We start from the raw sequence: 65907 nt of genomic DNA on the forward strand, positions 1-65907 counted from the left end.
TGATTCTTAGCTTTATAACTATGTTAATACTATTATTGGTCTTAGACTACCTTTTTCATTTGTTTCATGCCTCAAAATGGTGATAAATTGTATCACCAATATTTAGTGACAGTGACTGGAAGAGGCTACAAAGGCCACAAAGAACAGCTTGGGCTTTGCCCACTTTTGGATTAGAGGCCTCTTAGCACTAAGAGAATGATGGAACAGAGAAGCATCCTTGATTCCTGCTTCCCCAAGGGATTTTGACTGATTGCAGGAACAAATGCACAGTGATGAAATCTCTTCATATTTACAGAAACAAAACTGTACTAAAATAACAAAACCAAGATATGGCAGCAGCTAATACTTGCAAACGTGGTACTCTTGATTCACCAAACCAGGGCTTTTCTAGCAACTATTAGTATTTATTACCTAATTTTCTTCTAAACAAACCTTTCCAGAATTGCCAGCAATGGCCTTACTAGATGGGGAATTCTGGGAATTGAAGTCCAAAAATCTAAAAGGTACTCAGGTTGAGGAAGGCTATTTTCAATATATTGGATATTGTGCTGTGTTATTGGTTATGTGCCTGCTGAGCAGCAAAGTGCTGCTCAATAAACTGATTACTTGGGACACATTGATAGAAATGCAAAAGTGGCATATAGTAACAGAATTAAACACCTAATTTTAATTAGGTAACTCTCATGCCTATATCCAGATGCAGACAGTTTTCTTGTTACACACTTCAGTGCTCAGAACAGGACAAACAGTTCCACTGCTTCTTCGCATTTGGTGCTGCCTAGTCAAACCGGGAAAGTGACCCAGTGCGTTCAGTTGAACAGAAATTGGCATGCTCTGTCAATCATCAAGCTGTGTTGCCTCATAACAATCAATAATAAACTTTTATTTGCTAGAGCGCTAAAGAGAGGCTATACTGTAGATCAATGAGAACATGAAGAAAGTCACAGGCTTCAAAGGCAGGGCTGAAAAAAGTCCTGCCTGAAACCTTGGAGAGCTGCTCTGAGTCACTAGGATGAAGTGGACCAAGAGCCCCCTACTTTTTTAAATGGACATTTCAGACATAATTTATAAGTTTTTAGTGTCCTTCAATTGCCTCCTTTAAAGATGGCCTTGAAATACAGTAGCAGCATGAGCCTATCTTACTACATTCTGTACCATTGCAGCTTTTATGAAATGCCTTGAGCAGTTTCCTTGTGCTTTTCAGCACATGAAATAGAAGTGCCATAGAGTGAAATGACAAACTAAATCAGTGAGAACCAGGATGATGAATTGGTTAGACTATCAGATTAGGATTAAGGAGACTCTGTTTCAAATCTGTTTCAGATCTCCATCCAGTTATGAACCCCTCTGAGTGACCTTGGGCCAAAGCTATGGAGAGCAGCACTATTGGGGAAAGGAGAGAACTGATCCATAGGTCATAATATACCAGGAAGCTCACTTATATATGTTTTGCTACAATAATAGGAATACACATGACTGAAGGACATGGACAGACAAAATCCCTTCTGGAGTATGTTTTATATTAATAAGCAAGAGAGGGGCATGCCATCTGGGATGTTTCTTTCACTCACCAAAGCATTTTTGCTTGGCTTTTCTAGTGTTCCAAGGGTACTCTGCCTTTGATCAATGGTGCATATGCTAATGTTTGCAGATATAAGTTTAAACAAGATTTTACCACATGCTATATATTTTTATTTATATTTATCTGTAGTACAGAAATATTTTAGATCATTCCCATTCCTTACCAAACCACTGCCAAGAGCCACTAAATGGAAGGTTTCTGGTTTTTAATTTCATTCTGGTCTCATTCGAAGATATTATTCTCTGAAGTATATGACATTCAGTGAACAGCTAGGCCAAACGAGACCTCACAAATGCTTTCTAAATTAACTAGAACTGTGTTTAGCATGAATCTGAGTTGTGTAAGTTAAGGATATACTCAGTTCTGCAAAAGGTACTATAAGATTTGTGCAGTAGGCTACATAAAGGAAAAGCTTAGCACTAAAAACCTCATTCAAAAATGTCAAATTAAATCAAATATTTGTCCAGTTTTAAAGCTCATACTTCCAACAGGCACCTATAAAGTGTTTTTTTAAAGGGGGAAATAATTAAATCACTGCCCTGAACTGCCAAAAAATTAAAACTAAAAATAAAAGTATGGTCCCTGTCCCAAAAGGGCTGCTGACCTCTGATTTACAGATAAACAGATACAATGTACATTAAGGCAACTTAGCTGAGTATTCATACAACCCACATCTCCTACTTGTTTTTAAAAAGGAAAGCTGATTCTAATAACATTCTCCCTGGATTTTTTCATATCCTGAAGACATGGGGAGAGTGTACAAATTCTTACCGCCTCCAATGTCATAAATTATTGCCAATGCTACTTCTTTCCCTCCTGCCAAAAAGCTCTCTAGAAGGACAGGTTGTTCTCAAATGTAATGCTGGAATATAGAGTGGAAGAGGCACAGGAAATATTTGTTTCCTGACCTTTCTTAAACTAAGGATCCAGACCTTAGGCAATTCCTTCTCCCTTTCCTTCTCCCAGCAGCACCCTCACATTTCATTCCACATTTTCTAGAAAGCACCCTGACCTCCTGAAAGGCAGGTGCACTTTACCTGAAATGAACTATGGCGATATACAGTATTATAGTATATTCTCCACCACTACAAGAAACCCAGGGGGCAGCACCATCAAGTTTAGCTTAATTTTTTGAGCAATGCAACTCATGTGTTGACATTTTCTTGTCAGTTCTTAAACACTGGATTGTTCCAAAAGATAGAGCAATATCTATAACAATATTTTAATGAGCAGCTGGTACTATTGGTTGGATCTGTTGCCTGACAGTTGCTGAAAACAGTGCATCACACTGAGATACACTTAATGGGAAAGCTGCAGGAGATAGAGTCTTTGCAAGCAAGGAGCTATTGCCATCACATCCAAAACGAAGAGGCAAGACAAGTCATAATTAAAAGGAGTAGGAACATAAAGGCCATAATTTTTTGGGTGGCATTGCAAGAGAAGGTGGATATACTCTGGTGCCTATACTTTACCGTAGCTTGTTGTAACTCTGATCTCCAAAAGAGTGCAGTCTGAGAGGGCTACAAACATTGACTATCCTCAGGTTCACAAAATGAAGCATCCCTAGTCCACTAGGCCTAAGACAGGACCTTGAGAGAGAAGGACATACAGCATATGTGTGGCTACTATTTATCCCCACATTTGTAATCAAAGACCAGGCAAATGTTAATGAACAGCAAGATGACTGAAAATGAGGAGCAAGAGGAGCAAGGTTCTTTAAAACCATTGCCCTATTCCTCACCAAGTCAGTACATATTAAGGCCATATGTCAGTTTGGGTTAATTCCTCTTTGGTGCAGCTCCATACGTGGCTTTACATGCTGAAAGGGCTAATATCCACATCTCCGTTTTTGATCATTTGGAGGCAAACCATTCTACACACCATATTGGGAGGGGGACTTCTTTCACTTTCATTAATGAATGCAATTTTGGGCCCTGCCTGCATTTTGGGGCTTCCAGAGCACTCCAGGTTCTGCTATTAAAAATCAGTTGTAAAAATGCCAGTTTTCACCAGCATTTCTGTCCTGTTTTTCCTTAAGATGGTACAAATAACTGCATGGATGCCACAAAAGTTTTAATATACTGTATTTATTTTGCCTTTAAACACCTTCAGACCCGCCTGCAAAAGCAGAAACAATCCCATTTGAAGGCAGAAAAATCTTCCTCCCCTGTAGCCTACAGCTGAAAAACTTGTCTGATTCATTTAGAGTTTCACCAAAAACCTGTTTGGAGAAAGTAAAGCTGCAAAGAGGGTGTGAAAGAGACACAAAGTCATCTGCTGTACTCTTTTAAGCCACCACACAAGCATTGTCAGATGCCTCTTGTTTCTAAAGAAAAAGTTCCTTTGCCACTTTAATCCAATTAACAGCTTTCTCAAGTGGTTTACACCCATGCTTATGCGGGCACTGCTTTACCCAACACACCTGTTCAGGCAGTTGGCTCTTTCTCTCTTCAAACACAGCATTAAATTACAGTATTAAGTAGATCTGGTGATGCAACCGGTTTCAACATGACTACCACAAACACATACTTAATTCAAGATATGCCAAGGCTGATCTTTCTATCACTTGTCAACAGGGGGGTACTTTTGCGACATTATTTATTGTAAACTAGCTATTCTTTAATGTCTCTGGCTGTTCTTTCAGCAGACTGCTTTCTGCTCTTTTCTTGTTTGCTTTCAAAGTTTGAACATATAGGACAGGGTTTCTCAACTAGGGTTTTTCAGTATGGTATTGCTAACCCTTCAGCCAAATTAAACTAGGTGTTGCATATTTATAGAGTCATGCATCTTTATTCAAGTTATGAAAATAACAGATCCTTTTCACTTACATAACTTAAATACTGAAAAACAAAGTCTAGGCTTCTGTGGCAACTGACTTCTGGCAAGGCTCAATTTGATTTATCTTTTTACATGGGCTATTTTCACAAAAAGGATATGATTTACAAGGGTTCAGTACAAATAAAATAGCAACATGCTACATGCTTTCTGGCAATAAAAGAACCAGGAAGTTTCACTTCCTTTAGTTGAGAGATAATGGGAAACTTATACTGTCTTTTAAACTTATACTGTCAGTTGCTAAATGAGCACATGCAAATGTGTTCATCAGATCATCAAAGTGCAGCTGTATTTCAAGGATGCTTCAGCTTCAGCTAGACTTCCATCTCTTACTTATTCTAAAGTTCTAATTGATAAAGGGCTCCAAATTATTATCTACTTTCTTTCACTAACAAAAAGAATTTGTCTCCTTTCCAAACCCTGTTCTACTCCCCCAAATTGTTAAATTTCTAACTCTTTATCAGGTGCCACTTTAGGCAAAGGCATAGTGATAAATAAAACCCTGTAACTTAATCACATTCAAATTCATAATACTATACCCTTCATAATAATAATATACTCCTTCAAGTAAATAATATAATAATATCCACTTTATCAAGTGGATGGCTTTATTACTGAAATCTTCCAGACATTTTCTGCAAGTGGTTCAGTTTTTATGTATTTATTGTTCATGCACTTTACATAATTTTCAGCATATGGTTTATGTGACCTCCCTCTAAATAAACTTGAACTGTAAAAGTAATCCTTAAATTTGCATACCAATTTTAATTGCTCTGTTTTAAAATTCAAACAAGATACAGAATTAGAAACCAGAAAAAGATTCCAGATATGTTAATTAAAGACCTCTCCAGTCAGCTAAATAATCTGCAGAAGAGCTGAAATTTAGTAATGTTTTCTAATATTGTCAATTTAAAGTTAACATTTGTAAAACTTATTATAACTAGGAACCTATTCTAGGAAAATATCAGAAAAGAAATGGATGCTGGGTAGTATTGTAGGTAAAACTATAGAGAAGAAAAGCAAAGATGGAGCCTCTAGTTTAATTTTTAAAAAACCAGCTACAAACTAGAGAGAGTTGAATTGAATCCCCTCTTAAATCACAATTTACTAGATATTCATGAGTCAATTACTGTTCTCAACATAACCTATTATATTAGATTGTAAGGATTTGGGTTTAGAGCATGGTAGATAAACAAGATATGTGTTATTTAGCAAATGTAACCTGCATATAAAGATGTGGCCCTGTATACAAACTTAATTTCTGAATTTAGGAGTGTGAGATCTCCCGCCCACCCACCACCCCCATCTGAAAGTTTTCCTGATGTCACATATCTGGGAATTGCTACTTGTGCAGTTATCCAGTAGGGGAGGTGACCCTGCATGCTCAGAACTGTTTATTGTTATATTAATATTTGTTCTGGGGGCTGAATTCTGCTGAGCAACTGGTCAATTTCAGTCCCAAATTTGATTGTGAAAATGGGAATTTCATGGAATATGTCCTTAGGATCTGTCTTAACTGAAAAACTAAAACAAAGAGTGATGACTTGTTTATAGGTTGTATAGGTTCTGTGTCTACAATTTTTATGTTACATTAAATTTAGATGCTTTTTTGTTGTTTATTTGTTTAGTCGCTTCCAACTCTTCGTGACTTCATGGACTAGCCCACGCCAGAGCTTCCTGTCGGTCGTCAACACCCCCAGCTCCCCCAGGGACAAGTCCGTCACCTCTAGAATATCATCCATCCATCTTGCCCTTGGTCGGCCCCTCTTCCTTTTGCCTTCCACTCTCCCTAGCATCAGCATCTTCTCCAGGGTGTCCTGTCTTCTCATTATGTGGCCAAAGTATTTCAGTTTTGCCTTTAATATCATTTCCTCAAGTGAGCAGTCTGGCTTTATTTCCTGGAGGATGGACTGGTTTGATCTTCTTGCAGTCCAAGGCACTCTCAGAATTTTCCTCCAACACCACAGTTCAAAAGCATCGATCTTCCTTCGCTCACCCTTCCTTATGGTCTAGCTCTCGCAGCCATATGTTACTACAATTGCTTTAACTATGTGGGCCTTTGTTGTCAGTGTGATGTCTCTGCTCTTAACTATTTTATCGAGATTTGTCATTGCTCTTCTCCCAAGGATTAAGCGTCTTCTGATTTCCTGACTGCAGTCAGCATCTGCAGTAATCTTTGCACCTAGGAATACAAAGTCTTTTACTGCTTCTACATTTTCTCCCTCTATTTGCCAGTTATCAATCAAGCTGGTTGCCATAATCTTGGTTTTTTTGAGGTTTAGCTGCAAACCAGCTTTTGCACTTTCTTCTTTCACCTTCATCATAAGGCTCTTCAGTTCCTCTTCGCTTTCAGCCATCAAAGTGGTATCATCTGCATATCTGAGATTGTTAATGTTTCTTCCAGAGATTTTAACTCCAGCCTTGGATTCCTCAAGGCCAGCTTGTCGCATGATGTGTTCTGCATACAAGTTGAATAGGTAGGGTGAGAGTATACAGCCCTGCCGTACTCCTTTCCCAATCTTAAACCAGTCCGTTGTTCCGTGGTCTGTTCTTACTGTTGCTACTTGGTCGTTATACAGATTCTTCAGGAGGCAGACAAGATGACTTGGTATCCCCATACCGCTAAGAACTTGCCACGATTTGTTATGGTCCACACAGTCAAAGGCTTCAGAATAGTCAATAAAACAGAAATAGATGTTTTTCTGAAACTCCCTGGCTTTTTCCATTATCCAGCAGATATTGGCAATTTGGTCTCTAGTTCCTCTGCCTTTTCTAAACCCAGCTTGTACATCTGGCAATTCTCGCTCCATGAATTGCTGAAGTCTACCTTGCAGGATCTTGAGCATTACCTTACTGGCGTGTGAAATGAGTGCCACTGTTCGATAGTTTGAACATTCTTTAGTGTTTCCCTTTTTTGGTCTGGGGATATAAGTTGATTTTTTCCAATCTGATGGCCATTCTTGTGTTTTCCAAATTTGCTGGCATATAGCATGCATTACCTTGACAGGATCATCTTGCAAGATTTTGAACAGTTCAGCTGGGATGCCGTCGTCTCCTGCTGCCTTGTTATTAGCAATGCTTCTTAAGGCCCACTCAACCTCACTCTTCAGGATGTCTGGTTCTAGCTCACTGACCACACCATCAAAGCTATCCCCGATATTGTTATCCTTCCTATACAGGTCTTCTGTATATTCTTGCCACCCTTTCTTGATCTCTTCTTCTTCTGTTAGGTCCTTGCCATCTTTGTTTTTGATCATGCCCATTTTTGCCTGGAATTTACCTCCAATGTTTCTAATTTTCTGGAAGAGGTCTCTTGTCCTTCCTATTCTATTGTCTTCTTCCACTTCCGCACATTGCTTGTTTAAAAATAATTCCTTATCTCTTCTGGCTAACCTCTGGAATTTTGCATTTAATTGGGCATATCTCCCCCTATCACTGTTGCCTTTTGCTTTCCTTCTTTCTTGGGCTACTTCTAGTGTCTCAGCAGACAGCCATTTTGCCTTCTTGGTTTTCTCTTTCTTTGGGATGTATTTTGTTGCCGCCTCCTGAACAATGCTGCCAACTTCTGTCCAGAGTTCTTCCGGGACCCTATCTACTAAGTCCAGTCCCTTAAATCTATTCTTCACCTCCACTGCATATTCCTTAGGAATATTAGTGAGTTCATATCTAGCTGATCTGTGGGTCTTCCCTAATCTCTTTAGTCTGATCCTAAATTGTGCAATAAGAAGTTCGTGATCTGAACTACAGTCAGCTCCAGGCCTTGTTTTTACCGACTGTACAGATGTCCGCCACCTTTGGCTGCAAAGGATGTAATCAATCTGATTTCGGTGTTGTCCATCTGGTGAAGTCCATGTATAAAGCCGTCTCTTAGGTTGTTGGAAGAGAGTGTTTGTTATGCAGAGTGAATTGTCTTGGCAAAATTCTATCAGCCTATGTCCTGCTTCATTTTGTTCTCCCAGGCCATACTTACCTGTAATTCGAGGTGTCATTTGACTGCCCACCTTAGCATTCCAGTCTCCTGTGATGAAAATAACATCTCTTTTAGGCGTGTTGTCCAGTAGGTGCTGCAGATCCTCATAGAACTGCTCTACTTCAGCTTCTTCAGCATTTGTGGTTGGGGCGTATATTTGGATCACTGTGATGTTAGATGGCTTGCCCTGAATTCGAATTGAGATCATTCTGTCGTTTTTTGGATTGTATCCAAGCACTGCTTTTGCCACTTTACTATTAATTATGAAGGCTACTCCATTTCTTTTGTGGTCCTCTTGTCCACAGTAGTAGATCTGGTGGTCATTTGATGTGAAGTGGCCCATTCCAGTCCATTTCAGTTCACTGACGCCCAGAATGTCTATCTTTAATCTTGACATCTCACCAATAACCACATCCAATTTGCCCTGGCTCATAGATCTTACATTCCAGGTTCCAATGATGTGTTGATCCTTAGAACATCGGATTTGCCGTTCACCACCAGCACCATCGGCTGCTAGCCGTCCTTTCGGCTTTGAGCTAGCTGCGTCATCACGTCTGGGGCTAGTTGAGCTCATCCTCTGTTCCTCCCCAGTAGCATTTTGACCATCTTCCGACCTGGGGGTCTCATCTTCCGATGGTATACTGACATATCTCTGGTTGTACTGATCCATTTAGTTTTCATGGCAAGAATACTGGGGTGGGTTGCCATTACCTTCCCCAGGGATCGCATTTAGTCTGACCTCTCTGTCATGACCTTCCCGTCTTGGGTGGCCCTTCATGGTTTAGCTCATGGCATCATTGAGGTGCTCAAGCTCCAGCACCACGACAAGGTAACGATCCTTTGCTGAAGTTAGATGCTTACCTATATACATATGATTTAGAGGTTAGGGTTATATACATATGGATACTTATTACATGTTGTTGTTTTTCTTTTTTTTCTATACTGGTTGCTGACCTTAATAAAGCATATCTATCTAATCTAAAGAGTGATGGTAAGGTTGACTTGTTTGGAGCTATACACAAACAAGACAGATACACAACATCCAACCCACAATCAATTTGTAGGAGTTAAGTAATAAACTGAAATATTTGCATAGTCTTATAACAATCAAAGAGTAATGTCAAGATTACTTGTTTGGAGCCATACAGTCAAACAACGCCGCTGGCCTAGACGGTATTTTTGTCAGGGAGGAAAATACTTTTTAAGTTCTTCCAATGATACCAAATTTGGGACAGGTTGTCAAAGGCACACAACAGTGGGGTGTGTCAGTGTAGAACTGAAAGAACTGGTACATGTCTCATAATGGTATGAGCAATGAAAAATAGTAATTATGATTACACCATTAATTGGTCTTAAAGAACAGATTAGATAATGCTTGGTGGCCTAACACGTTAATTCAGAGATGATGGGTGTTCCCAGATAAGAATTGTGCAACTCCCTTGTCTCATTCTCATAATTTTAGGAGTGAAGAGTTGTGCAGGAATAGACATTTATTTTGCAACCTGTAAAGTTAAACGTTAACAGATATATGTTGTGTATATTATTGTTGATCTGACCCTTCTACCTGAGGACTATACTGTTTTTCAGTGCCATGCCAGGAGCCATGCTCCAAAACATGGGTGAAACAAAGCCAGGACAAAAACTAACTTTGATTTAATTTAGGTTTAGTTAAATTTGATGAAATACTCTTAGTGCTATTTCCCACGTATATAATAAATTTCCCTTCTATCATACTAAAAGTTACAGTTCCATGACAATTTTTGGAAGCATTCTGTATCAAAATTTGGGAAGGAGGGGATTTTTTAATTTGAATATGAAAAATGTATTTAATGGCTTTATTAAATAAAGTTGAGATATGGACAGCATTACAATTTTGAGAGGATTTACTTGTACTGTACATCCTTTTTGGATGCTTTTTTAAAAGCAGTGCACTACTCAGTTTTGAGATCCTAGTAGTGACAGAGATTATGCATGGTTTATTATTGTTGCATTTTATTGGAGAAAGTTCAGTATGTGTGGCTATCTCAAATTACAAATATGTTCCAAAGTGCTTAAAGCTTCATTAGCAAAACCCACACTTCTAACACGTTGAAAATGGAAATGTGAAATTTAATGGAAGTACCTGCTCATGCTTGCCTCTGCTACCATTGTCACATTCTGGTGGTAAAAAACATGCATTATTTACAGTAAGAAAATAATTTTACATGTTAAATTTTCAATCGTGTTAGCTTATAATATACAGAATGCCTGAGCACTGATACCTTGGATGACTTTCAAGTTTTAAGAGAAGTGAAGAAGAGCCAGTTTGATCTAGTGGTTAAGGTGCTGGGCTAGAAACCAGGAGTCTATGAGTTCTAGTTCTACCTTAGGCATGAAGGCCAGCTGGGTGACCTTGGGTGAGTCACTCTCTCTCAGCCCAACTCACTTCACAGGGTGGTTGTTGTGGGGAAAATAGGAAGATGCAGGAGGATTAGGTATGTTTCCCGCCTTGAGTTATTTATAAAAATAATAAAGGTGGCATAGAAAATAAAAAAAGTAAGGTAAGTTGCTACATTGGATAAAACAAAATATCATTAAACTGAGTTATCAGCAGCAACTTCGAAATTATACAGGACATAATCTATTAAATTATAAAACTATATTTTAGATGTTATTTCAGCACCAGCAAGGAACCAATACCCGAAACTTCCAAAATAGTAGCAAATGTTTAAAACCCATACATAAACAGGAACTTCTGAAGACGTCAGTTGGTTGCCAATAGCAACACTCTCAATATGGCGCCATTTCGCAAGAGTAATAGGCCTGTCATTAGGCGGTTATGTCGATTACGTAATTCGGGTGGGGAATAGTAGAGAGACTTGCTGCAGCTTTAGGGCCTAAAGTCCAAAGATAATGGAAAAGAGACGATTATATTTTCGAGCGACGGTTGGTTGTTGTTTCTGTCACTCAAACCGTCAGGCTCAATGAGCTAAGCGAACATTAAACCGATTGGGGAATTTATGTTGTCAATCAACGAGCCGTGTAGCCGGCCCTCTAACCATCGTGATTGGGCCTTTTCTCTTGTCATTTTTTTTTAGCCTCTCTCAACACTTCTATCTGTGTGGGTTCTGACTGGCCGTTAAGCTGTCAATCGCTCTGAGGTTTGTGGTTGGAAAAAAGTGCTTGCCTTTTGAATGGACAAACAGGCTGCCATTCGTCTCAATCTTAAAAAACGATTGGACAAAGCTGCACAGAAGGCGGGAAACATTGTGGTAGCAGCCGAGTGCCACTGTTTGGGCTTAAGACCGGCATTGAGGCAAGGCCTCCCGAAGGTAGTCGTGCGTGTTGAACGATGGTTGCTGGATAGAGAAGGTATACAGATGGAATGATGGATTTCTACGAGGGGAAGTTGGTGGAGGTAACCTAAGCGGGGGAAGAATAAGGGGAGGGGCGCCAGAGAGAGAAAAAAAGAGGGGGTAGCATACTGTAGGGGGTGATGAAACCTGGGGGAAAAGGGGTGAGGGTGACCCAGAGGGAGGGCCTGCAGTATATAAAGGAGGGGGGAATTGTGGAGGCGCTGGCGGGGGTGGTTGAGAAGATGGAGGTAAAGATACGAAACGAAGGACGGAGAGCTAATAATTGGCCAGGTAGAGGAGGGGGCTGGGAGGGACAGAGCTGAGCGAATAATCGGAAGATATGAGACGAAAAGGGGCGAGGGCTGGTGGAACGGGGTTCAGAAATAGGCTGGGGAGAAACGAGGTGGGGTGTTGGCCAGATGAGGGTTGTGGAAGGAAAGAGACCAGTGGAAGGTGGGTCGTGAGGGAAGAAGGTAAATGATTTCAGGCGTGGGTGGGCCGTGGAAAGGGCTAATAGATGGGGTAGTATAGGAGAATTGGAATTTAAAGGGCACTAGGTAGGCTGGGGGAGGAGAAAAGGTGGGGAAAGTTAGACAGGATATGAGGAGGTAAAAAGTTAGGCTGGGAAAGTGAGCGTTGGAGAACTGCCTTTCCCTTCTCATAGGAAAATCCCGATAAGGGAATTCGGATAGGTTGTGGGAGGAGTTGCTGAAAAACGAAAGGGGGGGGGGCTCTGCGTGGGTGAGGCAGAACAGAAGCCTAAGGGGGGAATAATGAGGTTTGGTTCTACAGAAGTAGAAACGGAGTAGAACTAGATAGTGGAGGGAGTGCGAGCCTAGCAAAAGTAATGGGTGGGGGATTGTTTCTAGAATGGAAGCAGTCTGGAATTTAATTGTATTCCAATGACTGTTTGTAATAAACTAATGTGTTCTAGGCCAAGAGCTGTTCTGTTTAATTAAAAGAGCATTTGCATGGCATTATTCTGCAACTTAATAATTAGTTTGTGGGAGTGTGCAATCCTGACCTATTTTTCAGGGTTCTTATATTTGGAATCCAAGACTTTTAGGGAAATGAAAGTAGGGAAGTAGACTAAAAAGAGAAGTGTGGGATTAATAATAAAGTCTTGAGAGAGTATATACATGAGATCACATCATCTTAAAATGGATTAATTAATTCAGGAAAAACTCTTGCCTGTTGGAATTTCATTAAATGGGTTGCAGTCCTTACTGCACAGGAAAAGAATGCTTTAGAATCTAGATAACATTAACTTTTGTACATCACACTGTAAGGAGATATTATTGAAAAAGTGAGTGGCAGTAAGCTAAAGTAAGAAGCTTTACTTTTGTTAGAGTTGTACTTCCTCGTGGTACTGCATAAATAGGACAAGGTTCAAATGCCTGTGTGAAAAAAATTGTGGTGTCCACCCTAAGGAGGAATTCTCCAGGTTCTCTCCTATGTTATTAGGTTGCATTTTGAAGAGTTTAAATGGAGACTGTAATGAGAGCCCAAGTCCTAGTGATTGAGAAGTTAATGAGGGAACATAAGAAAGAGTGGGTGGGGGAGAATTTTGGCTCTCTTACATCTTTAAAAGCAACAACTATTACTTAGAAATCATGTGTCTCTGATGGAAATGAAAAAAAGAAGGTGCTGAAACATGATCATAGATGGAAGCAGATAGACTGGATTAGTCCGAGTACATGGCTGCTGTTCTTAGCCCATCAAGGTATGGCTTTTGGAATTCCTTGTATTCTATTTAGTTTGTAGTGAGAGCAGATGAAGCCATAGTTGTGTAGATTTTAAGATCAGTTTCAGATTAACTGAAGGAAAAATTGCGTTGAAAAGCTTAAGACAGGAAACCCGAAAGATATTCTCTCAGGGCTTTACATTTAATTCTAAAAATTTGAGCTAGCTATGTTTTCTGATAATAGTATGCAGCCTATATCTGTAGAATTATTGTGATGGGATACTGACCTTCCTTACTCTCATGTTATAAATTGTAATTATCAGAAAATGCTTTTATGTCCATTTTCTTTGATAGATGTATTTTAATAGCATACAGAGATTTTGCTGCTTGAAGTTTGCTATGCAATTATATGTGAGAGTGTGTATAAATGATAAAGTGATAGTTCTTGATCTTAAATGCCCCATTATCCATAGTTTTCCTATATAGATAATTGAGAGGGAAATGAAAGATGGCCTATTTTTCCCAAGTAGGCTAAAAAAACTTAAGTGAATCTGCCAAACACTGTCCTGCCAGCAGTTATCTCCTTTTCCAAGGAGGAGTCAATGAGCATGTTTTCTGTAAACATTGACAGTCAAACTGGTTGAGAATGAGAATGCTCAACAATCAGGAATCTGGGAAGAAGATGGGTAGAGGTCACTGGGAATACCTGTAGGTACTAATAATGGAAGGACATGGAAATCAGAAGATCTGGCAGTTCCTGTATCAGGGAAAAGAGTTATAGGAGTCTGAATATCTGAAGCAGGGATTCACAGATATATTAGAAATCATGTTGTTTATTAAATCCAGTAGCTGCCTTCAGTTGGCATGAAGTTGTAGGAATGACTTGGGAGAAACAGTTGCAGTCATGGCCCCTGTACTGATAAATTGCAACATCCCTCATGCTGAAAGTGAATTTAAAGTCCTTTTAAATTGGTCCGAAATTCATGCTGAATGCAGGCATAATCAGCATGTTTAAACATTGCCCACAGTAAGCTCTCAATGGTGAGAGGATAAAGGGAGGCAAACACCAGTATTCTTTGGAGTGGTGTTCTTTGGCTGTTGTTCTGTAATAAGATGCCAAAAGCCAAAGTTGATATTTCCTAGAACTGTGGAATGGGAAAGGATAGAAGAAGCAGGACAATGCTAAATTAAAGTTTGCTTGGCTTTTTGTGTCATATTATTTGTTGACAAATTAAGTGTGCTCTCTGCATCATGTTTCTTTGTAGTCTGCATAAAATGAAGCCTCTCAGTGTTGAATTGGTTTAAAATATGGTGCCTTTTAATGCCTCTGCTTGATTTTTTGGCTGTGTTTCAGTTTCTGACGAAACTTGCAGCAAGCAGCAGAAGAGACTTTGAACCTTTCCCTATTCTGGAACCCTGTACTCTTTAACTGCTCCTTCAGGAAGCTTTTTGGAGTGATAGGAGGAAAGAGGGGGAAGATCAAAGTTGCAGCTGTCCTGGAAGACTTGTCCCATCTTGTGGCTGGTGTGGGAAAATAGAAGACTCAAGGAAGCTGCTGTATGTGGACTCTTTAAGACAGTAAGTCACATGAGTTTATATGCAGCTACCTTTGCTTTGTTACAAAACAGTTTTATATTCTGAATAAGCTGTGCCAGAATAAGAGTCCACTTGAGAGTTTTTTATTCCTGGAGATTTCTCAAACTTCTGTTATTGATAATCTGAATGCTTTTAGATTTTCTTTTAAAGTGGAATGTGAGCATTTGTTGTACTTTTGTTCTTTAAATAGTACATAGAAAAATACCTCACAAGAGATATTTGAATGTTATTAAAGTTGTGCTACATACACTTTTTCTTTCTAGAAATGCTTTCTCTGAAGAAATATTTCACAGAAGGACTCATTCAGTTCACCATTCTTCTCAGCTTGATCGGCGTGAGGGTGGATGTAGATACTTATCTAAATTCACATCTCCCCCCCTTGCGGGAAATCTTTCTGGGCCAGAGCTCAGCTTACACTCAGACACAGTTTCACAACCTGCGGAACACCTTAGATGGCTATGTTATACATCCCAAAAGTGTAGATCTGGACTACTATTTTACAGCTCGACGGCTTCTCAACCAAGTGAGGGCCTTGGACAGGTTTCAGGTGCCCACCACTGAAGTCAGTGCTTGGCTGGTACATCGAGATCCTGAAGGTTCTGTCTCTGGTGCCCAACCCAGTACAGGCATTTCCCTTGAGAATGGCAGTGGCTTGCAAAATGGAACTGCTTCAGACAACGTAGTGAGAGAAAATGGAATGGAACAAGGATTTGGTGAAGAGTTGGAAGACCTAGGTGCAGTGGCTCCTCCAATGAATGGAGATCTAACTAAAGAGGTATGTGTAGCAACCCTTTATGGGGTGAGGTAATAGGAAGAGAATAATTGAGGATTTCTGTAACTTTCATTAATAAATATGTTGATTGTTGCCAATATTTTAACATTTGTTTGACATGAGTGACACAAAACAGTATTAGTAATCTATGTTGTATATGGCATGTACCAAAAGTCAGGCCTCAAATGATTTATTATATAAAATACATTAAATGCTATTATTTTCTTCTAAAAACTTCCTTACTTGTTTGACAAATGACCTTTGAACATTCCTAAGTACAATAACATTTTCTCTTGGGGGGAATAATAAAACATATTTTGATAAGCCTATGGGGTCTGATTTTTGGTACACCCTGTATATGGTACCCTAAATTAGGTTAGGTTTTTTATTGATTCTTTTAGTTTTTCTTGTGGGAGGCATCTTAGTTAATAACATCACCTGTTTAATTTGCAGCATTAGATAATTTCATTGCATGTATTAAATTGGTGATTATTTAATCAACTTGGGATTATTTCCAGAGGATTTTCCTAATACGTGTTTAAGAAAATATTAGTTGGTGAATATTTTATAGTCTTATTAAGCAGTGAACACTATTTTTTGCACTTCTGCCCTTTGTTCTCCCTCTGCAGTCCTATATGGTTTACTTTATGAGAACCTATTCTGGTTTGCTTTGTATTTGTGTTTTACTTAGTGATGAGTTCAGTTATTTACATGGACATTTAAGTCTCTCTCCCAAACACATGGTGATAGAGAACTACTTCCAGACCATCCTTAATCCCTGGCATCTTGTGTTGCAAGTGGACGGTGTTACTAGAGCTGGTGCCCAAGCTGTGTGTGTGTGTGTGTGTTGAAACAGCTGTTGTGACTGTCTTCCTCTCTTGTTATGTTGCTTCATCTCTTCCATGGGCAAAAATAGAGTAAAGATTTCAGAGGTTTTGCCCTTGAGAATATAAAAGTGAAACTTGCTTTGCATGTGGGGTTTTCCTTGAAGTAAAAGTAAGTCACTGGAAGGCTGAGAGAACCATTTCATTACAAATACATAAATACTGTATTTTTTAGAACAAGAAATCAAGCCACTTTTGTAGGAATCAGGAGCTTTCAGTCTGAATGTCTTAAAAACTCTTATCTCTAAAATGACAGTACTAAATGGATAAAATTGAATTTTTAAAAATGAAATTATCCTTCCTAAGTATAATTATGAGGTTAATTAATGTAAAGAGTTGTCTAGACTGAGAGCCATTTAAAAAGAGAAATTTCCATAGTGGGTACATTCATTTATTACACTTTATCTCAGTAATCACCCTATGTGATAGGTTGGGCTGCGAGAGACAGACTGGCTCAAAATCAACCAGTGACCTCTTTTTTCAAGTGGGGGCTTGAACCTGAGTCTCCCTGGTCAACGCCCAGCACTTTAACGATTAATTGTATGTGTACTATATAGTCCCTTACTGATAAAAGTCTTACAGTTCAGTGGACAAGTAGACTATAGCATGTAGTAAGTATTTAATTTTTTTTACAGATTTGAGACCAAGATTCTTGATAGGTCCTCAGCCATGAGTCTGAAAATCAGCTCAGTACTATTTGCCATTTTAAATTCATGGTGCTTGTGAAGTATGATAAAATCAGTAAAGCTGAAGTTATTAAAGCTCTTCTGATTCAGATTTCCATCAGACTCTGACTGATATGACAAGTCTAATCTTACAACTTAATGATAAACATGCCTAGGAGCTGCTCTCCCAGAATGGCGCTGCCATAATGTACCTATCCAAAGTTTATTTTGAAGTTACCATGTCACTGAACACAGTGCTACAGTGCAGTGGCTTTTTATGGTTGATACAAACCAGAGAATGAATCTTTGGTTCATTCTGACATATGGGATAAGAAAAAGTGTAGTGTGTTCTTTTATAGCCAAGTATTTTGGTCCTTTTTGGTCCTTTCATTTTCTTGGGCTGCTCATCCTTTTATGGCAGTCATGTGCGTGACTATAATACTTCATATTACACGGGTACTTGAGTACTTGGACTGTAATCTTATGCAGTGTAATATATATTGTAGTGAAGAATTAGAAAGTGGTTTTCCTTAGAGTAAATTAAGAGTAGACTAAGGTTAGATTTGAACTAGAAGTTTCCTGATTCTGAGCTCTGTATAGCTGTATTATAAATATAGTGCCACAAGATTCTTTTTTTTTTTTTGCTGTACCAGTCAAGGGAATCAATTTTATGTGCTCTCTGTATGTATTGCAGTTTAGGTACAGGGAACACAGAAAGCTATAGGGCAGAGATATGGACATAATCTTTTGTTTCAATGAGGCAATGAATTGCTCCTTTTTTCAGGAGTGTAGAAGACTAAAAAATGCATATACTTTGGAGTTTAAATAGATAATTTAAAAAATTAGGAGATGGAAGATTGGATTCAGTTCCATCTTAGTTAGGAACTCCTTGAACATACAGAGGACAGAAGAAGAAAATGTTAATGGAATTCAGGATGGATGACTTAATGCTTAGATATTTTCTCTTCCTGAGCTGTTTTGCATATTCAGACTGCATATAAATGTTATATATGATTTTCTCCTCACAGGATACTGCTTGTAGTGTTTGTATCACTGACATATTGACCACAAATAGGCTTAGCAGGTTTATGTTTTATTTGGATGGCTCTTACAGGGATGTTTAGGAATGAACAGAAATTTATATGACAGTGATACCTTTATTTCTATGGAGGAAATAAGGTACTCAGAAAAGCTTTCTAAAAATATATATATCTTCAACCAAACACTTGCTTGATGGTTCTTGGGCTGACATTTCAAGGCTAATATGCAGAGTGGTAAAGATCTGCTAGCATTTATTTTTTTATTTTTAATATATATTTATAATATTTGTAACATACCTTAACAGACTCTGGGAGTATATAAAATGAACAGAATGTGCTAGCCCTAACCAGCTTTAATACAATCTTTATCAATTGTCTTAACTATGTTTTCCACACCTTTCAAGTTTATTACCTTTTTTCCTGTTGTATAATGGATTGGCAGCTTGCCAGTAGATGCAATTTCTTTCCAGCCCAGTGAACAAGGTATATTTTTTTAATGTAGAGGTGGAGTGCTGTGGGCTGTCCATCCAAGAAGGCTTAGTGGTGGGGCATGAATTCTTGAACTTTTAAAACACAGTTGGCCATAGTCCCAGAACTCCATTTTTTTTACTGCCTGCTGGAATATCATTGAATTTCAGTGGTCTGACTGAAAATTGTGCAGTTTCCTGCAATATTTGATACATGAAACACAGAAATTGTGTTTACATAGTTAAAAACCAAAGGAAAACCTGAATTCCCTTGAGGACCTAGAAGAATCTGACCCCTTTCCTTTGGGGTACCTTACATCATCTTCCTCATGGCCTAGATGTGAAATGTGGGCCTCAGTCATCAGAAGCTCATCAATGTTTTTTAAAAAGACAGATCATCAAATTACTGCTAAAGGAATTAGGGGCAGTTGAATGCATGTATATATTTACTTGTTTTTTAATTCCGCTGCAATCTCACAACCTGTGCAAGTTTTAAAGGAGTTGGGGAAGGTAAACAAGTTCAACTATTCACTTAGTTTTGAAACTTACCCTGTGGCTTATCTAAATTGGCTAGTTTCACGGGTTTGTATTAATAAAGCTTAATATATTGTGTGAATTCAGCCATTTATGGCTTATTTAACATACCATGGCTTAGAACATTGGGTGAACCTAAGCTCTCAATTTCACTGATAGTTGTGATGGGAATGCCTTGGGAAATAGCAGGATATGTTTATAATCAATAGATTGTTGTTAGAGGAACAGTGGAATAGAGCTATGCTGTTCCTACTGGAGGATATGAATCTACTGTGTGACTTTAGGCTTTCTCTTGCTTCCTCTTAAAATGTCAATTTTTATAATGGGAAAAGTTGCCTACCTCACAGGGTATTGAATCTCTTTTCTATATAGAACATTCTTACTATAGAAATAGATAGACTGCAGTGGAAAATGCCTCTGGATAAAAGAATCTGCACCAATAAAAATCTGAGCCTTAGGGCCTTGATCAGTGTTGTATTGCTGCAAAGTACTAGAAATGAATGCTGGGACTATTCTGGGGTGATATCTTGTTTTCCTTTTTCTCCCCTCAAACTCATGCAGCTTCCAAATGCATTGTTGTTTGTGCATTTTAAAGCCCCATTTTTTAGTATATGTTCTTTGCCTACTGGATGTAGTCAGCTGAGGACTTTAGGTGCCTTAGACTGAACAGGAAGGAGTTCAGACTAATCCAGATATCAACTTGCATGGGAGGTAAGCATTATTCAGATCTCAGAACATTTTTTTTCTTAACGGCTTCCAAGGAAAAGCCCCTCCTGCAACAGCCACATAGCTACTCCCTGCCTGAAGACATTGCTAGATAGGATGGTTTGCTGAATTGAGGAATTTATGTCATTTAATTTTTCATTTCTGTTTGCTATTTGAAAGTAGAGAGGACCTACTGAAAGTTAATTTTTGCATCATTATATCACTTCAGTAGTTTTTAGTGGATAGATTGAAAAAGGCTAATTTCTCTTATGGCTTTTAAGATCACAGGTTATGTTCCTAGAGGAGAACAATGTTAGTCTATGGTAGCCAAAAAAAAATCAGGAGTCTGGTAGTACCTTTTCCAACTAACAATTTTTATTAAAAGACATAAGCTTTCATGAGCTCACAAAAGCTTATACTTTTTTGGTAGAACTTGTTAGCTGGAAAAGGAGCTACCAGATTCCTCCTGTCTTTTTGATAACATTCCTGTTTTATCACAGTAGGTGTTCCTCTTTTTCACCATTATGAAACTTTATTTTTTAATTCTGTTTTATTAAATTTAGTATACTAGTGCCTACTTGTAGCATTCTGAGATTTACAATAATTATTTATAGCTTGGATTTTTCTAAAGCAGTCCTCCATGGTATTTCCCAGAATTTATCAGATCTCCCAGGGTTTCCATCCAGTATTTAGCTTTCATGGTTGCAAGAATGCTCCCCTTTAGACCATTTTTCTTAAAAATGTATGTTCATGTAACTATCCAGGCACCTTCCCACAGTTCCCTTGGAAATATGCGAATTCCTATTTGCTTGTGATATGAACTTTATTTTAAAGCAGTAATTTAATTTTGTTTCTCTTTGGGAGTACAGAAACACATAGAAGGAGCTTTGAGATGCCATGGGGATATTGTATTAATAAGTATAACACGGAGGGTACCCTGCCATGCTAGCTATTTGGGGCAGGAGGTAAAGCACAGTATGAGGAACCTCTGTCTGTACTGAACCTCATAATTCTTTTAAATGTCATAGGCACAAAAACTGTTCTTAGAATTTATTATATCTGTGTTTTGAATTAAATTATTGGCAAAAAATACCACATACCAATGTTTCTACTGCTGGATATAGTAGGCATGGTATTTGTTAGCAACTGTAATGTAATATGGTATGGTATTTACTTTTATATCTTAGCTAACATTTGTTTACAATGGAAGAGATTAAATGAGAGTTCCTGTGCCAATCTTCCAGTATGCCTTCACTCAATAGTTGTTCTGCTTCATCTTAAGTTAGTCTATAGAAAAAGAACAAATTGGCTGTTTCCAGTTATAAAAACATAAGTTTTCCTGTGTTTCCTTGGTATCCAGAATTTGTTAGAGATCTGACTGTCTCTGAGTTTTGCCCCTGAGTTTTGGTAGCTACTGCATCTTAGGTGCTACTTCCCATCCTTTATGGAATCACAGAGAAAAAACTGTTTAGCCAGAAGTAGCTCTGAAAGTATTATTAAAGCTTAATTGAAACTGGGGTTATCTATTCTGTAATATCTTCTCTTAACTTGTAATGTTTGGGAGTGGATGTGGTTATACAATATTAAAATAAACCCATCTATGCACATTTATTTAAGTTCTTAAAACTTAGAAATGTTTTTTTTACTTGATGTTTCTTATGAACAGAACCAGACTGAGGTTCATTTTCCCACTAGCGTCTTATACACTTTGTTAACTGGGTTAACAAGTACAGAAGTACAGAATTCGAGAGTGTGTAGAACCTTTTATAGCAATTTGCCATTAGACAAGTTAATGAGCAAGAATTAAGCTCATTTGTCATATTAAACTTTAATATTAAAAACTTTATTGATATATGTGGTATTTGTTCAAAGTGTGTGTATCAGTGCGTAATATAGGGGATTGCTATTTCACTCATACCTTTTTGTTTAGTTGCAATTGCAGAATGATGAAAAGTTAGTATAACAGCGATTCTCTATATTAATTGCCTATATACACACTTTCAATGAACATGTACAATTTTTGTAATTCTTTTTTTAATCCTATGTTATGTTCGTTCTGATTACCTTTATTGAAATGTAACTTTATATCTGTTAAATGTAACAAATTGTATTTTGTATGTCTTTTTTAAATTTTTCCAATAATTTATTTTTATTATTTATTTATCATATTTTTATCACCACCCATCTCCCCCACACGGGGGAGTATTTATTGTATTTATTGTATTTTACAAAAGTATCAATCTGCAATGGATTGGAATTTTTAAAAAACTGGTCCTTCACCACAGATCGTTTGAGAAGCACTATTCTAGAGTCACTCAGGTGCTACAAAGCGTACTGTTATTACTGTTATATCAGCACAGCAATGGTTGGATATTTCTAGAAATTGCTGTACATGGAAAAATGGCAATGATAGGCCGTTTTGCAAATACAGAAAATGTATGCAAGTACTTTCTATATATTACTTGTGTATTCTTAAACAACCTTTTAAGGAAAGGTTTGTGAACCTATAAACCTCCAGTTGTTATTAACTCCTTTTTTTCCCCTATCAGCCCTGATTTAAAACCAAGAAATTAGATTATATTTCAAGCTTACTTTCTGCTTTTCCTCCCAGTGGTTCCCCGGAACTTACCTTTATGGGACTCGTGTTCTCTTCAGACAATTGAATCTTTCCCTTGAACTTCCTGCCTCTCTAATTGGCCTCTTTATCTTACTGTTTCTGGAACTGATTCTGTCAGTCTTGCTCCAGTCTTCATATTTTTCTTAGATCGTGGTTTGTTTCTAAGTGCCCTGGCACTGAGTGACAAAGGACTAGGAAGTTGCAGCTGCCCATTAAGTGTGTTTTTAATGTATTTATTGGGTGGGAATAAGATTAGCTGAAAGGATGTTTATATTTATGAGTCCAAAGTCTTGATGGCTGCTGCTAGTACCTCAAAGGTACTATTGCAATATTGGTCTGGCTTTGCTTTTTGTACTTTGGTATTTCTTTTACCTTGTACTTCCGTAGGCTGAATACTATAGGCAGCTTGTTCTTCAGAAAACTTGTTATTTGGATTACGCTGTCCTTGTAATATATCCACAACAAGGGATAAAAATAAATGTCTAGCTCAGGCAACATGTGATGAGAATTGCTAGAGTTTGTATTGTCCTATAGTAGCCTTCTTCATTTCAAGCCTGCCTCTACTCTGGCAGCATAGACTGTAAACATCAGCATTGAGAACATCCTGGTTTTCTCGTGTCTCAAGTGACCCTGCTTCCTCCAAGATATGAAAATTAATGAAGTTTAGCTAAAATATTCTTGTATGTGGACTTTCTGAGACTACTGTTGAACTTCTTCATGATCCCATGGTGTCTAGAAGAACTTTTAGCAAGGTTGAGCTGTTTAGCAGAGAATTGGGATGATAAAACAGGATACAAAAGATTGAGACTGAAATATATTAACAATACATTTAATAAATGTATTTTTCAGTGAAAATTGCATTTTCTATCATGCAACCTACTTCTTTGAGCAAGAATGCAGTTTAGCACCTTTTATTGCTTCACACTGATGTTTTTGCTACAGGCCTTGTTTTAGGGATTTTTAGGGATTGCCATGGTTTGACATTATTGAGCAGCTGTTAGTCTTCTATGGGATTGGACCTGCCCATCCATCCATCCATCCATCCTTCATTGCCAAGCAGCAACATGTATCATACCATCTTCCTATACTTGTTGCTTATCCTCTTGCAGAAAATAATTGGTACTTGCTTGCTGTATACTTTCTCCTGTTTTTTGTGACAAGAATGGCAACAACTGCTGCCGCCAGGTCTTTCTCAAGAGGAAATAGAAGAAACTGTGCCTGCAATGACAGCACTCTTAATAGCAAGAAGTCACGGAGGTCCTCTAGGTGGCTTGCCATTTAGCATCCTCCAAAATCTAGGGACAACTCTGCTTCCTTTCTGTACGAAGTACAGTAATAGGATTTTTGGCTGATCTTGTTGTGCAGCTTTGATCCAGCTGTGTTTCTCTGCTTTTGCCGAAGACTTCAATTTTAATACTCAAGGTGTCTCTTGATACAGTATTTCCATTTGATTTATGTCTCAGGAGCTCTAGATGGTCTATATGAGTAGTCCTCACTTAATAAGCATTCATTCGGTGATCAAAGTTATGACAGTGGTGAACAAATGGTAGTTACAACCGGTCCTCAAAGTTACAGCCATTGCAATGCCCCCATGGTCACATGTTCAAAATTTGGATGCTTGGCAGCCCACCCATATTTACAACAGCAGTGTGCACTTCACCCACCTGCCTATCTTCCCATCTCTGCCCTTTTGACTGCCCTGCACTCTGACTCCTACCCCTGTTGCCCCAGATGACCTTCGCCGTATTCTTCCTCCTGCTGCTGTTGAGGTGTGCCCGGCTGAGGCAGCTGCTGGCCCTTTGTGAGGTCTCCGCGCAGCCTCCCTGAAGCCTTGCAAAGGGCCAGCAGCTGCCTCATCAGCAGCAGGAGAAGAAGGCGGCGATGGTCAACAGGGGTGGCAGGGGTAGGCAGCAGAATGCAGGGCGGTCGAAAGGGCAGAGATGGGGGGAGATAGGTGGGTGGGAGAGTCGAGGGAGAGGCAAGTATGGCAGGGTGGGAGAAGCATGGCGTCCTTGCCTAACAATGGTGCAGTCCTGGCCTAACAACTACAACTGGGACTACCAGAACTGCTGTTGGTAAACAGTGCAGTCATGTGATGTTTGTCTAAGAACCACTTCACTTAGCAAAGAAAATTCCAGTTCCAGTTAGGGTTGTTAAGCGAGAACATGGTATTTACAAAAATGGTGCTATATTCCTAAGAGTGTTATGCTGTGACACATTTTTTATTAAAATGGTATTACTGTTTCTACACCAGAAAGTCATGTGTTGTCCAATAACATGCGGCTAAATTGCACATATAGTTTGTTACTGACACATGTGTTGCATACTGATTGAAAAGGGGGTTTGAGTTTGACCTCTGAGGGAGCCAAAGGCTGAACTTGGTTTTTGGCAAGCTGACAGAATAAATATAATGTGGGGCAGTGATTAAAATGTTGAACTAGTTCTGGAAAAACTTGGGTTCAGTTTGCGAGAATTTGGTGGGTTTTGTTTTTGTTTTTTGTTTTTATTTTTCTTATTATTTTGTTAAATCTATCTTTTCCTATGGGAACAGATTCATTTTTCTCTGATTATTTAAGTAATCAGCTACGTGAGCTGCATTGGCTGCCGGTGTGCTTCTGGTGCAATTCAAGGTGCTGGTTGTCACCTTTAAAGCCCTTCATGGCTTCGGGCTGGGTTACCTAAGGGACCGCCTTCTCCCAGTTGTTTCTGCCCGTCCAATTCAATCTAGTAGGTTGGGTATGCTGCGGGTCCTGTCAGCCAGGGAGTGTCGGTTGGCGGGAACTAGAAGGCGTGCCTTCCGTAGCGCCTGCCCTCTGGAACATCCTCCCTCCAGAAATTAGGATGTCCCCGACCCTGTTGGCCTTTCGTAAGGCTGTGAAGACCTGGCTTTGTGCCTGGGCCTGGGGCCTCGAGTGTGTGGATGGTCCCGTCTCTTGGCTGTATTAACATCCATACATTGCTTACTTGGCAGCCATGTATATTTATTTTGTATTTATTTTATATTTTCACTGTTTTAATTGTGATTGTTTTAATTGTTTTATAGTTTTATTGTTGTAAGCTGCCCAGGGTCACTTGCTGAGATGGGGGGCTATAGAAATCAATCAAATAAATAAATAAATTTCCCTGAGAAATTGGAGTAGGCTATAAATACTATCCTCTATTCCACTGCTGTTGGAAAGTGTATGACTTGCCCTGGATGTAGACAGGCTATGTTGAATATAGGTTCAAGAGTCTTGGAAAGTTTCTTGAAACAATATTTTAAAAAGTAGTGCCTGAATAAAACCTGTGTTGTAAAGGGATAGCTTCCATCGTACGGGAGAAATACTCTTTAACAACTAGTTCTTCTGTATTTACTAATGTTGTAGCCTCTTGTTTATGTGTTACAAAAGCTAAAGTATAAAGGGCAGGGACTCAGAACTGATATTTGGTTTTAATAAGTAACAATAGAAAGAGACATAGATGAAAAAAACCAATTACGAAATAAAATAAGAGGCTGAAGATACTGTATCCTCATCTTCCTCTTTGCTAGGATCTTTTTGAAAGCAGGGATCATAGCAACAACAACTGACATGATTGTGGCTTTCAAAAGCTCTTCCTGTCAAAGAAGAGGCTTTTTTATTCTCAGCCCACCACAGTTTTTTTACAAGCTAGCAGATGTCCTAATTATCTAGTTATCTATCCAGCCCTTACTGAAAAAATACAGTGTTGATATCAGTACCTACAAAATGTTTTTTTCCCCTTAGCCTAAAGTTGGGCCAACACAAAAATGAAAATGCATTGCTGCATTATAAGATTTATAGGTATTCAGCCATATTGGGAAATACTCATATTTAGAGCTCTCTTTATTGTGGAAGAACACCTTGCAGCTGGAAAAAATGGTATTATTCTTGGGGTATAACATCCTAGCAAAGTATAGCATTAACTTCTTCTTAGAATCCTAAACTGAACCAAACCAAGCCTCTCTTTCATGTCTGCAAAGCTAGCCTTGTAAATGTGGCACAATCCTAATGAAACCTTGTGAGCTAATTTGTAAGCTGAATTTTCAATGGTGGAACATTTTTGCTCTATATAGCATTTTCTTCCTTTTCCTAAAATTAAGAAAACAAATTGGACCAAAAAAGCAGCTGGAAGCAGGTTTATATATACTTATATTTAATTTTTGATGCAGAATTTCATTTAATGCGTGGTGTTCATTCTTGTATACATTTCTTGCATCTGGTGACTTCTTCCCCACCGGCACTCCAGTGACGTCTCATTCAGTATTAGTAGAATTGGAGGAAAATTATTTGGGCAAAGAGAGAGATTGCATTTCTTACTCCATTATTTTATGTCTGTTTCTGAAAGTTGTACAGCAGAAACTAAAATCCTAGGATAATTATTGGTGGGGGGATTTGAGGGGAAAGGAGGCCCCAATCTTGATTTAAGGGGTCAAAAAGTTCCTTGTGAGTTGATTTCCATCTCTTTCCTGTATAAAACACTACTGTTGCCTGCCACTTTTCTGCTTTCTTTGGAGAGTGAATGAAATCTCAGTTGATGAGGAGAGAACTTTGGGTAATCTCTGAGAAGGAGAAGGAAATATTCAGGGCTGTCTGGAAAGGCTTCTTTAATGTTGTTCCCCCTGCACCATCGCAAGCATCATTGCCTGGTTTGGGTGGGGCATCCAGGCGTGGGAGCTTTTCAAGGAGACAGAGACCTGAACGCTGCTGCAGCTCCCAGGGCGACCTGGGTGGGGTGGAAGCTGTAAAAGGCAATTGGCTGTGTGCTTTGCATCCTAGGTGACGAATGCAAGGAGGAGCACTTTCTCCTGCATCCTCAGTAGGGACCCAAGGCAAGGGATTGGTTCTTTCTGCAACCTAGGTAACCAGCACAGGGCGGAGCCTGGCTCCCTCTGCATCCTCCGCGGTGACCTGGGGGAGGGGACTGCCTCCGGCTGCAGCCTAGGTAACGGGTGTGTGTGGGGGTGTTGTCTCAGTCTCACTGCAGCCACAGCACAACACATGGGGTGGGGATTCCATCTCTGCAGCTTGGGCATTGAGCAGGGGGTGGGGATTTGACGGAACTCCTCTCTCTGAACGACAAGCAGAGGAGAGCTGAGGATTGGATCTCATGCTGGAGCGAGGGGAGGGAGGAGGACTGGCTACAGCACAGCACCTGTGGGTCACATGCTGGAGAGGAGGGGGGCTTCCAAACAACTTGGGGGCAGCTAGCAAGCCTGCCAAAAAAAGAGCAACTGCTAACTGAAACTGGAGATGTCTGTCCGGCACTCAGCTCGGGTCACCCAGCTCTGCCTGCCCGGAATCTGCGCTCTACATAGACCATGATCTGGGTGGACAGCTCTGGGAGCGGCAGCTGGGGACATGAGAAAGGTATCCCTTCTTTTTAACCCTTTTCTCACCCCTCATGCCTGTCTGCTGCTTGCTTTTATGGTAGATCCAGGCCAGATCTCTCCCTCAGGTACAATGTACTGAAAGGATTTGCAGTAGGAAAAGATGTGCTGTACCTTTGCCAAGGGGATATATTGGGAGAGAAGAGGGAAATGGAGTGTATGCAACTTGGCTGTTCTGATCAATATACCCAAAAAAAAAAAATCATGCATATTGGAACAACAGGGTATAATCATGGCTTGAGTCCTTAATTTATGTGGATCTTTCAGTGGTGCTTTAGTTATGGAAAGAAAATTATGTTGATGATATATGCATACAAATGTATTTTGTGCCAGTGATTTTCACAGAAGGTGGAGAAGAGATGGACAGAATTATAAAATAGGATAATACTTGTAAGAGGAAGCAGGCAGTTGAAAGAAATAGATAGCAGTGTTTGAAAATAAGGATGTCTTTGATCCAAGTGGATGTTCTGGCCTGCTTTACTATGGAAGGTGGGGTGAGCAAAGGGTGTACCTAATGAGACCATTGTCAGGTCTTTCCACCCACACCATCCTATCACTTTCAAACATTCATAGCCTGGAAGTGACTGGAGAAGGCATACATTTGGATTAGAATCTTCAATTTAAATAAATATTTGCTGAGGAGGAATGCTAAAGAAGAGGGCAAAGTTGTTTTGTTCAAAACATCTATTTGTATTGAATGCTCCATGGAAGAAAGCTTATATTTTGCAGTTAGGGAGGAGGTGTTTTAAATTAATTTGAATGAATGCCAGGTAGGGAGAGAAAGAAGAAGATGTGATCCAAATGCACATTTGTGATCAGTTGGGCCCTGGAAAAACAATTGGGTCTTTGAAGCTAGAGATGCAGAAGGTCTAGGGAGGTCTAGGGCAGACTGAGGTTGGAAAGAGGAGCGAGCAGTTGCAGAATAGGCTGTTTTGTAGTTTAGTTCTGAAATACGTGACCAGTGATTGGAGTCAACACTAGAATTGTTAAATTAAGATAGAGATATTGGAGACAAGCTTATTCTGAATTATTGCTCCCTAGGTAGATGGAACAATCAGTGCTCTGACGTTGGGTGGGGAAATCAGAAAGATTGCAACACTGCTGTATTTTGTATTCCCTGATGTTCTAAAATAAAGGGCGCTTTACTCTGTTACGTTCCTGTCTGGAGTAAGGGGAAATAACTTAAAATGAGTACACCTGGCATCCCTATTTCAAGACTTCTTTGCTACTATATAAGAGATAAGCGTAATTATAATTTGGGATAGAAGCATTTTATTTCCATTGGAAATGGAAATGTAGAAGGGTGGAGCCCCAAGTGTTGACCCATCAGTGTCATTCAGCCAGAAGATTTTTTTTTTTTGTAATATTAAAAGAATACCCTACAGAATGGGAAGGCATCTCTGGGCCTGAATGAAAGGAACATCCTGCTGCAATATGTGAATAAATATAGCTTTAGGAGAGGGTTGTCCTTCAGAGGAAGAATTTGCAGGATATTGTAGGGCATGGAGGGGAAAGAAAATTATAAAGCGTGGTAGCCTTGCACAGCCTGGTTTAAAGTCTGGTGTAGAGGAGGCCTTGTCACTGCTTTGTGATTAGAAGCAGGCAGATCTTTTCAGAGTGCATTCAGCAGGGTGATTGTTTTCAGTCTGAAGGACTGGTTAAGGTAGGTAGCTCTGCTGTCTGAAGCTGAGGGAGCTGGCAAGGCATAGCACGCATGGCAAGCCGGGTTCTCAAGTTGCATCAGGTGGCTGGAAATGCAGAGAATCTCCACCCCTTTATGCAAATAGACAGAATGGCACCACAGGCTGATGCAAGCCCGCTATGGAGCAGCAATCCAGAATGACAATTGGCCCTCCCTCTCTCACCCAGCCAGCCGTCTGAGCAGTTAAAGCTGCAGACTCCCTCCTGCCTGGACAGAGAGAACATTGCTGCGTAGCATGGGCAGCGAGGAGGAGACAGCTCAGTTGCTGTCCATGGAGTCCCTGGTTTGGGCCCCGGAGCAGCCCCTTTGCAGAGCCGCTCTTGGCAAGCTCCCTGTGCATGATGGCTGTAGGAGGGGGGAAGATGTCTGGAGCACCACGGCAGCAGAGATGGCCGAGAAAAGGATCAGGGGAGGAGGGACCACACCCCATTCAGAATGAAGGGCGGCACTTAGAGGTGAGTGGGGTCAAATGGTGGTGTGGGGCATACGTCACAGAACGGATGAAGTTATGGTGGTGCTTTGAGTGTAGAAGCTGGAGGCATATGTGCTGGAAGTTTTGTAGGAGAGGTCATCCTCCTGAGAAAGTCCTTTTGAGGAAGAGAGACAGTCATGTTTCTTTCTCCCTGTTTTTTCTTTTAGGATATTGATTTAATTGATATCCTGTGGAGACAGGATATTGACCTTGGTGCTGGGCGTGAGATTTTTGACTACAGCCACCGCCAGAAGGAAAACGACGTGGATAAAGAACCAAATAACGGGGAGGAATGCGGGGATGGCTGGAGGAACAGAGGGGGCAGCATCGCTGACAGAACTGTGGTAGTGGATGGCGAGACAGGGGAGAGCTTCCCTGCACAGGTAAAAACACCCCTGGTGGGGAAGCACAGATTTCTTTCCTCCCATTCTGAGATTGTTCTGCCCAATAGAGGAGATTGGAACCTGTAGTTCAGTCCCTTTTCTGAGAAGTAGACTGTCTCCCATATTTTCCTTTTGGCATCTGTTTTTATGTTTTCTTGATACGTAGAGTTATTTATATGTTTTTATGTGCTTACATGTTAACCTAAACTGAGCTTTCTGAATAGGCTATGAAGATCTATAGAAATAATGGCACCTGATTACTTGGGCCTCAGTGGCTTTAAGAATAGAGGCCACATGGGGTTTGTGCCAAGTTCTTGTGATCCTGTATAGCCAGTCTGCTGACAGTCAAGCCCAGTCTGCCCAATATCTTCCTGTCAGAATTCACATGCAGGGCAGGGAGCAGCCCTCAGGATGGCAGAATAGACTCTGGGCCATTGATACTTAAGGGCCTAGCAGCATTGTTCTTTGGGAAGCAGGCACTCAACAGTTTTCTGCTGCACTGTTTGTAGGCTGCATCCAATACTAGATCAAGAAGTAAAATTGACACTGGGACTTATATCTTAATTGTAGTACTTAAGTTTTCCTAAAATTTGTTTGCTCTTCTTTTTACTGGGATAGGTTATGAGAGGTATGAGGTCAGAGTGAATCAACTTGATATGAGCATGAAGTAAGAACTGGACAGGGCACTTGAAATCCTGCCCATTATATAAACTAAATATTTGCTGTTTGTTGAGAATAATTTTCAAATGTTGCTTTTGATCAAATATATCTGATTTTGAGCAGATGATGCTATTTTGGACTTGGGGGTGGAACACCTTAAGCCACAGGTTTGCACATGGTCCCTGAACCTTTTTTTCTGTCACTCAGAGCACCTTCTGATTATAATTACTAAACATGATTGTACAGTTCACTGCCATTTTAAGATAGAAGACCTAAAAACTGAAGTGTAAACTCTACAAGAAACATAACAAAGTTAAGCAAACCAGATTTACCCCCCCACTCCACAGTTCCCCCAAAACAAAAACCTGCAGAAAATCCTTTGCCCATGCATTTGGTATCATCACCCTACCCATTGCAGCCCCTAATACCAAAAGAACATGTTAAGGGCAGTCCCTGGCTACCAGAACATTGGCCACCCTGTTCCTGGTTTAGATTATTATTATCTAAGGTGAGTCATATACCAGTACTGTCTTCTTCTGAGATCAAGAAAAGAGAACAAGTAGAGCACAGGAAAAAGAATATAACCACTGAATATTAGAAAACCACAGAAATAGATTATCTTTATGGTCTGGCCCTGTGGCAGTAAAACAATCATTACGTTATCTTTTCCTTCTAGGTGCCTGGGGTTGAGGATCAGACAGCCTTGTCTTTGGAGGAGTGCCTTAGGCTGCTGGAGGCCACATTTCCCTTCGGGGAAAATTCAGAGGTGTGTGTTTTCACTCTTTGGAAATAGAGATGATCAGTTTAGTTGCCTACTGCAGTGCTATGCCTTCTAGATATATTAGACTGCAACTCCGGTAATTTTCAGTCAGCAGCAATGGTAATTGGCAATTGTGGTAGCTGGTGTCTGACACATCTGGAGGGCATCAGGTTGGAGAAAGCTAGCTTAGTGTTCACTCCTTTTGTCAGCTCCGCAGACAATTTCAGTCCAGCAATAGATCGAGTCTCCATCTCATGTCCTTGCAACAACCTTGTGAAATGGGCAACTGTGCTATGCTTTGAGAAGAAGGGAATGTCTTGAAATACCCAGGGATTTGCTCACCCACAAAACCCAGTGCCTTGTCTGTTTTACAGTGCTAGTATTGCATGTCTTGCAAATTGAATCCTCTCTCTCTCCCTCTCCCTCCCTCCCTCTCCCCCACTCCTATTTGCTCTCATTCCAGCATAGAACCAGGGATATTAACAGAATAGATACTGAATCTCACCTTATGCTTCCAGCATTGCTTTAAAGATCCCTTCAAATCCATACTCTTTCATGAGGTTTTCTAGGAGCCTCTTGGCCAATCATTACTGGCCTTTATTCCAACCTGTTCACAAGACTTCTGTGAAGGAATATAATGTACAATATCTTGAGCTGCTATTATTTATTCATATATTTATAGATGCGTCAAATACATTTAAGTAAATAGTCAACCTTGGGAAAGAGGAAGGCCTGCCACAGCATGTGGCAAAAACTTAAGAACCTATGAAGTTCATATGTTGAAAGGAAAGAAAAATTATTTGTTACTGTTTTAACACCACCTAGACACCATGAATTCACCCTGATCTGTTTTTAGTTTCCAGTTGCAGATGTTCCCAGCCTAACTGACTCTCTGCCTAACGAGAGTGGGCCTTCTGTCGTGTCAGACGGGCTCCTGTCTCCCCTTCTGACAGAGACAGAGTTGCCTTTTGATCTGGAGCAGCAGTGGCAGGACCTCATGTCTATCATGGAAACACAGGTGAGGAAAGCAGGTTTCTTTACATGTTGCTTTTTTCAAGACCAATACCTATAGGATAATGTCCTATGCTTGCTGGATTTGGCATGCTTCTTTGTCCTGCATGCATCAAGTTCATACAACCTATAGTTATAGTCCTAGAAGTCTCTTCAGTGGAAGAAAGTTGGGTCTTACCATACACATAGTTCCAGCCTTTGGTTTGGATCAGCGAGTGCAATCATCAGTATTGCATGTTGTTTTGCAAGGCTTCAGTCAAATGTAAAACAGGATGTTTTATTTTCTTTGAAGTATCTGTAATGTAGAGCAGTCTCTTTACTCCTGCTAGGGTTTTTTTTCTGTAGCATTTGGTAGGAGCATAGAATGGAACATTCATCACAAAGGGACAAATACAAAACTCTGTAGAGTTGGAACTTTCCTAAAACCATCTTGTTGAATGCACTCCTCAAAATCAGAAAAATGTGTGGCATCAAATGATTGCCAGCAAGACAGTGAAGCAGAGAACACCCAAACTACTTGCTAGAGGGGAAATCCAAACAATCCTCAGGATTCCAGTGCAACCTGGGGACAATTCCTTCATATGCACAATTATGCAGCATCTCTGTACTTGGATTATATGACCTAGTGTCTGTTCTTGCCGGAATTTCAAAAAATGGGTGCTAGTAATGGCTGGTTTCTGTCCCTGGAATCTCTTAAAATCCCACTTCACCTTCATTTCCAGAACATGCTAATAAGTTCAGTTCAAATAGCTACTGAACTCTACAATTTTATTTCTGGTCTGGCAGAAGGATGGTCTATAACATTCTTCCAGATGTTTAGCTTTTGCCTAGGAATCCCTCCCTGTCCATCCTAATTAGACAACATTAGTTTTCAGCAGTGTTTCCCTTATATAACAGATAATTACCCTCTTGCCTCCTGCTTTTTTTATTTTGCTAAAAGCTTGGTGGCTAGAGGGGAGAATTGGGTGGGATACAGGAAGTGTTGCATTTTTATGTAAAAAATAGCCTCTAGGGGAAAAAATAGCTAGGTTTCCCTAGATGCTTTCTTGGTGATTAGAGGGCAGTAACTAATAAGCTTGTTATCTAAGAAGCTTTCTGATTTGTTTACAGTGAACCCCATATCTGAATTTTCTGTCCATTTAAGTGGAGGAGGAGACTACCATACATGCTAATGTGTATGTGTTTCCAGGCCAATGTGCCTAGAATATAAGATAATAGGTTTGGGATGAAGTCCAATATAATCCTACTACTACCTTCTATGCCCCCTATCTGCTCTGGAGGATTGGAGGATCCACTGGATCAGATTTTATGTGTGTGTTAAGTCTTGTAAGCAGAAGGGGGAAATTTTTCCTTGAATAGAATCCATTCTGCTAGTGGAATCATAATCCATTTTGACTCTTTTCCTTGGACTCTTGTTTTTTATGATGGTTGAATTGGGCAATACTGAGGCCTGCAGAATCTAAAAAGTCTCTTTTTCCTTTGCAGAGCATGGAGGTAAACAGCACAACAGCTGTAGACATTCTGTACAACAGCCCAAGTGGAGATCTTCTGACAGCCAACTACAGCCTTGCCCCATCCACCCCTATTAACCAGAATGTCAGCCTGCATCAGGCGTCACTGGCTGGCTGCACACAAGACTTCCCTTCCCTGTTCAGCTCTGAAATTGAAAGTCCCTCAGTGGCTGGTGGCTCAGCTTTGTTGCAGCTGGTTCCTGATAACTCCACTGGCTTCAACACCACGTTTGGCTCTACCAACCTAAGTGGAATCTTTTTTCCTCCCCAGCTAAACTGCACTGTAAATGAAACATCTGGGCCTGAACTCCCAGATCCTCTTGGAGGGCTCCTGGATGAAGCCATGCTAGATGAGATAAGCTTAATGGATTTGGCTATTGAAGAAGGCTTCAACCCAGTGCAGGCATCCCGCTTGGAAGAAGAATTTGATTCCGACTCAGGGCTCTCTCTGGACTCAAGTCACAGCCCTGCTTCTCTCAGCAGCTCAGAAGCATCCTCATCCTCTTCAGCCTCTTCCTCTTTTTCTGAGGAAGGAGCTGTAGGCTACAATTCTGATACTGAAAATGTGGACTTTGAAGATGCAGAAGGAGCTGTTGGGTATCAGCCAGAATATAGCAAGTTCTGTCGGATGAGCTACCAGAATCCTCCTCAGTTGCAGTACCTGCCTTATCTTGAGCATGTGGGCCACAATCACACATACAACATGGCCCCTAGGACCTTAGACACTGATGAGTCCCAGCCAGCTAGTGTGGGAAAGAAGAGTTCCAAAGAGAAGCAGGCAGATTTTCTAGATAAGCAGATGAGTAGAGATGAACATAGAGCTCGAGCCATGAAGATTCCTTTTCCCAATGAAAAGATCATCAATTTGCCGGTAGAGGAATTCAATGAACTCCTGTCCAAGTATCAGTTGAGTGAAGCACAGCTGAGTCTAATCCGTGACATTCGCAGAAGGGGTAAGAATAAGATGGCAGCCCAGAATTGTCGTAAGAGAAAGCTGGACACTATCCTCAATCTGGAACGGGATGTAGATGATTTGCAGAGAGACAAGTCAAAGCTGCTCAGGGAGAAGGTGGAGTTCCTTAGGTCCATCCGCCAGATGAAGCAAAAGATGCAGACCCTCTACCAGGAGGTATTTGGCCGTCTGCGTGATGAGAATGGCCAGCCCTATTCCCCAAATCAGTATGCTCTACAGCATGCCAGTGATGGCAGTGTTATTCTAATACCACGCTCCTTGGCTGACCAGCAGGGGCGGCGTCAAGAGAGGAAACAGAAAGACAGGAGGAAGTGAAAGATGATGAATATCACTAGGAAAGCATAAAACTTGCTGAATCTGCAACTTGGAGAAGGGCTGAGCCCAGAAGAATTTGGAGGAACTTTCATGCCTTCTTATCCAATATATCTTCTCAAACCATGATAGCTGCCAGCCAGTGTATAGGAGCAGACTGCTGGGCAGGGGGCCTACAAGTCTTGAGAGGCAGAATGGCAAAGCATGTTGGGAAAGACCTGCGCTTCCAGAGGCCTCAAACCAATTGAACATTATGAGAGCGCGAATTAGCTGGCATAATGTGTGTGGGGGGAGGGGGGAAATCTCAGCAGAGGATAGAAAATTTGAATTGTTAAAGCTGGCTTTTTGTAAAGGAAGAAAGGTTAAATGGATAGATTGAGGAGACCTAAGAGTATTTTTTTTCTTTGACTTCCAAGTCTTGGGTATTTCAGGTAGCTGGTTGGATTTTTTTAAACTAGTTTTACATCAATTGTATGCAGTTCAAAACCATGCCTAAATCCTAATACTTAGCCATGATCTTTTCCTAGATCTGTATGTACGTAACTACAGAAAATTGTGTGTACTTAGAGAAGAGAAACATTTTCCCTCAAGCTGAAAGTAAAGAGTTTTCCATTCAAGGAATTTATATGTACTGCCATTTTGAATTTCAGCATTTATCATAAATGTTTGGCAGGGCAGGAGTGGAAAGGGTTAATAGAATTACTATAGTAATGCATCTTTATCATCCCCTCACCAATTGAAAACTTGCTAAAGGTGTCACTTGCCCACAGTGAGGAGCCAGGATTAATCCTGGGCCACTATCAAGATGCATTATAACATGATGGTGCATGGTAAAATTGCATGCTGCAAAGCTGTCTTTTCCCATTGACTGGCTTAGAGAGACTGCTTTGGGTGAAGGGAGGTATAGGGCCAAAGGTGTAGATCTTCATTTGACTAGAGTCTGCAAGGTGGATATCTGGTGTATGACCATCACCATTTGGTCTACAGCACAGTGGGTTTTGCTACTGTTAAGCAGGCATGCTGTGCTGAGAGCCATCCACAGCAAGCCTCTTTTTGAATGGGCACTTTGATTTTAATTTATTATGGTTTTAGGAGTCTCTGTTCCTGTGTTGTTTCCCCTCCCCTGTAGGGCTATAGAATGAACTTAAGAGTATGCATGTAGGAAAGAAGGGCAGTACTTCCCCTGAAGATCAAAGCTACTGAAAGTTCTTTCTGCCATAAAGACTCAATGTGTTAACTGTGATTCCACAGCTGGCTTCCCTTCTGTCCTTGGGTGTCATTCCAACTTCCCCCTTCCCCCCATTGAAAAGAAAATAAGGCGAAGGGTGAGGGTAGTGCCTTGAACACAGCTAGCCTCAGGCTCTGAGGCCATCCCCGAAGCTGTTAACTTGCAGTATAGCACAGCTGGGAGTATTACTGACTTGACCAGCAACTGTAGAGCTAAATGGCTTTGGTTTTTTCCCAGCCACTCAGTCCTGTGTATGTGATGATGTGTGAGGGCATAACACTGAAATGGGCATCCTCCTGAGGATTGTAGCGATATGGTGCATTGTTTAAATGGTATAAAGCGATGTTTGCAAACATATGAGTTAATTTAGTTTTGTTTGTGGGTTTTTTTTTTTTTAGGCCATGACTTTTTCCAGGAAAAACATGAGAGTGGATAAGAAGTAAATTAATGTAGTCTTCTCCATTTCTCGTGCTTTTGGGATTAACAGCATGAAACTTGAAGCACAAAATGTGTTGGAGCTGTGACTAGTTGCTGGATGGATAGGATGGAGCCCTGATGCGTGCATGTGTTAATTTATTTCCGAGGTTTTATTTTGAATGGTTTCTATGATCTATTGGGAAAGTGAGGAGAGAGTGCGAGCACAGGACAAAAATAAAATGGCTTATTCACTATTTGAACATTTGTTTTGCCTGTTTTCTTTAACCCAGGACTAAACCCCACTATATCTTTATAGCGATGCTCTGACTCTTCTGTAGGTTGATGGAACTCTGCTGCCTTAAATTAAAAGATATTGTCACAGCGAATACACAAATGGCTATTAACTGTGTTAATAGTACATAGTGCCTCTATATAGTAATTAAAACGTTCCTTTTGTGAAGCTACTCTTGTATACCCTCAAGGCCATGAATGAGGAAGAATCTGATGTTTAGTTTCTTGCATATATACACATTAGGATCTCTTTACAGTTTGGGATATTTTCCTTTAACATGTAAAGTAGCGTGTACTGCTCCTCATATTTGTACTAAGAGATAATTACTACACAGCCATATGAGAAAAGAAGTGGAAAGAAGCAAGTTTAGCTGGAGACAACTGATTGAAAAACTTCTTGCGAGGATTATATAAAAGGATATGCAGCAAAGGGGTCTCAAACTGGAGTTTAAGCATTAGGCAGACAGGCTATGTTATACAAATGTAAGGGTAGAAAAATGCATTTTCATACAGTAGCATTCATTAAGGAATCTACTTGTGTAATAAATGGTATAATCCATATTTTGTCTTTAGCTCCCACAAAAGGGCTGTTAAAATTATCTGGAAGTGTGTCTGGCTAATCAGTGGTAGATGGGAGGAATGGTAGTTTTGGTAACCAAAAGAATCATATTGGGGTAATTAGTACCTGCATGTAGTTAGTAATTGTCTTAATTACTATAGAACTGCAGCTCAGGCTTTCAACCAACCTGGTACAATGCACAATTCCTGATTATGAGGATGAGGTTGCAAGAATAAATACCTACCTGAAACCATCTTCTATACTGGTAGTGGGCTACAGCAATGTGTATTGGGGAGAGGGCTTTTTCAGTGAGGCATTCAGGCCTCTCCTTTAGAATCTTTTATCTGGTGAATTTACTTCCATGTAAATTCTGTCTGCAAAAATTAATGAGGTAAAGTGAAAATTTGTTACTCTGAAATATCTGAGCTAGCTTAGAGGATGCACTTTGTTAAAAGGGATTATCACAAAAATTTCCAGTCCTGCCCATGGAACAAGTGGGAGGAACAACCCATTTTCATAATTCCTTTGTTCAAAGTAAAATGTATTGTAAAAATAGCCTGCCAACGATAAAGATCCTAATTCCTGGCTTTTACACTTTAAAAAACTTTAAAAGCTGATGTTGACACTGGAGTACTGCATTCAAGGGTATGTTGCATGTGCTTTACTTTCTTCTCCAATTTTAACACTGTACCCTGTAGATGTTCCAGATCACAACTCCCATTTTCTTAGCCTTAGCTGGTGTCATCCACATTTTCAATTCAGCGTGTACCCTCCACTGCATGAATTATTGGCCCACCTAATGAACGGAAAGGCAAATGTTAACATTTTAGCATAGCTTTGCTGAATCTTACCGACAATCACCCATGGCTAGTTTCTAGAGAAGCCAGGTGTTCCTGTGCCCTATTGTCATACGCTTTACAGGTGTAATATTCCCTCCATTTGACCCCATTAACTGTCATGATACTTAGAGAATTGTTCTTCACTAGTAGGCATGAAGAACGGTCGCAAAATTAACATCCTCAGTTCTCTTGTTGAGTTCATTGCATGGCAGCAAGATGGGTTAAGCATATATGTGCTTTCGGTACAAACCATGTGTAAATTTGCCTTTCCCCCATGACGACACAGGCAGGCTCAGTTCTCTGCACTGCCATTTAAGAAAAAAATACAGATGCAACGAAGAAACCTTACTAATGCTTTTAAGATTATGGCTTCTTGCTTGCTCTACTAGCTTTAACTTTCATGCTTTCCTTTTATTTTTCCAGGTCATTTTCAGAGCTTTCTGGGGGGCTTACAAGTAGCATATTCAGCTACTTGTAACAGGTTATTCTTAGTTTACTCCAGAGAAAGTGGCACAAGAAACTAATAATTAAAATAAAAAATCCAGAAGGGCAGTTACAAAGAACTCACGCATTAGTTAATACATGAGTAATAAATACAGTTGCTACTCAAGTAACTAGAGGCAAGGAAGTAAAGGATGAGAAATGTGTGGCATGAGTTAGCTTTAAGAGGCTTTGGGCCTCTCTTCTACAAAGTGCCATTTGCAGCAGGCTATAAAAGGTATTTTGTCACCCCAAATCTTAGCAGGACCTATAGGATACAGTTCTCTTAAGTGTCGCATACAAAGTCACCTATGTACAGTACAGTGTCATGAACAAATTTAAAACAATGTAATCTTCCATAAAACCTAGATCCACTTCCCATTTTGTATGCAAGGAAGACCTTGCCTAGAGGGAGAGGAAAAAGAAAGGTCAGGATTATAAATCTAAAATTTTATTAAGACAAAAAGACAGTTCAGTATGAAGTTAAAATCCAAACACTTAAATTTTAGACAACATTTTCACAGAAGCCTAACACATGCTTTATTTTAAAAAAGATTTGTACAATACAGTCCTACGTACATACTGCCCTGTGAGGGAGTTGGTGGCTTACCAGGATTTGAGCAACTTCAGAGGTAAAATATGTCCTTTGTAAAAACAGAAGTCTATTACATTAAAAATAAAATCAGCAGAGGGCCAAGACAAGGAAAGTAACCACAAATGCCCAGGTCTGACAAAAAGTTACTTGTTTACAGAATATTCTGCAACTTATTTGTGCTGTGGGAAAGTAGATTCAACTCCTGCTTTCCTTCCCCCACCCCTCATTTTGATTCTCAAGTTCACACACATACAGGAAAGTAAAAAAACAAACTCCTAGTTCTATGGGAAGGGGAAATTAAAAGGACAAAGAAAAGGAACGTTATTTATTTTAGGACAAGGCATCCCCAGTTCAACTACAGGGTCTAAATTTTTCTCTTCCCTAATTTTAGATGTGTGACCAATATTCTTGTATTAGCTGCATTCATGACTACAGTCTCAATTGTTAATGCTGACACTCAAGACACATTTGCTCCAGCCGTTCAATTAAGAGTAACCTATTTTACTTGCAGTAAGATGCAGGGTTTTTGTTTTTTGTTTTTTTAAGAATTATGATTCTTGCTATAGAATACTGTGAACCACTCTGTCTCAAATCAGTTGGAACGCACCCTCCCTTCCCACCCCAACAATACACGAATAATAGCAAAAAAGGAATAAAACCTACACATACATGCTAAGCTGTAAAAATGCAGTTAACACTATTTGGGAGAAAGGCTGCAAATTTCAGGTAATCTTTACAGAACATGCCACCTCCCCTTGCTGTTTCTGTTGGTGGCCTGTCCAACAAATACCCAGATGTACTTAGTTCTACCTGGAGGAACCTTCATTCCTCCAATCAAAGTTGACAGATAATGATATATATATATATATATTATATATATATATGTGTGTGTGTGTGTGTGTGTGTATATATATATATATATATATATATATATAAAATAAACACACTGTCATAGGTATTGATATTGTCCTGTTTCTACAGAGGGCATCTTCCTCAGCCAAGAGTCTCTTCACTTCTCCCTCATGTTCAAACCCACAGTCTGATGTTTTAATACAAAAGTCAGCCAAAGGAGGGATGGGGACAGAAGGGCAAGCAGATTAATTCTTGTCATCCTTCTTATCATCGTCCTCCGAGGGATAGGAGTGCCATGTGAGCCTTTCCTCATAAAACGAGATGACCACCTGTGGACACTTGATGTTAGCTTCCTTAGCAGGAACCAGATCAGCTTCATCTGAGTTTTTCCTATATAATCAAGAGAAAAAAGTAGTGTTTATCCCACAGGGGAAGTTTAAAAAGATCTGGTATTACAACGCTTTCTCAAAATACAGATGGTCAAAGATTGTATCATGTCACCTGAATGACACGTGTCATAATTTGATGGAATTTACTGTTTAAAGTCATAACGTGCATCAAGGTTAATGTTTTCTGGCAGCAACTATAAAAGTGCCATTTTATTTTTTTTCCTCTAATTTAAAAGGTAACTCACTGGATCTTGTGTTTCATAATTGTGGGGATGGATGAGCATCCCACTGAAGTGCAAGTGTACCATAGCATCATGTTGCCAACCTCTGATGGACAATAATTCTGCACCTGTAACTGTCCTTTTGGACCACAGAAGTAGACTGTGACCCTCCATGAATTGCAAAAGTACAGGTCCAAATAACTCATTCAGTGTGACTAACAATGAGGGATGCTGGAAAGTGTAATTTAGCAATAACTGGAAGTTGCAATTTTGTAGTTACATGCAAAACATTTCATTCCAGAGACTGAAATTGAACTTTCTTACTCTTCACAAGGTCACGTTTATCTGGCTGTTTTGGGATTGTCAAGATGTGAATCTTCCAGAACAGGAAATGTTTCATAATGCACTCACTGAATGTTCCACTGGTTTATACTTGACATTACCATAGGACAATTGTAATGAAAGGTGGCTGATCTCTACATTAAGAAACCAGTTTTCAGATTTTATATAGACGATTATGTTTTTCAGAATGAATTTATACACCATCCTTTCTTTAGTGGAAAATCTAAAGCCAGATCAGAATGCAGTAGAGAGAGTTAAAGCACACAAAAATATAGTACACCGAGACTTTATATCCACCTCAAGTTTTAATGCTGAGCAAGCAAACTAATTCAGAACAGCATATATAGGCAGACAAGCTTATATGCCATTCCACTTGTCAACCAACTCAGCAGCTTACATTCTGCCAAAGGTAAACAAGATTAAAACAACAAAAATACCCAACAGTTAACAACTGCGTATGAATCCTATGCCAAGGAATTATATCCCCATATTCTTACACAGGAGGAATCTTTCAAGCCATCTCCCCCTTAAAGACCTGATGATATAACCAGGTTTTAATTAGTTTCCTAAATCCTAGTAATCTTGGGGCAAGTCAAATCTGAGGGGGAGGGGGGATGTTGTTTGAGGAAGGGGGCAGCAATTGAAAAAACCCGCCTGAGAACACATGTCTGAGTAAATGACATTTTTTAAAAGAGGAAATCCAGCCGGAACCCATTCTTCCTGATCTAACTGGGCAGGCAGAAACCATTAGGAGCAGGCGGTCCCATAGATACCGAAGTCCAAAACTATGAAGGACTTCAGAGGCGACAACTTGCACCCTGAAGCTAATCAGTTACCACGGCAGATGGTGGTGGAGTTACATGGGCATGCTAAGGTACTTGAGCTTTCTGGACCAGCTGAATTGCCTCTCAAAGGCAGTCCAGATAGAGTGCATGACACTAATCCAAACAGGAGGTGACTAATGTTGGCAAAGGAGAGCATGGCCCCATCCAGAACCAGAGATGGAATTTCCCTGGAATCAGATTGCTTCCAAACCCACAGCCACTGTCTTGCTGGGATTTAGCCTGAGTTTGTTCTTCCTTATCCAGGGGCCTGACATTACACCACAGCATTTCCTCAACATTCATACAAGCAAATATTACACTTCTGTTTGAAAATGTACAATGAGAGGTTCAAAAATTAAAGGACAAATTTACCATTTCATTAGGAACATGAGCTCCCCACTGGAATCTGTGGCACCAATAATCCGTTCTGGCTCAAACCCTCTTGCAAACCCTCGAGGCTTTTCAGCCTAAAGAAAGAAATAGAAATGTTAATGATTGCTGCATTTAGAGGAGAGCACAAAAAGATCAAGCACTGAATTTAATATGGACCCACCTGATAACACAAAGTATTAGTGCCAGAAAATGGTTTCTGCTATATTCTAGAAAGGAGGGAATCCTAAATCAAGAATGATATGGTATATTCTTAAACTAGGAATTTATATTGTTCAAAACTATATGATTTCATGAACCCTAATCCCATGTAATTATACCTGAAGGATAGACCTCTAACAAAATTAGAGAAACTTGAGCGTGAACTGATCTCCCCCTTAATGGCAGCCACCAGAGGTCATGGATTCCTTGAAAATATAGGCAATAACTTAACAATGGGCTAGGGATAAATACTAATGGGATAAAGATTCTACATTATATTTCAATTGAAAGTTTCATGGCTATAAATTGGGATTTTAGCTGTACTTCCAAGGATGAATGGAAAAAAAATAAGATGTGACTATAAACAGAAAAAATAGAAAAGGAATAGTGTAAAAACTGAAATAAAAATGCTGAATACCTAGAATGTTAGACAAGATAAAGCAATAAACCTGGGAGGAAGAATAAACTTCAAAACCACAGGCAGCAGAACATGCCTTTATTTTTAAGGTATTTATGTAGCTCAGAGATACTTAGCTGTAAACTACAATTACACCCCTCTTATTGGAGATTTCTATCAACCATTTTTTTCCTCTTTATAAGACATAAGCAACCCGAGTGGATCACATATTGAAGGAATCTGCCTTACCTCTTCTCTTTTTTTCTTTGGTCTGCTTTCTTCCCCCCTATCCTCAGAGTCTGACTCAGCCTTGCGCTTGCTTCCCTCTGACTTGTCACTTTCATGTGCTGTTTTCTGGGATTGCAGGAACTCTGCAATTAGGTCAGGGCAATCGAGATTCTCCTCTGGCTCCCATGTATTATCTTCACTGCAACCCATACAAAATACCAGATTTTGTTAACTATCATTTTTATATTTCTATCATATATTATCAGAAAAAGATGCTTGACAAATTATGGGACCTGGAAATTCTTGGCATAAATTAAGAGCAATTTTCTATGAATGGGAAAATATTAAATCTATAAGTTTTGCACTAAAAGGCTTTTATCTGAAACCTAGTGTAATTGCTGACACTTCTAGAAATGTATACGGTGATTTTTCTCATACGTAAACAAGTTACAAGGCCTAAGAATATGACAATCTGAACTGAAGCAGAAGGAATGCTGCATGATATACACGGAACATCTAGTGATAAGCAGAATCAAATTACCAAGATTTCAGTGATCCTGTTATTCTGAGTCTTGGTTTTATGAAGTGAGAATACACACACACAGATTATCTGAAAGAAGGAAAAATGGAACAGCAAACACAAACTTTTTTGCATTAGTAACTAATGCAGAAGTGGCCTCTTCATGTTAGAGGCAACTAGCCTTGGGTAACACAGGTATTCAAGTGCCCCTTAGGTAAGGCATAATGTATGAAGGGATAGCCAATACATCCCTAACAAAACAGATAGAAACATCTGCATGTATCACCAGTTACTCTTCACCAGTAACCTAAAGGAAGAACTGTCCAAACCAGAAAGCACTTTTTGGGGAAGAAGAATCTATACCTGATTTTTAAACACATTAATATCCTGCAGGAACACACAGTTCATATCACTGCATCAATTCCTAAAGTCTTATATTTGCCTGAAAGATGCCAAAAGATAAAACTGAGGTAACATACTCAAATATAAAATGTTTTTAAAAAACAGCTGGGAAGGTTCTTAAATCTGTGGTATCTTACAGTATAGTACAAGGTAAGGTTTTTAAAAAGTTGAACTGGGTTTCTAAAAAGCCACAGTTCTAATAAATAAGCACTACTGTGGAATGCTCACATTAGATTTGAAAAACTGAAGACAGCTAGTCATTCCTTTCAACAGAGCTATGAAATAAAAGGACAGCAGCCTTACTCTGAAAAGCCTTTCCACTTGAGCAGGTACTCCACTTTGCCTTTCACTACCCGCCTGTCAAGAACTTTCTCCACCACGTATTCCTCTTCTTCCTCTTCTAAGACCTCCTCCACTTTCTTCTTGTTTTGCTTTTTTCCCATTGTGCTCGCCAGTTTTGCAGTTTAAAGGAGGCTGTTAAGAGATAATGAAACAGACAGCAGGATGGAAAAATGCTGATCAGGAAGCTTTTGGAGCTGCAATGCCAATACTAAATAAAAGTTACTATATTCTTATTTTTCTACCCAGTATTCAACCATAAAACAAATAATGGAAAAATTAAACCCAAAGATGTCTGCATGGATACATGGGTAAACATACAGCAGAAGAGTTTTAAAGGATACAGAAAACAAACAGCAGAAATGAGAATCAGATACAATCACAAGAGCACACTGGAATGTTTAAGTCCCATCAAAACCTCTGTCTACACATACCACATAAGCCCAAGCCTTGCTGAATGGCATTCATATGTACATTACCTGTAATGATCTGATTCAATAGCATAGTCTTTTTCATTAATGGGACATATAGAACTATTCCCCTAGAATCTGATCCCACCAGAATAGCACACGCAAGTTAAGACAGACAGTTGCACTTTGACTATAGCAAGTTTTATGCAACTTAGTTTTTCTTCCAAAAACAGGAAACAGAGCACTGTGTTTCAGCTTGAAATTCTTCAGAGTGAATCTTTATGCTTAAAGCAAGAAATATTAACCATCACATTCTCTTCTGCTACTCTCAAAAAAACAAAACAAAACACACCAATAGGTGCTATGTATGTGGTTGAACAGTAGGCTGGCAACAACAGAGAAAGATGACATTCCCAAGTAGTAGGAGCAGCACAAGTGCACCCAGCAAGCAAACTAGATTAAACAGCTTGCTTCTTCTGGAAATGAAGAGTTACAGTCTATTGGAAAAAGAAAATTGTAGAGGCCTCCTGCAGGCAAAGCATCTCACAGCAGGAGGATACACTTGTCTCAGTTGGGGTCTGATAAAACAGACAAAAGGGGCCGTCAGGCACAGCTAGGATTTAGAAAAGGGTCTAGTTTGCAGTGAAGAATGGCTGGCTAGGGAGAGGCCTATGAACAGCAGCTGAGAAGGAAGGGGAATTTCTAAAGAGCATGTTTTTCCTAAGCTTAAACTGGTTTGTTTCCCAAATGGTGGGAACTGTAGTTCTGAGCAGCTGAGTGGAGTATGGCTTCTTAACATTCTTGGCACACCAACAAATCTTTTTTCTGCCTGTACTCCCCTTTCTTTGTATGACTAGTCTTTTTAGTCTCTAAGCTTGAAGCCAGGGCCTGCCTTTCTTTTTTTAATGTGAGCCCCTTCGATATATAATTATTTGAAGAACAGAATAAAATACACCTAATGATTAAAATAAGTAAATTATGTAAGGTAAAGGTAAAGGTTTCCCTTGACGTAAAGTCCAGTCGAATCCGACTCTAGGGGGCGGTGCTCATCTCCGTTTCTAAGCCTTGGAGCCGGCGTTGTCATAGACACTTCCGGGTCATGTGGCCAGCATGACGACTCGGAACGCCGTTACCTTCCCGCCGAAGCGGTACCTATTGATCTACTCACATTTGCATGTTTTCGAACTGCTAGGTGAGCAGGAGCTGGGATTAACAACGGGAGCTCACCCCGCTGCGCGGTTTCGAACCGCCGACCTTCCGATCGACAGCTCAGCGGTTTAACCCGCAGCGCCACCGCGTCCCTTTGAAGCCAGGGCCTGCCTTTCTTTTTTTAATGTGAGCCCCTTCGATATATAATTATTTGAAGAACAGAATAAAATACACCTAATGATTAAAATAAGTAAATTATGTAGTTATACCCAAACTAATTCAAATAAATGGGAATTAAGTGAAGACAGAACTAACTTTCTACAATACTTGCATGTGGCTTTAGCCCATAGTGTCTGAACTTCCTTGAATTAAAAGACCATAGCAAGGTTGTTTTAAAATTAATTTCTCTCTCCAGCTTATACATATCCCTCTCAAACTGGGAAGCACATACAATTTTGTACAGCTTGTTAATAGTCATATATTGCCAAAACTCAAAATAGTCCAAAGCCATAAGAAGATGGATATTCTAAAAAGCAAAGAAGTTCATGGAAAAAAAATTGTCTTAACTGAAATATAGGGAATAGCAGGCAGGCAGTTGAATGATCTCCCTCTTTCAAATACTATAAACTGTGCTACAAATCTGAGACTGTATGATCAATTGGACTAATTCTAATAATCAAGAGTTTGCATAAGATTTGAATATTATTTTCCTTTTCTAAAAAAGCATGTATTTCTTACTGGCTTTAAGTACTAATATTTTAAAAAATGGAATCAAATTCTCAGGAATGCTATGACATTCTTATAGACTTTATGTAAATTTCCAGTTTCCTGCAGTCTATAAAATGACACTGTAAGCAAGATTTTTATCAAACCTTATCCTTTCAATTAATTACCTCTCCATGACGATACACCAAAGGTTTGCCCTAAAACGAGATAGCATGCAGTCAGGAAACACACAGCCTTTCTCTACCCCTTCATCTTCTCATGGTATTTCCCATTTCAGCACATAGAAATCTATGGGTAGGGTTAAAGTATCTGCTCTCAAGGTTCACAGATCTTTGAAACTGGGAATTTTAGTGATTGTGCTTTTCAAGGGCTCTGCATGTTGTGCTGATAAAAGGAAATTTGTTTCACTTCCAGCAGGGATATATCACATTCCTTCCAACCAAAAATACTATTGGTCAGGATGGAAGGAGCATAATCTATATGGAGAGGAAGATGTAAAAGGATTTCTCTCCCTACTTAGTTTCCATTTCTTTATCTGCTTACTATTCAAGTAGCAGACTAGGGAAAGGTGGTTGAATGGGAGAGGACAGCTCAAGGAGAGGATTCCTCATTTATATTTTCCTCTCCTTAACCTCCTGCTTCAAAATGCCTGCTTTGTAACAAAAATGCAGCAGAATAGCATCTCAACAGGGCACATCTGTTTGCAAAACTTCCTTCTCCCAATATATTTCACCCTACTCCACAAAAATAGTATTTTAATTCTATTTTTCCTTTTTTTGACTTCAAATATATCCTTTTATTATGACTTTCTTCCATAAATTGCTAGCTCTCTTCACTATACCTACCTGCCACCCTAAATTTCTCCATTAAACTTACTTCCCCACCACTGAGACCATACGATTCCAAATGCATTGAAGTTATTTGATCAATACATGTTCTTGAAAAAGCAATCATACAGCAAAAAACAAACAAAAACAAAAAACACTGTACAGTTCAAGTAGGCTGGATTGATAGACATCAAGATAATCCAAGTATTTCAATCACTATAAATATGGAAAAGTCAAATGCTTGCTATTTCCAAAATAAATAACAATTGCTGTAACAGGCTATAGCGATACAAGAACAAACACAAGCTTAAGCTTTAAATAATTAAAGAATAAGTAGTATAGTTCACTTATTTTTAATATTATGGGGGAAACCCTTGCAAACTCTTTAGTAATCTAACTTTCACGACCATACTACACTGCACTAGAATTCCCATCAGATACTTAATGCAAACATATTTTCATTTAATTACTATCCTACAAATTCCACTCTCACCAATCTCACAAAAAATACTGTCAGGCATATCTAGGCCTGGTTATAGTGTCTGGGCAGACCATGTCCTCATCTGGTGTCCTTATTATGATGCCCCAGGACATACTCTGATCTCCCCAATTATCTCTAGATTTGTGGGTCACACTGACAGATTTTACATTTATTTCTTTTTAAGGGATGCTGATTCTACACTCACACACCAGGTGGCCAAATATTTTTATCAAGCTATACAATTACACAAAACTTTTAGATATATTGTTTTACTGTTTTATTGATTCCCTTTTTCCTCACAATGAATTTAAACTATTTTCTTTTATTCTAAAGGCTGGTCAAAGACCGTAATAAAGATATTCATTCAGTGTCTGGGCACATAAGCAGAAAAGTGAAGAGGAGGTGGGCACAATGCTTACAATTAAAATAACAACTAAGTCATTTTCAATTATTAGTAGTTCCTAAGCATAAAATACATTAAATGATCCATAGCATAACATTTGTGATAGTATGGACCAAGAACCAGTAAGCTATCAAGGCATAAACAACTATACTGGATAATGAGTGATAATGTTTTCCTTGCTTGTTCTTTACATAGAAAAGTATCTTTCATAAGGATGTAAGCTCTATTCTAATAGACTGTGTGCATTAACCTAAGTTTTCATCTTAAACCTGGTTATTTTAAGAGAGAAAAAAAGATTTTTATCAACCCATTAAAAAGTGATTCTTTATGGGAGCAACTAGTGAGTTGGACTAAACTTCTGCAGACTGACAGACAACAAGATGAGGCATTTATAGAATTCCTGTTTCTCTGGAATGTGAATCTCACTTTTTCTCTGGTGGTTCAAACTGATGTACATATACTCCCTCCCCAAGTTTTACTTGCACATCCTGACAAGGTCAGTAACTATTACTCCAAAGTCACCCAATGAACTACCTTGGCTGAGTGCTGACTTGAACCTGGGTCTCTCTGGTGCTAGTCCAACCCTCTAACCATTACACCGCACTATAAGTGCCTTGGTAGGTGCTTCTGACATGAAAGAAAAAAACACACACTATATTCAAGTTTATACTGTTATATTTGTATTTTAGCATTTCATGGTTTATTGTACTGTAAACTACCTTGTGAATATGAATTAGTACTGAAAATACATCCCAGGAGCAAGTACTTACTATCAGGAGCAGCAAAATGATTGAGTGTTCACTGAAGGGCTCCTGAAAGAACTTAGCAGGGTTGTAGATACTGCTCTTATCAGCATCTCTGACAGTGTCTGTTTAACTCTTTGGATCTGCATACCTAGGTGCATTAAACATACATCAGTGTGGTAAAAGGATAGAGTATTAAACCTGACCTGGGGAAACCTAGGCTCAAATACCTAGTCAGGTATAAATACTACAGATTACCTTAGACCAGTTAATACAGTACATCTCTGCCTGATCTAGCTGTAGTGATGATAAAGTATGACAAAACCCAAGCTCCTCATACAAATATAGCCAAAGAAAAAGCACAGGTTACTATTTACCAACATAACCCATCATAAATACTTGATACATCCCAGGTATAACTCCATAAAGGGATTTTTAAAAATACTTCACCATAGCAAATACATTCACATCAACTTTTTAAGGCATAGATCTAAAGACTTTTTACCAATTCTTTCCAGATCTACTGACTCCTTGGTTAGCTGACGTGACTATGCTCCAAATCACATCATGTATTAATTGAACAAGTTCTTCTCACTACCTACATAGACATAACTTTTGGGAATGTCTGGGACCATGCAGGTTTTTTGGACACTTCTATTATACTAATATCTATGCCATTCCTGTAACATATCAAATCAACCTTCTTGCTACCCCACCAAAAAATTGGCTAATTTAATCTACATTAATTAACTTAGGGAGACCAACAAACCAATTCTCCCACCCAAAATTCATTTTCACAAGTAACTGAAGTGAGAACTGTATGTCCTAATAGTTTAACTTATTAACCAAAAAGTCTCCTCACCAAATAGTGTATATATTATCTACAGAAAAATGAAATTAAGCATCTTATTAACCCCCCACCGATCTCAGGGAAAAAAATCTTACTTGGTTCCTGAGCATACAAATGTACTCCATCCCTCCTTGTGTTTCTCTCCATTTAAAAAAAAAAGCCTCCAAGAAGCCCTTAATTTTTTTCCTGGAGCAACTTTCTCAGTCAGAAAGACTGGATTCTCCCACCACTATGTGTGCATCTATTTGAAGCCAGAATTATCTCATTGGTTCATTTTTCCCCATTCCCCACCCCCTCTATATAATTAACCCTCCCTTTCACCGATGTGAAGCATACATACTTAGCATTCCCAATTATACACTCAATGTTTGTTTTCTGAAAAGCACCTCCCACAAAATTGTAATCTGAACAGCCCTCCTCCCTCCTTGCTGTATTTTACGGTGTACCTCGAGCATTCCGTTTGTCTCAATACAGCAGCATACATACCCCTCCTGCCTTACCCAGCCTCTACTACCATCTCTTCATGGAAAGTCCCCTCCATACTCCATCACGTATCTGTTCTTTGCCCCCTCTCAACTTAAGGCCAAATTAGGCTTCTAATCTCAGCCCACTCACAATTCCCGCACTCTACATTTCGTTTCTTTTTGTCCTTCCCCCGGCAGACCCTTCCCAATCTTGCACGATCTCGAGCTCCAGAACCCCTCTTAAAGCCTCCTCAGCCCACCCCCAATATGGCCGCCTCGCCCTCATAACCCGCGCGCGCGATATCTCGGCGCCCCCCACTTTGTTCCCTTCCCCTCTCTTTACCTTGCACAGCCCCACCAAGAAACCACGAGTGGAAATGTAAAGATAAAAAGAAGCACGGAGAGGCAGAGGAGCCGCGGCTGCTGTCGGGAAAAGCAGATCTCGTTTTGAAGCAAGAGAGCAACGGCTGGGCAAAAGGCCTCCCGCGTTCGATCCGCCTCCGCCAAACAAAAGAGCGCTGAAACCCCTCTACCCGCCGAGACCCACTGCGCATGCTCTCCGCAACTCTACGCCCCCTTTTTTAAGCCTTTCGAAGATCGCTCCTAGCCCGGGGCATCCTGGGACCGGATGTTATTTTTTGCTACCTTGCTCATAGACTTAGTTTAATTTAGAGTGCGGACCGCCCTCTTTTTGCTAGAAGGAAAAAATGAACTTGCTCATCAAAACAATGACGAAGTCTAGACTTTTGGCTAGCTATGGCTGAACAGGATTAACATATTCCCTCCCCCAAAGAGCCGATTTTTGTTTTAATTCACGTGCAACTAGATTTCTTTTTAAATAGGTTTTAAGTTTCAAGAGCGCCGTTCTTTATAAGCTGTAGTGAATTCCATGGACTCTACTAAAGTTTGGTTCTGGGAAAAGCGCTCTTAACTGCAGCCTTAATAAAGTAAGTGGCTGTAGTAAGCAAGTCAATGGAAGAAAAGGCTTGTGCTGCAATTAAGCCCTGCATTTAGCCTGCAAACACATCTGAAATTACTTCTGAAATTTTGTGCTGCCTGAGGGATGGGTTTTGTAAAATGGGTTTTGGAGGAAATTTCAAAACGTCTATGACGTTAATGTAGTAAGCCACCTTATCTGTAAAGCAGGAATACTGTATTGTGAGTGACATAATTTTTTAAAAAATATATTAAAATAACTTTTTTTCTACATGAAAAAAGCTCTGAAATTACATAGATCCTTTTTCATGTGGAAACGAAACAAATCCATGCTTTGTTTCCATATTTCTATGTTATATTTCTAATAAAATGTGCACCTGTCCTTTCATAACTGCAATACAATTATAGGACTCAGAAGGAGTAATGCAACAACTAGAAACTAGTTCCATTAATACAACCCAAAATATGGATACTGTAATCAAAAAAGACAGAAAACACATATAACCTAATCAACCACACAGAATCAAATTCACAATAGAAGGAAAAAGTCCTACTTTTCTTATAAATGCTTATCAGCAAAGAAAACAACAGCATACTACAAACCCAAGTCTCCTGGAAAACAAGCCACATAAATCAAATCCTCCACAAAGTAACAGTTCAAAAGCCTATAAAAAGAGCTGTGCAAAATTCAGGGATCCATAACACAATACAGTATATCAGAATTACAAAAAGCAGATCAAAAAAATTCAACATAACAGATACCCTCTTCATCAAAAAGTGCATATCCACTCATTTGAAAGTAACAGAAACATCACAGCTTACCAAAGGATTGCCCTATCTTACATTAAAGGCATTTCAAAGTCTACCAACGGGCTACTGAACATTCACAATAACCAGGGTTTCTCAACCAGGCTTCCGTGGAACCCTAGGGTTCCGCAAAAGGTCACTAGGGGTTCCCTGGGAGATCACGACTTACTAAAAATATTATTTCAAATTCAGGCAACTTCACATTAAAGAGGTAAGTTTCATTATTTTTAGTTTAACGACAATATTAATGCATATATGCAGGCCTACAAATGAAATGAATATAATGATTTTGTAACTTCTGGCCTCTATTGGAGCCTGAATGTACAGGTGTTCCCCAAGGCCTGAAAAATATTTCAAGGGTTCCTCCAGGGTCAGAGAGTTGAGAAAGGCTGAACTATACCAATAACATCCATGCAATATATTCTAGGCCAATCCAAAGACCCAGTACCAAAACAAAAAACAATACAACAGTTAAGTACTAAATAGAATGCAAAGACTATGAACATCACTATATAGGACAAAGAGACAAAACATATCCACAAGCAACAATAGATTCCTTCATATCTGTCCACAAAGACAATCTAGGTCATAACCCAATCAAAAGATATAACTAAATAGTTCATTCACATGTAAATTAACTGCCACACAGGGAACTCCTCCACTCTATCATGAACATAACTGACATAACAGAAAGATATATACAACCCTTGCCAATCAAGGAGACTTACTTCCCCACACCTCTTGCACTGAAGTTATTACCTAACATGGTAGTGAAATTTTGCAATCCAAAAACCTAGCTCAGAGAACTCTAACAGCACAACATGTCAACCTTGAGCTACATGTTATTCTTTACTATGGCAATCTTTGAGTTCTCGTTTTCTTTTTTTAATAGGCAACTGTTGCATAATCCCATGCTGAATAACTATAAAAACACAGCTGTGGTTTGTCTTTGGAATTGTTAAATTGGTTTGTAACATTCAAATGCACAATATTCTTTTAGGCAATACAGCCACTGAAGCAATGGATATGATAGTGTCAGAATTTCATCTATATAATACAAAAGGGTCCCCAATCCTCCCAATTTAGGAGACCTGTGGAGATGTTTCAAGGATGATTGTTGTTTTGAAAAAAATGATCCACTTGTACATCCAGTTTGCTTACCAGGAGGAAATTTTTTGTAACATTGAATGAGCCTGTTTGTAAGAAAGTAGTCAACCTCCAAATAAGGGGTATAATCATTGCAGAAGAATCTAACACAAGATATAGTAAAGATAAAGGTTTCCCTTGACATTAAGTCCATTCGTGTCCGACCCTAGGGGGCGGTGCTCATCTCCGTTTCAAAGCCAAAGAGCCGGCGTTTGTCTGTAGACCCTTCTGTGGTCATGTGGCCGGCATGACTAAACAGAACGCCGTTACCTGCCCACCAAAGCGGTACCTATTAATCTACTCACATTTGCATGTTTTCGAACTGCTAGGTTGGCAGGAGCTGGGACTAGCAACGGGAGCTCACCCCGTCACGTGGATTCGAACCGCCGACCTTCCGATCGGCAAGCTCAGCGGTTTAACCTGCACCGCCACCGCGTCCCTAACACAAGATATGCTCATGGTAAAAAAAATTCAGACAAGTTAAAGATCTGTATAAATGCCAAAACATTGAACTGAACATTTTTGAATGCCTACAGGTGACAATATCTTGCTTAATCTCCTGGAAGATGAATAGTCACAGTCTATGATGTCAGCAATTGTTTCCCCCATTTGAAGTTGGATGAACAACCAAGCAAACTGACAACATTTTGATTACTTTTGGCAGATCTACACAGCTGAGACTTCTGATGGGTATTTCAGGAGAAATTAAACCAAGCACTTAATACTTGTCTAGCATGAAGATAATTGTAGATAACATTCTGACTTTTGGACAAGGAGCAAATTAGCAGAAAATGGTTATGGCTGCAAACTAGTCTTTTCTTCAGTGCTACAGGGAGAACATCTACCTGAACCCAAAGCAAATGAAACTTTGTGTATGTACTGTCACTGGAAGGACTACAACAAGACCTCAAAAAGTTGAGGCAATTCAGAACATGACACTACTAAAATATGTGATTGGAATACAGTATTGCATGGGAATGATAAAATTCCTGGCAAAATGCTACCCACAGTTGGCAACTCTAATTGAATATGCTACCTTGAGCTCCTGAATGAAAGCAGATGTAATAAGTAGGCAATTAAATAAACTGAAGTGCTGCTGACAAAACAGACTGTTCTGAGAGAATGGTCAGACCCACAGCTAATTCCCCTGTCCTAAAATATTACAAACTAGAAGAGCAACTAACTCTACAGTTGATGCATCTGAAAAGGGATTGCATACTGTTTATTTATTTGATTGATTGACAGGGCCTCCTAATTGAAATGACTTAAGACAGTGTCCAATGGGTTAAATCTTCATTAAAAAAAATAGCAACCATACAGGACTACATACCATAATAACAACATTTTTGGGAACTCACAAAAATCAATGGGAACCATTCAAGCAGGTCATAGATTGCCCCAATCCACAGCCTGGTAGGAAAGCCAAGTCATGCTACACTGAAGCTCAGTAGCATTGGGGCCAAACTGACCTTGGGAGAAATGCTATTTCAAGGAACAGGAACAGGAACAGAGAAGGCACACCTCTGGGGTCACACAAGCTGGCATTGTTTTGCAGATGGGACCCAGAGCATTCCTGCCCTGCAACATCTTGTAGGACAGGCAGACACAATTGGAGAAATATCCAGACCCTAATTCATGAAGGGCGTTATAGATGTCAACCTGCACCTTGAACTGTACCCAGAAACAAACTGATAGCCAGTGCAGCTGATGAATTAGAGGTGTCACATGGCTGTACTGAGGTGTACACATTATTTATTTATCACATTTTTCCATCGCCCATCTCAACGACGACTCTGGGTGGTAAGTACTCATAAATACTCATACTGCTATATTCTGGACCAGCTGTAGTTTCAGAGTTATCTTCAAGGGCAGCCTCATATATAGTATATTACAGTAGTCCAAACAGAAGACGATTAAGGCATGAGTAATCATGAGAAAGGTCTGCTGATTCATGACTGGATACCACTTACGGATGTTTTGCATAAAAAAGAAAATTATTTTTTGACTTATGGTTTTGATGATTAGAGAGAATAGGTTATAGAAAGAAGGGAAATAGGATATAATCTTAGAGAGAGAAGTTTGATTAGAATTGTATGTGTAACTGCCAGAGGAAGATCGGAAACCACATCTTTATTTTTTTTTTCATGTTTTCTGTTCTTTTCTGTTCTTTTTCTTTTTTCTATCTCCTTTTTTCTTTGTCCCTTTCCTTTCCTTTCTCACATTTATTGTATTTTTTCTTTGAATGTATTTCTTATTATATATGTAAAATCTTTTAATAAAAGCTATTTTTTAAAAAAAGGTCTGCTGGTTCAGGAAAGGTTGCAATTGGCACCTAAAATGGATCTGTGCAAAAGCCCTTGTAACTGTGGCTGCCACTTGTTCTTTCAGCAAGAGGCAGAAATCCAGGAGAACCTGTAACTTCTGCACCAGTTCTGTCTGGGGTAGTGAAACCCTATCAGGAAATGAAAAAAGGAAAATCCATGGATATGGCCAATTTCTGAACACAAAGCTACTTAGTCTTGCTAGGGTTGAGCCTGAGCCTGTTTTTCCTCATCCAGATGCTAACAGCTTCCAGCTATTTGAACACTAGATCAAGCAAGAGTCAGGATATGTTGATGATACATACCCCTGTGTGTCATTCCCCACTGGTCTCATGTAGATGTTAAATCGGAGAGGGGAGAGCACTGAGCCCTGAGGAATCCCAGAAAGCAGTAGCTTTGGGTTCAACATCTCCCACCACTCCCAACCCCCAAAGCAGTCCAGAAAGATACCACAATTGATGGTATTGAAAACCACCAATAGATCAAGAATGACCAGGGGATGTGTCACCCCATCTTAGTTCCACCAGAGTTCATCCACAAGTGTGATCAATGCTGTCTCAGTACTATATCCTAGCCTGAGCTCAGTCCCGCTTACCTGGTTTCTCCTTGCCTCTGGAGCTGCAACCCAATCACTTTCTCCACAACCTTCTCCAAAAAGGGAGGTTAGAGACTGGGTGAAAGTTATCCAACATTGTTGGAGGGAACAATGATTTCATAAAGAAGGGGTGCACCACTGCCTCTTTCAAGGCTGAAGGAAGTATCCCCTCATTCAAAGATGAATTCACAATCACTTTAACCCAACTACTAGGATGGGCAATCCTAACCATCCAGAAGGGATAGGGAAACATACGGGGGGCCATCGTAACAGTTCCAAGAACAACCCTGCGCATTTCCTCGAGACTTAAAGGATGAACTTTCCCCCAGATAACAGGGCAAGGCCTTGCTTAAATAGGGCTTGCCAAGTGGAGTCCATCAGAGCAGATCTGAACAATTTGTAGAAGAGCAAGTAACTGAATATGCAAACAGAGTCCTGTCAAAATCAGAACAAAAGTATGCTCAGATAGAAAAAGCTGCTGATGACAATATTTGAAGTATAGCATTTTCAGTCATATCCTTATGGGAGATGAAAATGAGATCAAAGGCTATTAGAGATAATTATGACAAAAATCTCTTCTTAGCACGCCACAAGAACTGCATCACCGGGATCTGATACTGCTGTGGAAAAACTCTCACCTTAGCAGGTCATGCCTACCTACCTGTAATGATTGCCCTAGCCCAAATACTCAGACTCACAAGAGGCTGCTGTGTAAAATCTGATTTATTAGGGAACTAAAGGCAAATACAGAGAAAGCTGAGAATGAGCAAAAGCGCGCCAAATACAAACTTAAAACTCCTCCAGTGCACACGTATCCCGCCCCGTTACATCAGCCCCGCCCGGTCCAGGTGCTAGCCAACGTCAGACGTGCTAGCCTGGGAAAGGAACCTTGAACATAACAGATAATAGAAAAACATTCCAAAGCAAAGCCAAAAGATAAGCAGTACCATCCTCCCATGAGAGATGAAACACGCAACGCATTAATGACATGAGAAACGTTACGATGGCTCAAAGGCATTGAAACGGCGAGCATGACATACCGCCCCCCCAAAAAAATTTCAGGGCCCCGGTTTTGTGGGATAAGCAGCGTGAAAACGGGCAACGAGGATAGGGGAAGCCACATCTGGTGCTGCGACCCATTCCGGATGGGGAAAATGCTTCCAACGGACCAAATACTGCAACGCATTGCGAAGGCGTCTGGAATCTAAAATTTCTTTAACTTCAAAGTGTTGTTGTCCATCAATCATGATGGGGGTTGGAGGTGGGGGTTGGTCATGCCAGCGGTCAGAACGAATAGTCGGTTTGAGCAAACTGCAATGAAAAACAGGGTGTAAGCGTTTTAGGTTATGTGGCAAATCAAGTTTAAACGTCACAGGGTTAATTTGAGCAAGAATAGGGAAGGGACCCACAAACTTAGGCGCCAATTTCTTGGAAGGCTGTGATGACTTGATAAACTTAGTGGATAGGTAAACCAAGTCACCAACTTGAAAGTCCAGCGGAGGGGCACGTTTTCTGTCAGCAAACTGTTTGTAATCCAGTTGGGCATCAGCAAGAGCTTTTTGAATCACTGGCCATGAGTCTGACAGTTGCGTGGCCCAATCTCCCGGTGAGGTAGATGTCGTAGAGGATGAGGTAGATCCGGTAGGGGGTTGTGGCAGATCCGGGATGGGTACGAAGTCTCTGCCTTGAGCCACGCGAAATGGGGTTTGGCCCGTGCTTTGGTGGACCGCATTGTTGTAAGCCACTTCAGCGAAGGGGAGAAGGTCAACCCAATTGTCCTGTTGGTAATTCACGAAAGCTCGAAGGTATTGCTCCAGAGTAGAATTCAGAATCTCCGTGGCCCCATCCGTCTGGGGGTGCCAAGCCGTGGACAGAGCTTGCTTCGTTCCCAACAATTTGAGGAACGCCCGCCAAAATTGTGAGGTAAATTGTGTGCCCCTATCCGAAATTAAGCGGGAGGGGCATCCGTGTAGCCTGTACACGTGTATCAGAAACAGGCGGGCCAATTGACGTGCCGACGGAATGGACACACAAGGGATGAAGTGGGCTTGTTTTGAGAAATAGTCTTTGACCACCCAAATGACCGTTTTGCGTTGACTGGATGGTAATTCGACAATAAAGTCCATGGAGATTTCATCCCAGGGGCAAGAAGGGGCAGCCACCGGCTGCAGCAGTCCTTGGGGCTTCCCCACCTTGCGCTTAGACATCGCACAAACAGTGCAGGAAGCAACATAGTCTTTGACATCCTTACGTAATGTTGGCCACCAGAACTGCCTCCTAACAAGGTGCAAGGTTTTTACAAAACCGAAGTGCCCTGCCAGTTTGTCATCGTGTGAACGTAGTAACACCTCTTTTCGGAGGGTTTCAGGGACGTAGAGGCGGCCGGATTTCCAAGCGAAGCCTCGGTCAAAAGTAACATTGTCTTTATTTGCAAGCAACCAAGCATCGGTTTTCAGTTCTTTTAGAAACTTTTGTTGCAACGGGGAAGGAATTGACAAAGCGTTCGGCTGGGCGGCGTCCGCCGCGGGTGGCTGCTGCGCGCGCATTTGGCTACGCGTCACAGCCTGCATACCCAATTGAGGCGCTGTCCATAGGGTGCTAACCACTTCTGGCGCTGCCCCCGAATCCTGAGGTTGCCTTGACAATGCATCAGCTAGGAAATTCTTTTTCCCCGGGATAAACTTCAAATGAAAATTGAACCGATTAAAAAATTGAGCCCAACGGACTTGTTTCGGGCTCAGTTTTCGAGGGGTGCTGAGAGCCTCCAAATTTTTATGGTCAGTCCACACCTCAAAGGGGTGATTGGCCCCTTCTAACAGATGCCGCCACGCTTCCAACGCGGCTTTTACTGCGAATGCCTCCTTTTCCCATACATGCCACCGTCGCTCAGTTTCGGAGAACTTGCGGGACAAATAGGCACATGGCTTGAGGCATCCTGTCTCGTCTTGTTGCATCAATAATGCCCCGATGGAATAATCGGAGGCATCCACCTGTACCACAAAAGGTTTGGAGGGATCAGGATGTTGCAAAATGGGCTCTTTGATGAAAGCTGCTTTCAGGCGCTCAAACGCCGTTTGACAAGCAGGCGTCCATCGCAGCAGCGCCCCTGGATTCTTTACTCTCCGAGTATCTCCCACACCTTTAGTTCGGAGCAGTTCCGTCAGTGGCAAGGCAATTTCAGCGAACCCCCTTATGAATGATCTGTAGTAGTTGCTGAACCCCAGGAAACTTTGAAGTTGCCTGCGGGTGCGGGGGCTTTCCCAATCCGTGATAGCCTGCACCTTGGCAGGGTCCATTTCTATGCCTTTATCTGAGATTCTATACCCCAAATAGTCAATTTGTCTCTGGTGAAAGGCACATTTAGACAGTTTGGCATACAGTTCTGCTGACCTGAGCTTATTCAGCACCTTTTTCACCAGAGACACATGCTCTTCCATGGTTTCAGTATAAATCAATACATCATCCAAATACACCAATACCCCTTTAAACAGATGCTCATGCAGTACTTCATTGATCAGTTGCATAAATACCCCAGGGGCCCCAGCCAAACCAAAAGGTAACACCTTATACTGGAACGCTCCCAACGGGCAGTTGAAAGCAGTTTTCCACTCATCGCCCTCCTTGATTCGTACACGATAGTAGGCTTCTCTTAAATCAAGTTTGGAGAAGATCTTTCCCTTAGCCAGCTGTGACAACATGTCCTTGATCAATGGCAAGGGATATTTATTGGAAATTGAGACGGCATTTAATCCGCGGAAATCGGTACAAAGTCTCAATGTCCCATCCTTTTTTGGGCGAAAGAGGACCGGCGCCCCCACTGGTGAATTCGCTGGCTCGATGAATCCGCGCGCCAAATTTTTGTCCACAAAGTCCCGTAACAGAGTCAGTTCCTTTTGGGTCATGGAATAAATCTTGGGCTTGGGCAATTGGGTGTTAGGCACCAGTTCAATGGCACAGTCCGTCTTTCTATGGGGGGGTAGCTGGTCGGCTTCCTTTTCGCCAAACACATCCGCAAAAGTCCTGTACTCCGTCGGCAAGCCTTCCAGAGGAGGGGCGGGGACATGCGGAGTCGCAGCTGCCGCAATTCCCACCATCTCCTCTGGGGCATCCTTCCCCTCAGTCGCTTGGTAGAACCCATCCCTAAACGTGATAGTCCGGTAAACCCAGTTTATTTGGGGATTTTGCTGAACCAACCAAGGTACCCCCAACACCACCAAAGGACCCCCTACTGGAGCCACGACAAAAGACAAGCCTTCCTGGTGGCTGCCCAGCTGCAGTGACACCCGCCCTGTGAAATGGGTGACTGGTTTGCCCCCTGCCATGGACCCATCCAGCTGTGTAAAGGCGATGGGGCGTTGTAAAGGGAAAGTGGGTAGCTCTAGAGCCGCTACCACATCAGGGTGCATTAGACACCGGGAACACCCCGAATCAATCATGGCCCATACTTCTATAGTCTTGGACTGGGAGCCCAACTGCAACTTCACCGTGAGAATGCGGTAACTGCCACTCACCGATGGAGGCTCGCGCCCTTCTTCCACCACCTGCCCTGCGGCGCCCTTTAAAGCAGGTGGCTGGCGTTTCCCGCCGGTTGCAGGATTTCGGGCTCACCCTCCTCCTCGTAGAACATCGCATCGTCTCCCACGGTTTCAGCCACCGCGGCTTTTTGCTTCCTCGGCAGGGCAGGGGACTTTGTCGGTGGCTTGCCGGGCCGTTCCTCTCCCTTTGCCTTCGGGCACACCGCCACTCGATGCCCCTCCTTACCACATCTCAGACACAGGCCTTTCGCATACCGCTTCTCTCGCTCCTCATCCCAGGGTCGTTGTCCTGTTCTCCCCCCGGTGCTCGATGGGCGGCTGGGCTTCACCTCCCGCCCCGATTTGGTGGTCTTTCGATGGGCGAAGATCTCATGGGCATGCTCAGCCCTCCCTGCCAGTTGGATCCATTCGTAAAGTGTATATGGGTCGTCCCTCCCCAAGGACCAGCGCAGCACCTCGGTATTCAGGCCATCCTTGAATAGCTCGATGATGGTGGCTTGGGACCAGTCATCCACCTTCCCAGCCAGCGCTTTAAACTCCAGTGCATAATCAGCCACGGATCTTGACCCCTGCTTAAGTTCCTTCAGAGCTCTCTTTGCCCTCTCTTTCGCCAAGGGATCCTCAAAGTGTTGTCTCAATGCCCAGAGGAACTCATCGAATTTCTCTAATTCAGGCGCTTCCGACTGGCACATCTGGACATACCAGTCTGCCGCCCTCCCCTTCAGCTTAGTGGCAATGGTGAGGATTTTTGCCTTTTCCGATTGAAAAAGCCCCCCCCATTCCACCATGTAGGCTTTAGCATTCGTCAGGAAAAATGAGAGTTTGGTTGGATCCCCATCAAACTTTACAGGGAAGTCTCTCATCCCGCCCGCCGCCGGGCTGCGCCCCGCCACCGGGGCTGCGGAGGTTGGCACCTCCCGGGCTCGCGGCGGTGCGGGGCTCGGGGACGGCCGCGCCGGCGATGCTGCGATTTCCATCGGGACCGACGGGTCCCCCTCGCGTCTCCGCGCCGGCCGCCGTTGCTCCGGAGACCGCCCTTGGGACGAAGGGGTTGAATGCCGCTGGCTCGATCCTTCCCGGTTGTCTCTCCACGAGGTCACATCTAGGCTCAGCTGCTTCAGTATAGTTTCCAACGAGTCTATTTTTGACTCCAGTACCTGGATCCGATCCGGGGTGGGGGAGCCCTCCGTTGGTTGCACCTGCACCACGGTGGGTGATAATGGGTATCTCTGCCTCCAGGATGGGCCCCCTGCCACCGTTACATCCCCCTGGGTCTCATCCCAGGTGACCATCTCGCCCGGAGAATTTACGGTCGTCTCCGGGGCGGTTTTCAGACCCTCGGCTTCACCCTCCGACTCGGAGCTCGCCTCTTCTAGGATGGCTGACAGCTCTCCCCCCTGGGACGGCCGGTCGGGTCGCCTCACGGTCGAGTCCGGCTCTCCTTCTTCCCTCATCACGATGTCTGGTTCGGTCATCGCTGGCACTCTCCCTCACAGGGCGAGACAACTTGTCTTTTCCTGGACAGGGGCTAGCGGAGTTGGGATCTTAGATTCTCAGCTTTATGTAATGATTGCCCTAGCCCAAATACTCAGACTCACAAGAGGCTGCTGTGTAAAATCTGATTTATTAGGGAACTAAAGGCAAATACAGAGAAAGCTGAGAATGAGCAAAAGCGCGCCAAATACAAACTTAAAACTCCTCCAGTGCACACGTATCCCGCCCCGTTACATCAGCCCCGCCCGGTCCAGGTGCTAGCCAACGTCAGACGTGCTAGCCTGGGAAAGGAACCTTGAACATAACAGATAATAGAAAAACATTCCAAAGCAAAGCCAAAAGATAAGCAGTACCATCCTCCCATGAGAGATGAAACACGCAACGCATTAATGACATGAGAAACGTTACGATGGCTCAAAGGCATTGAAACGGCGAGCATGACACTACCCTTCTCACTGGCAATCAGGAGTTCAAGGAGGTCAGGTCAATCAACATGGTGCAGTACATCCCAGTGAAAACAACAAAACTACAAAACTAGCCTATTTCCATAGCAGGATGCACCTCCAAGTGCCCAAGTGCCTAAGTAATTTTGTAAAACCAAAGACCTGTAAATATATTGTAAGGAATAACATAGTATTTAAGATCATCTTGCCTACTGTGGGCAAACACTTGTCACTCGGCAAGAGTGCTATGGAAAAAAATCATGTGTCACACATGAAATTGACAGTAATTTTTGACAAGCTCAAGGGTCTTTCTATTGGCCTGAAATGAGAACAGTGTTGAAGGCTTACATGGAAAGGTGTGAAACCTGTCGTTCTAGTGACAACTATTAACAGAAGGAGTCCTTTAAAATTACATGAACCTCACTAGGCAGAGATTGGCATAGATCTATCTACCTTTAAGCAATAGCAGTACCTTTAACCTGTAGATGATTATTCCAGCTTCAGGGAAATCAATATTCTACAGGATAAATGAGCAAAGAAATGATCTGGAAAGTAAAGACACACTTGTCCAGGTATGACATATCTACCACTTTTTTTTTTAGTGCCAATAGCTCTCAATGCACAAGTGATAAATTCAGACTATTTTAACAGCCATGGGAATTTGACCATCTTCCTACCTTCCAAGCAAATCTTCAAAGCAATAGAAAAGTAGAATCAGCAGTTACAACCGAAAGAAACTGCATAACTTCAGGGCCCAACCCCTATTTATCTCCTTTGGCTCATCAAAATATCCCATCATAGGAAAGCCAGACAAGTTCAGTACAAGACCTTATAGGATGCAGAACTAAATTTTGTTACCAATGTGCAGAAATCTGCTAATGCCTAAAGTAAGAGGAAACCGCAGAGAAGAGACAGTTGGTAATTGAAGGAGGCAAATGGAACGTTACAGGGTTGTCTGAGACCTCCTAATTCTTCTACAGGTTCTCCTGTATGGATACAGTTTAAAGATATAAACACAAAAAACTGCTCATCTTAAATTGTGACTAAGGCAGTAGCCCCAGATCCTGAAGTGACTCATCCTGAAGAAATGATACTCTCTCACAATCACAACCGTCTGCCTTCCCTGTAGCATGGAGATTCAGAGTGATATTGCACAGCAACTTCCAGAACAAGGAACTCCCAAGCCTGATTTACAAATCATGAAAGAGAATCAGAGTTCTTAACAGGGAAAAGGTCAAGAATAATATGTGTCTGGATATGTCTGAATTATGAGAAAGCTGCAATCTGAAGGATTTTATAATCAAGTCTAGGATATACAGTAGAGATGATTTCACCAAGTAACTGGCTTGCAATCCCTCATAGTGGCTGAGTGTTTATGTATGAAAAACATTAAGATTTATAAATATGTACTGAACATAATTAGTGTTTTAGGTTCTAGAAGTTGTAAAAAAAGAAAAGTATTATATAATCCAAAGTAATACATAAATACGGACAGGGCCAGGATCTAGAAAAAAGCAGAAAATTGTGAGACAGGAATGGGTTGGATTCAGAGACTATGCAGGGACCGATCCAGGAAGAATGGAAGCAGTTTTATTTACACATTTCAAAGTATTGTTCTAGCACATAGTACCGATAATTGATTTTGCCATGATGTATTGCACTTCAGCTCTAAATTTTGCCATGATGTATTGCACTTCAGCTCTAAATTCACAACCAGAATGTCTTGCACTTCAGCTCTAAATTCACAACCAGAATGTCTTGCACTTCAGCTCTAAATTCACAACCAGAATGTCTTGAAGTCCAAACAGTTAATTTCTGCTTTATCATGCTTGTATAATTGCATTTCTCCTTTCATGTATTGTTGACACATTATTGCAAAATCTTGAGTATAATTTTATTAGTTTATGAGATACATACATTACAGTATGTAGTAGTTTGAGTACTCCTCAGCATCATCCTTTTTGGTATTAGAATATAAATTAGTATTTCCCAGTCTTTTGGCTACTGCTGGGTTTTCCATATCTGCTTACAAATTGCATGGAGAACTTTATCATTTTTAAGACTTTAAATCGTTCCGCTGATATTTCATCAACTCCTGCAGCTTTGCTGTTAGCAATGTTTTTTAGGACCTATTTAACTTCACTGTCCAGAAAGCCTAGCTCTAGTTCAGTGAACAAATTTTCACATATATCATCTATACTGGAATC

At 40.7% G+C, this 65907-nt stretch overlaps 2 protein-coding genes across 6 annotated transcripts; one reads left to right on the forward strand and one right to left on the reverse strand.

Annotated features, from left to right (window-relative positions):
• The first annotated feature begins 11611 nt into the window (after positions 1–11611).
• Positions 11612–37761, forward strand: NFE2L1 (NFE2 like bZIP transcription factor 1). 4 transcript variants are annotated; one of them, XM_063300785.1, is made up of 7 exons: positions 11612–11738; positions 14761–14984; positions 15266–15777; positions 30414–30629; positions 31966–32055; positions 32906–33067; positions 34546–37761. In XM_063300785.1, the coding sequence occupies exons 3-7, from the start codon at positions 15268–15270 to the stop codon at positions 35857–35859; spliced, it is 2292 nt and encodes a 763-aa protein (XP_063156855.1). In that variant the 5' UTR covers positions 11612–11738; positions 14761–14984; positions 15266–15267; the 3' UTR covers positions 35860–37761. The 4 variants fall into 4 exon arrangements, with proteins under 4 accessions (XP_063156855.1, XP_063156856.1, XP_063156854.1 ...); XM_063300784.1 differs by having other exon boundaries at positions 11649–11784; XM_063300786.1 differs by lacking the exon at positions 30414–30629 and having other exon boundaries at positions 11647–11784.
• A 2344-nt stretch (positions 37762–40105) lies between these two features.
• Positions 40106–51980, reverse strand: CBX1 (chromobox 1). Of its 2 annotated transcripts, XM_063300789.1 has the most exons (6): positions 51767–51980; positions 50137–50260; positions 45335–45505; positions 44131–44308; positions 43266–43360; positions 40106–41507 (listed from the first exon to the last, which is right to left on the reverse strand). In XM_063300789.1, exons 3-6 carry the CDS (start codon positions 45472–45474, stop codon positions 41363–41365), a joined length of 558 nt encoding a protein of 185 aa, XP_063156859.1. In that variant the 5' UTR covers positions 45475–45505; positions 50137–50260; positions 51767–51980; the 3' UTR covers positions 40106–41362. The 2 variants fall into 2 exon arrangements, with proteins under 2 accessions (XP_063156859.1, XP_063156858.1); XM_063300788.1 differs by lacking the exon at positions 50137–50260 and having other exon boundaries at positions 51767–51979.
• Between the last annotated feature and the right edge of the window lie 13927 nt (positions 51981–65907).

The sequence above is a fragment of the Candoia aspera genome, chromosome 4 (genome assembly GCF_035149785.1).
Source record: "Candoia aspera isolate rCanAsp1 chromosome 4, rCanAsp1.hap2, whole genome shotgun sequence".
In the NCBI taxonomy this organism is placed as follows: domain Eukaryota; kingdom Metazoa; phylum Chordata; class Lepidosauria; order Squamata; family Boidae; genus Candoia; species Candoia aspera.

Excerpts from the sequence above, each read along its gene's own strand:
- NFE2L1 (XM_063300785.1), top strand. The coding sequence starts at position 15,268 with ATGCTTTCTCTGAAGAAATATTTCACAGAAGGACTCATTCAGTTCACC. Across the intron at positions 32,056-32,905 it reads CCTTCGGGGAAAATTCAGAG|TTTCCAGTTGCAGATGTTCC; the intron begins GTGTGTGTTTTC and ends ATCTGTTTTTAG. Across the intron at positions 33,068-34,545 it reads TGTCTATCATGGAAACACAG|AGCATGGAGGTAAACAGCAC; the intron begins GTGAGGAAAGCA and ends TTTCCTTTGCAG.
- CBX1 (XM_063300789.1), bottom strand. The coding sequence starts at position 45,474 with ATGGGAAAAAAGCAAAACAAGAAGAAAGTGGAGGAGGTCTTAGAAGAG. Across the intron at positions 43,361-44,130 it reads CAAAGAAAAAAAGAGAAGAG|GCTGAAAAGCCTCGAGGGTT; the intron begins GTAAGGCAGATT and ends TTCTTTCTTTAG. Across the intron at positions 41,508-43,265 it reads CTCATGTTCCTAATGAAATG|GAAAAACTCAGATGAAGCTG; the intron begins GTAAATTTGTCC and ends TTGATTATATAG.